The sequence below is a fragment of the Necator americanus genome, chromosome III (genome assembly GCF_031761385.1).
Source record: "Necator americanus strain Aroian chromosome III, whole genome shotgun sequence".
Taxonomy (NCBI): domain Eukaryota; kingdom Metazoa; phylum Nematoda; class Chromadorea; order Rhabditida; family Ancylostomatidae; genus Necator; species Necator americanus.
The window spans coordinates 18210496-18281998 of NC_087373.1; the positions used below are offsets into that span (position 1 = coordinate 18210496).

The 71503-nt window shown below is 45.1% G+C and overlaps 3 protein-coding genes across 6 annotated transcripts in view; 2 read left to right on the plus strand and 1 right to left on the minus strand.

Annotated features, from left to right (window-relative positions):
- The window catches only part of RB195_010002 (uncharacterized protein), a gene marked incomplete at both ends in the record, with an annotated part of 10876 nt that extends 927 nt beyond the window's left edge, over positions 1 to 9949 (plus strand). The window contains 14 exons of one of the 2 annotated variants that reach the window (XM_064190802.1): positions 245 to 304; positions 361 to 437; positions 496 to 625; positions 1927 to 2085; positions 2140 to 2263; positions 3371 to 3462; positions 3520 to 3578; positions 3652 to 3718; positions 3775 to 3929; positions 6737 to 6809; positions 7664 to 7837; positions 7891 to 8006; positions 9631 to 9758; positions 9810 to 9949. In XM_064190802.1, the coding sequence (XP_064048386.1) occupies positions 245 to 304; positions 361 to 437; positions 496 to 625; positions 1927 to 2085; positions 2140 to 2263; positions 3371 to 3462; positions 3520 to 3578; positions 3652 to 3718; positions 3775 to 3929; positions 6737 to 6809; positions 7664 to 7837; positions 7891 to 8006; positions 9631 to 9758; positions 9810 to 9949 (1554 nt within the window). Of the gene's footprint in view, positions 1 to 244; positions 305 to 360; positions 438 to 495; positions 626 to 1926; positions 2086 to 2139; positions 2264 to 3370; positions 3579 to 3651; positions 3719 to 3774; positions 3930 to 6736; positions 6810 to 7663; positions 7838 to 7890; positions 8007 to 9630; positions 9759 to 9809 lie in introns of both variants that reach the window. The other variant, XM_064190803.1, reaches the window with a different exon arrangement.
- A 6439-nt stretch (positions 9950 to 16388) lies between these two features.
- RB195_010003 (uncharacterized protein) lies at positions 16389 to 45438 on the plus strand (the record flags this gene model as incomplete). 3 transcript variants are annotated; one of them, XM_064190804.1, is made up of 28 exons in its annotated part: positions 16389 to 16431; positions 18666 to 18760; positions 18816 to 18975; positions 20208 to 20241; positions 24890 to 25016; positions 25738 to 25860; positions 25976 to 26033; positions 26184 to 26384; positions 28761 to 28885; positions 29696 to 29777; positions 29842 to 29930; positions 32104 to 32187; positions 32262 to 32363; positions 32425 to 32522; positions 32577 to 32665; positions 32721 to 32899; positions 32956 to 33017; positions 38476 to 38596; positions 38978 to 39145; positions 39202 to 39347; positions 39651 to 39795; positions 42579 to 42677; positions 42750 to 42849; positions 42908 to 43008; positions 43065 to 43136; positions 44498 to 44602; positions 44659 to 44739; positions 44914 to 45438. In XM_064190804.1, 28 exons carry the CDS (start codon positions 16389 to 16391, stop codon positions 45436 to 45438), a joined length of 3414 nt encoding a protein of 1137 aa, XP_064048387.1. The 3 variants fall into 3 exon arrangements, with proteins under 3 accessions (XP_064048387.1, XP_064048388.1, XP_064048389.1); XM_064190805.1 differs by having other exon boundaries at positions 16416 to 16431; XM_064190806.1 differs by having other exon boundaries at positions 16416 to 16431; positions 39654 to 39795.
- A 1276-nt stretch (positions 45439 to 46714) lies between these two features.
- Positions 46715 to 47209, minus strand: RB195_010004 (uncharacterized protein; the record flags this gene model as incomplete). Its single annotated transcript, XM_064190807.1, has 1 exon — positions 46715 to 47209. One exon carries the CDS (start codon positions 47207 to 47209, stop codon positions 46715 to 46717), a length of 495 nt encoding a protein of 164 aa, XP_064048390.1.
- Between the last annotated feature and the right edge of the window lie 24294 nt (positions 47210 to 71503).

Consider the following 71503-nt stretch of genomic DNA (forward strand, 5'->3'; position numbering starts at 1 on the left):
CCCGCAGTAACCAAGGCCTCCGCTACTCATAATTCATTTCACAAAGCAGCGACTGCTGGGGTGAACTCCAGCCAAGGAACGTTGATTAGGAATGGGTTTAACAGGAATATTTGAGGAATATTTCGACTTTAGATCTGAGAGGTAGTTTCCAAATGTAAGTGAGAAAATGCAAATTACCTAAATCGAATACTGGAGTACAAACTATAGTGCCTAGTTGCTAAACAAAAAAATTGGCGAATTTCAGGAGTTGGTTGATGCTGGCATACGCAAAGATGATCCTAGGCTGAGGGAAATGATTAAGCAGGTGAGCGAGATGGAGTCTTGGAGCTAGTTTTCATTCTCCTTCGGGGCATTGTTTAGGTTCGTGAAGCAGAACATGAAGACGAAGTCGCGCATGACAAGGAGCACCTTTTCATGAATAAGGAGGCCTTCTGCAAGTAGTCGTTTCGCATTCGCCTCATCGCAGGAGCCCCCATCCTCCCTCTGTTTGTTCAGATGCGTAGGTGGCAGCATTGGAGTTATTGGCAAAGCGTTGAAGAAGCAGTTGGTGATACCGGACTGGCCGTCCTTCACATCCGTTATGACTGAAATATTCGAGGAATGTTGCAAGTACTCGAGCGGTCAGGTAAATTTTAAAAAATTGAATTATGTTTGCAGCACAATCTGCTGTTAAATCATATCGGTAATGTGCCAGATTTAAGTTCCTCTCTGTATCAAATATATATAAAAGAAATAATGTTATAAATAAATGAAACAAAACAAAATAAATAAATGCAAATAATAGCAACAATAAGGTTTATAATCACGTGATATTGCGAACATTAAATGCTGTTTGTCTTGCGATTGCGACTTTACCCTCTGTTTGTTTTCACAGCTTTTTCGCTGTACTCAGCGGAGATTCGTTCAGTAGCTCTGCGTGGTGAGCGCCGGGCAGAAAGATGCTCGGCAACCGAGTGACTACCCGGGTGATGAATTAATGTTTGAACTGACCATGAAGCAGCGCAGGTCAACATGGTATTATTCAGTTGAACGATTTAGAAGGTGTCTGATGACAGCGTGATGGTGCAAACTGGTAGGTCGTAGAGGGTGAAAATTGGAAGTCGATGGGTGTTTATGAAATATTTTCCGTAGCATTTTTCTGATCGTACATTTCGGCATGTTCTGAATCTATAACGTCCGCTGATTCCAAATATACGCACGAGGTGTCGCAATATTACCTCGTACCCTTTTTCAGAATGCTTTGTTTGAATTTCTCCGCAATTTCTTGCGTAAGATGTGATTTTGAACTCCATAAAAATGATTGGTCTTTGAGCGTTCGTTACTCGTTTCCGTGTTGGGCATCTGCGTTCCTCCACGATTGCTGGAGTTATCTCCACCTGTTTCTTAATTGAATTGCCGAAGAAGCACGTCGAATAGCGTTGCTCAAAAAAATAAACTGAATTCACTTCCAAAACATGCACTTGAACTCCTCTAAATGTTTTGTTCGTTTTTCTGCGCGAACGATTTTTGATCTGCTGATCTAATTTAAAATAGTTAAGAGTTACTGTTTTAGTTACTGCTCTTTTCTTTTTTTCTTCACTTTTGAAGGCTTTCAACCAGTCTCCATTGAGAAAAAAAGGATCACATCCTAAACTAACCTCTTTTTTTACGCTTTGTATATTTAGTAAGAATCAAGAGGTTATGGAATGATAACTTCGATATTTTTTCGAATTCTAGCTCTAAGCTCTAAATGTTCTTAGATCTGCATAATGGAAATAAGAATTCATGAAGAGTGCAAAAAATAGGCTATTTTTCTGTTACCGTGCAAACAAATACTTACTTGCTTAGGAAAGGAGTATTTCGTTTTTTGGATTTATGGTTTTCTCTGGGTTTAATCATATGCTTTCATACGTCTCCAGAATACTCCTTCTATCTTATTTGTCGTAGGACTTTGTGAGGTTTCCGCATAATGTCGTTATGTTTCCGGTAGCAACGTACATTCCGCAACTCGCACGAGCAGATCCCAACACTTTTGCTGCCTCCGTATGCACTGTGGATGGACAAAGGAAAAGCTGGGGAGAGGCGTTGATGCCGTTTTGCTTGCAGGTGCAGGTCGTTTTCCACCCGTTAGATAGAAGGAAGAATGGATAATTCGTTTAGTCAGTGTCAAAACCGTTTACTTATGCGCTGGTGCACGAGGAACTGGGTCCGGATGAGCTACACAATCACGTTGGTCAAGAACCTAGCGGAAGACTCTTCAACGACATCTCACTCGACCACAATAGTACGTTTGAGTACGATCCTGGTAGCTCAGCCACATTTGCGCTCTGTTTTTTCATGGCTTACGGGTTGTCACGGTGAAAGATCTATCCTTTAATGAGGGATTACTTCAACATTTCCCCTGCAGAAGTCCGGAAGTGTTGGGCCGCTTTCCTTTTGAACCTTCAAATATTTCATACCTGTTGTCGGGAAGTGACGTATCGATGAGTTTTTTTTTATTAGGGCGAGAAAAACGGCATGCTCATGTATTAAGCGACTTCTCACAAAATTACAAAAATATTTCAATGAACAAGGCTCAGACAAACCAACGGACAAATAAGACGTTTCGAAGAGAGTATGCGGAGTCTCACTATAACATTCGTTATTTGGACATGGACTCTTCGTCTTCCTGACACCTGGGGAAAGAAGTTACCTAATTTTGTTGACTGCAGCATTTGCGATGGTTTAGGATTAGCCGAATTAGCTGAGGAACATGAAAAAGCAACAATAAAATATTTTTCCACTTCGTCATTGTCGTCCAAACTGATGAAAGGTTACTGGAGACGGAGTTGTGGATATAAATGGAAAATGAAGGGAACTCAGAGTCTCCCGACTGTGAATGTTTTGCTTTTGAGAAGCTCGATGACGTAGCTTAGCTTGCTGCGCGAGGAGAAGAATGATTTTTAGTTTTTTTTTGGAAGGGAGCAGTTGATTTTTCTGGTTTCCAAGTTACTAGCTGAGTTTGACCTTCGCACGTGATTTTTGCTGATTCCGTGAGGGATGAGATGTCCCATGCAGCCTCGCACCACGAGAAGAAACCATTCGCAATTGTTGCGAGAACGTTTTGCATAGATTTGTGGATGAATTATGGATAATTGAGCTTTCATCTTCAATTTCCTCTTGCTTTTCATGCTCAAGCATGCTCGTTAAACATTGACTGGGTTCACTATGGCAGAATCTTATCGATACGTCGCTACTCGACACGAGAGAAAAATCATAATTCGTTTAAAAGAATTTCCAGACGGGATGATGTCTTCAGTTGCAAACTGTTCAAAAATTCAAGCAACATTTAGATCTTTGAAGATTTTATGTATTGCTTCCATTCCATGCCATGCACTGCCATATGTTCCAGAGAAACCACACAATCCTCTTATAAATGCGGGTGCAATAGTGGTAGCCTCTCTGATGAAGAGACGTGCCTCGCTTTCTGACCGATTCGACTTCGTACGTTTCCGAAAGCAGTTCCGCCTCTGTGCTCTTACAAATGTTCCGCGCTTTCAGGCAATTCATCAGATGAGGAGGTTTTGTGGAGTTGGCTACGTTGGATTCAATAATGCAGTGTACGTGCGCTCATGAGATATATTTGTATGCATAACTGTAATGTAAACATAAGTCCTATCAAGGAATTTCAAGATTTCTCTCGGAACGTGAAACGGCAGATCGAAATTATGCGCTTTCTTATTATATGAGAGAGCATAAGGTAAGGACAGGCATAAGGCCATCGTTCGCAAAATCTTCTTAGACGGCGCTTTGCAGGTGTTTCCTCCGGACACACATCTCCAGGATACGCTGGACCTATACTTTCAGTTGTGCTCAATTGAAACTAACTGTGATACATTGGCTGTTATGGCTGCTACCTTAGCAAATGGAGGTGTAAATCCTATGAACGGAGAGAGAGTTATCAACAACAGGTGCCTTCCTTTCCGTTCCACATTTTTGTTCGTCTAAAAGGGCGGTGGTAGCTCGGTCGGTAAGTGGTTCGGTTGCGAATTCATGGTCGATAGTTCGGAGGTGCCATAGAACCAACCAAGCCTTCTATCCCTCCGGATTCGATAAATTGGTACCAGACTTGTTTGGGATCATAAAACACCGGACTGACATGATACATCGGATTGACATTCATTTTACGGATACACACACCTCAGAAGTTTTTGGGTTGAAGTCGAACGCGTGAGCGCCTCCAAAACGGATTGAACAACGCGGTGCACTTATCGTGCTTTATCGTCGCATTTCTATTTTGGAAGACTTTGAGTGAGGCGCAAGTGTCGTCGGTTTGAGGGATTTTCGCTTAAAATTACTTGTTATATCTGAACCTTCTCAGAAATCGCTGTAGTTAGGAAAGGAAGAAGGAAGAGGAGAGGTGCGGCCAGTACAATGCACAGCATTCCAATAACATGGTGGTATCCAGAATGTAATGCAAACTTTGAGTGATTTTCCAGTTGAAACAACGCCGCGGCAACTAAAACATCATTGAAGAAGAGATAAGTATCATTCATGACTATTTTAGCTAACATTAATTACTGATTAACAGTTGGACTAGTGATTATCAAAGTTATACATTAATCTTTTTAATTTTGTTTTATAGAATGCAGAATAGAAGTTCCAGATACAGTATATCTCGTACTCTCTCGACAATTTTGCACGAACTTAGCACAGTGGCAACTGGGCTTCGTTGAAATCTGATTCTGGCCGAAGCAGGAATTTGAGAGTCGCATAGTCGTTAGCTTAATCGGTCGCGTGTGTGTCACTGAAAAATTGCACGTGAGCTTCAACAGCCGCTCCACGAGTGCGTAGGGGAGAAAGAGTGGAGAACTTCTAAACGTTGCACCCCGGAGCCACGTCTACTGGATAGTGTCATCCTTAACAGATAGGACCAGTGCTTTCCTGAACTCGATTGTCTTCAAAGTGGGACTATCACAAAGTTCGCGCCGCTTGTTTTTTGCATATAATCAAGATAGTGAGGGCGTTGAAATTGGCATTGGTGCTGAATGTGGAGAAGGACCAATGCTTGAAAACAGCGCTTCAGAATCGGAAACTTCGATCTCGAAAACGGATCAAGCAGAGATTAATCGACTTAATTGTATTGCAAGATTTTTTCCTGGGAAGGGATATTTTTTTCCTCCGAAAAAATTGTGTCCAAAACTGAAAATGCTCCGTGTTCTCAACTTAACACTTCAATTCAATGATTCGAAAAAAACAGGAACCAATAGAACTCAAAAAGTAATCAGAATAGGGCTGTCTTGTAGAGTGAGGAACTCTCTATCGAAAGATACATATCACCTTGACCATTATGTAACCGAAGAAGTCTGGAGATCCGGACCTACAGGACGTACGAACTGATTGGAATAGGATGCTGTTGGAACAGCTCGTGAAAGTCAGATAAAACTGTGCATTTAATTTTTTCTCTTGTAAAAAGCACACACGGGGCAGATTTTTAGGCAGTTCCCAAAATAACATCGTGCAAATGGCACCCGTTAATGTCGACACAATGACGAAACGTTCATAACTTTGTGACTTGTGGAGCCGATTTCTTGTTTTACTGCCTCCTTTTGTTGTTTTGTAGTTCTGGGATGACGAAGATGAAGACTTTACCTCCTACGTGTCTTTAGAGAAAGAAATAAAATAGGGTAAAACTCGGTGACAGGGCGGGAAAAGCAAAGCGACTGGCTTGAAGGCATCACCCCACGAATCTGAGGTGGTGCAGATTTCAGGTGGAGTATTCGTGTACGGGATGGGAGACTACGGAGAGGGAGGTGATTCCGTCCATTTCTTCCTAATTGCCGTAAAAAACGGCCCGGGAGATACGGCTTCATTCGTTTTGGCGCACCATTTTGTACAAGAGGTTCGATTGGAGCGCGCCAGTCTTGTGCGACGCCGCATCTTCCGGGCCGTTTTTTACGGCAGTTAAGAAGAAATGGACGGAATCACTCCCCTCTCCATAGTCTACTATCCCTTATGCTCCACCTGAAATCTGCACCACCTCAGATTCGTGGGGTGATGCCTTCAAGTGCACATTTTCCCTAAGATCGACACAAAAAAAAATGAAGATTTGGGTTGTGGAATTAACCTTGGAAAGATAGCTTGGAAAGGGAATCCATCGATCAAATCTGATTTCCTTGAATGTATTTTGTGTCTCGTTCACAGATAGTTGAAATTCTTCACCCGAAAATGGCCGGGCCACATGCCAGCCGACGTGACCCGTCCCTCTATTGCACTTTCGCTTGAGAATTGCGAAAGCAATCAAAATGTGTTGGGTCTTATTTGTACAGTCAGTAGTAAGAGGAATTGCTGTTCCTTACCCGAGTAGTCGTATTTTCTGTCCTGATTTTTTACGACCTTGAAGAGCTAAGGCTATGCTGCTGAAACTACCCAATGTGTTGGTTTAGGAAACGTGATCGAATATAAACGTACTTAACGCCGTGATAAAAGATAAAATACAAATTGTCTGGCTTCAATAAATCCACTTGGGATGCACCAACGCGTTCACTTCAATTCAGAATCGTTTGAGGTTAACGAGCGTGTCTTTAGCCTTTCCGATGACTTGCAGGGAACCTCTTAGACCTTCTGCAAGACAACTTTGATACAGATTTATCGACTCCGGAAGGATGAATGCCTTGGTTGACTCCAGGACCATCAACCGCCCGTGTCTCTTCTTACCAACTGTGCTGCACCTGTCAATAATGTCGTGATAAACAATACAAAAAAACCAGAACTGCAGAGCCTGCCGAGATACTTTATCGTTGATGTATTCATGTGGAATGTATGACTGGTCGGGACAATTCGCATTCAGAGTAAGTTTCTTGCGTCCAGGCTTGAAACGTGAAACTTGGTCCATTGCTACCTCAAAGGCGTCATACCTCAAATCTGAATTGGTGGTGGATTTCGCGGGAGAAGCTAGAGGTGAGGTTGTAAGTTGCGGAATAGGGTGCGGTTCCGCTCATCTCTCCCTAATCTTTTAAAAAATGGCGTGGGAACCGCTTTAGTTCCTACGAGGTGCGTTAGAACGTGCCTCCGCGCACACATTCCCTGAGCAGCTTATTCACTGGTTTTACTTGAATACGCTGGTGAGGAGACCTCATCAATCCTCGACCGCTGCGCAGGTGGATGCGGCGCGTGCGCAAGGGTGGCGCATTGCAACTGAAATCGCCTAAAAACTGCGTCTTCCACACTGTTTCCTACGACGCTCAGAGAGAGATTAGCGGAACCACCTCGTATCCTGCAATCTACAACCAGACCTCTAGCTTTTGCAGCGTATTCCCTCACGACCTCAGATTCGTGGCATGTCGCCTTCAGGAAAGCATCGCTGGGAATGTTTACTATCAATCTTCCCTTCGCAGTTGTAAGAGGTACCTTTTACAAGAAAGCAACCATACGTTTTCCTTTTCACTACCTCTTATATTTCCTTTTCTAGCCGCCAATTTTAGGTATTTGCTGAGCTCGCAATCTAGTGTCTTTTCAATACTTGCTAGTGATTGACATGCAGAACTAATGTCTGCATAGAACGATAAACCATTCTTTCTACCTACATCAACTGCGAAACGGGTAGTTTTAATGATACCAATGAAACTGTTCCCAATCCAATATTTGGTCCCTATTTCTGAAATGCGTAGTCCACATGTGGTTTGTTTATCGTGCCCCACTTCAGGTCGGCCTGCCAGCTAAATCCGGTGTTTCGGGAGACATGATTATGGTGATCCCGAATGTCATGGGCATAGCCATCTACTCGCCCAGACTCGATTCACTCGGAAACACATATCGCGGCCTAAAATTTGCCGAAGCTTTCATTGAAAAGTTCAACTTCCACAACTACGACAGTCTGGTGGGCTGCTGCGGGAGCAACGTGTTCTTAAAGTTAGTTGTGGACCCATTTAGGTTTATTCTGACTGCCAGAAGATGGATCCAAGAAAAACGGTGGTTGAGAATGATCTGGATAACGCCTCAAGATTTATGTATGCAGCTAAACAAGGCGACATTTCTGCTATGAAAAGGTAACTCGAGCAACAAGCAGTAGTTTTTTTTTTCACCGACTTTAAATCCATCAGTTTCTACTACATTTGACCCCGCCGTGTTCGTGGATACTAAAAAGCATTACCGTTGCTGCAATCAGAAGCGAATGACACAGCGAGTGCATTATACGGAGGGCAGGGTCGGGAGTAGTATACAACTAGATAAGTAGGGGTTATTCCCTCCATCTATTATTGTTCCGTACGCGTAAGGTAAATACGTAAGGTGTAGGCACGGAAAGAATCAAAGGTATCAGCACAATGCCAAAGAAGTTGCAATAGCAAGAAAAATTCTTGCGACGGCTCCCGCCACCGGGTACGAACCTGCACGTGCTTTTTTCCTGGAAAGCAGCAACAGATCCGAAAACTTTTCGTTCATCTATTCCGGTGCTGAATATGTTTTTTTTTGGCAGGGAATCGGATTTACGACATCCTTTCCTCATGCCGCTATTGGGCATACAATGCAAGATTTTTGACATAATCGGATCCTCGAGTTGACAACAAAATTTTTTTTGCTACTAGAAATCTTACTACAGATCCAGAAACTAAAACTGATACCACAAATATGTCGATAATGTATGTAGAGCGAGCGAAGGTTTGAGAGATCATCGAAGCGTCAGGCGTAATAAAAAAATGTTAACAATCTCAAACTTATAGTATTTACGGATTTAAATTGAGCGTATTCATGAAGCTACAGTATCCTAAAAAGAGAACGACAATACCAGAAATAGAAGTAGCAAGAAAATGTATTAAAAACTAATGCACTACATTAACACTCTGTTTCAACAATTTCTCAAATTTCATCATTTTTCATAATGTGTTTCAAAAATTTCAAGTTTGTGATGTCCTGCTCACTTTGCCATAAGGAAATGTTTAGAAATTTGGAAATTTGTGCAGAACGTTTCGGGATATTCTGCCACTAAACAAAGCAGGCATTACTAAAAAGGCTCTACCTCAATCTAAAAAGAAGACAAAAACAGTTTTTTTTTGTCGATTTCTTATTAAAATAGTAATAGAACTTATTTTAAGTGATGAACACCCATAAAAATGAGAAATTTACATCCGATCATTAAACAATAGGCGGTAAGGGAGTTTCTTTGCGTGCGGCAGGAAACGATTTCTGAGGTCTCATGAGCTTGTCATGTGAACATTTCGGCGTTATCGCCTGATTTTTGAGATCATTCTGTCTTCTGTTTTGGCATTTCGACTATAAAACAAAATTCCACTTTGACGATAAAACACAACTGGAAGGCCCGTCCGAGCCCGGTCTTCCGTTCCACTCACTCGCTGAGCGCGTTCAGTTTTCGGCGGTGGTGACCCATTCAACGATCTTCGAGAGAAGTGACTGCACATAGTCTTTCTACTCCACTTTTGCATTTCTTGAAGCTCGTGCGGATTTTCACGGAATTAGTTCTGCCTTGCAGAAAGATCCCCACCCACAAACATACCCGCAGCTTGCGGGTTGGGATCGCTCCTCTCAAAGGAACACGGTGAATACTGCCACTCTGCGGTCAAAGGAGGCAGTTTTTTGTGTTAGGACTAAATTCGACATATTTGGTGAAAAGGAATGTGTGAAGAGTCAAATTCTCTACTGCTGATCACAACCAAGGTACCTCCTCATGGGTCTGAACTTGCACCACCGTGACTACGACGATCGCACGGCTCTACATGTGGCAGCATCCGAAGGGAACCTGGACTGTTTGAATTATGTGCTCTCCAAATGGAAGGAGTCCCCAGGTGAGACTCCTCTAAGTGGGTATTCTCCTTCACTCAACTGCTGCTGTTCAGAGCCTGAGGACAAATTTCAACGAACACCATTGGACGATGCCAAGTTCTTCAATCATCGTGAATGTGTGGATGTTATTGAGAAAGCAATTGAGCGATGGAAAGCTGCGGAAGAACAGCCCAGAACCGATTGGCAGCCGTGATCACAATTTTGTAAAATCGTTTATGATGCGTTTTTGTTGTTATTCTCGAGAAGAACAGTAGAAGTTTTCAGTTTTCGACTTTTGTAGTAACAAAGTTGTGATGAATGAGGGCCAAAATGTTTATATTCTGAATATGAATTAATTATGTAAATAAACGTGGAGATATGATGAAGGATCGGCTTCTTTCTAACCCATTCACAACGGATTTAAAGCGATTGTATCATGGTAAAGAAAATTAATTAATAGTTCCCCAACATCCAAGGAACTGTGTTATCTTAGTTTAAATCTTCGTTATGTAAGATGATTCGGGATATGCGACACATATCTTTCGTTCGCATCTGAATTTTAGACTGTTTTCTTGCATGGGTACTGCTGCGTTCTCATACCGTCCCTGTGGAAATTCTCTTCCTTAGCCTCATAGGTTCTACAAAATTTCTCCACTAGGGCAATTTGATGCTCCTTAGATTCTTTGTCTCCAATTCAAGGGGAGATTTTGACCCAAACTCTATAAATCAATCTTCTGGATCAAGATTCCTTCCATGTGTAACTAGGCAGAGCTCTTGTGTTATAGATTTTATTAATATTTCTTATTTCTTACTTTTTTGTAACTTTTTATTGCTATTTATCAGTTGTTTTGCTGGAATTTCTCTTCGCATCAAAACATCACTTATCAATAATGAACCTTATCACTTCGATCCTGAACATGCAAGGCGAATTCTATAAATTATGGTACAAGATGTAGCTCTGTTCCCGGTTTCACCTGCTATGTTGGTCATTACGGTATGCGATGCAATAGAATATGTTCAGTGCGCCTGCGACAGCTGCATACATTTGTTTACGTTCAATTTATTCCGCTGCTCTTGTGATGAGCTCCGTATATCCGGTGATAAACGGGGACGTAATTTGCTGCGCTGCGGAATGCACGATGGAGTTCTCGTGTGTGAGGTGGAAAGAGAGAGGGCTCGTCACAATTTGTTGTCATGAACGCTCACTCCTCCTCTGCAGCGATCCATATCTATTCTATCCAAATCCCTTTGTGAATATGCCGGTAAAATCTCATAGATCACACATCCCTTCCTCCTTCAAACTAGAACCAAAGGCTTACTGCTGTAAACAGTTGGAAAATCTGGCATAGTTCAAAAAAAGAATTTTAAAAGTCCCCAGTCCTCAAAGAGCGATAATTAATTTCGTGACAGGTTACTTGTCGTTTTGAGCAAAGAGAATGTTGCGCCTAGCGTCTGAATCATCCGACGCAACTTCTGTGCAGGGTCTGCTGAAACAATTTCGAAGTATTTTCTCTAGAGATACAGTAAATGCCGTATACTTCGACTTACAGTGTCCGGCTGAGCATGCGTATCTCCGCGGTTCCCCATCTCTAAACTAATTTTTAGCTTGCAGTTCTGCGGGAACTACTCCAGAAGTATTCTCTACGATAAAAATTCCACATTCACAGGCTCATCACATTTTTCTGCCGTTTCGCTTCAGAAGCATCGATTAAATCACTTTTAATACACATTCTTTCCTTAAAATCAGGGCACTAAAGTAGCAGTTAGGAGAATTGATGTTGAACTTCTTCACTTACAAAGTTCAAACAGCTGCATCGCTGAGAGCACTTGCTGCTTGTGTTAGGTGTAGGTTTATGCAGATACCACATCCATCATCCAGCGAGTCGAAGAGCATGAACTGAAAAGAAGAATGATCCCAAGGTTGTCATCTGCTCATTACTGTGAAATTAGTTCACAACTCAGCCGAAGAATTACTGTTACGGGATGCCTGTGGGCTCGGCGCACGTCAGTCGAGGTATCACCCGAGATGAAGGCTACGTTTTCGATTAAAAGTTTGGTGCACCGACTGTAGAGCAAGAAAAAGCCACTGGAACTCTCTGCTAAGGGATATATCATATCATATAGGTCGATTATTGCAATTCTCATCTAATTTTGGTTAGACCTCTTGGAAGGCTCTTCCTGCATGTCCAGCGCTAAGAAGCGCTAAGTGCTTTAAACGATAGAATTTTGTGGTAATCCTAAGTCCTACATCTTAGTTCTTTTTTTTGTCAATCTTCAGTTAGTGCACGGCTTGTATCACCCCTGTGAGCCTTATGATGAGAAATTTCGCAGCTCAGAAGAGGCAATTATATATGTCTATATGAAGTAAAAAGTGTACTGCCCGGCGTTAATCAATCCGCTCGGGATCCGCCAACGCGTTCGCTTAGAATCATCCGAGTTTCGCGGACGAGTGTCTAGCTATACAATGACTTGTAGGGTCAGCCGATGTATTAGGTTAGTATTTCTACCCTCCTAGACAAGTCTGGGACCAATTTATCGATCTCGGAGGGATTAAAGACTTGGTCGGCTCGAAAACGTTTTCGAGCCATTAACCGTGCAGTCAGAGCGGGACCTCTCACCAACTATGCCACACCAGCCCCATTTGTTATTTGTTTGTTTATGTATATGTATATATGTATGCGGTGGCTCCTAAGTGGGAAGCGCATGTCCTCGTCGATTTTTCGCAACACCTTCCGATGTTTTCGTGAATCACGACCATTCGCAACGTTCGCCGCATTCGGAGGCAGCAGCGATAGCATCTGCTGGAACTTTTCGTGAACGATCGTCTGTTGTGTGCGCATTAAGCACTGTTGTGGAACAGAACTTAGTTGGTCATTTTTTCATCCGCTGCAGAAAGTTGCTTCAGATCAACCAACTAATCTACGGTCTTCTTATCTTTCTAAACATCTGTGATTTCTTTGGGTTGGGAATGTGCACTGACCTGGTTGCTAAGCGTGACGGTGCTAGTGTATGTAGGGCAAACAACATATTACTTGGTCTAGCACTCAAAAATCTAGAAAAGTAGTTGTACAAATGAGTAAATCAACAACTTGAGCTGTAATCTGTCATTTACTTGCTCTAAGTTCTTAAAACTCTCCTTGTGTGTATTCATTTCTATCTGTTACGTTTTCAGTTGCAGAGAAAAGGGTTCTACAAAACCCCACATCCTCAATGATATCTGACCGAGTCCTTCCGTAAGAACGAAATCGGCTTCTTCCAAGAGCTGTTTTCACGCGACTCTGTGTACAAACGTACCACATTTGTTGTTACCGAACTATGCATCCCCTAAAACTTTGATTGTGAAGATTTCTCCTACGCTAAGACCTATCTAACGGTCGAGAAGAGTGACCTGGACCCATTTCGAGTGATGTATGTAGGAACTTTTCCCAGCGTTCTTTAGACCAACTTTTGAAGCTGCGAGTTTAATGTCTTTTAGCTTCAAAAGCCTCAACTAACGCTCGCTTAAAAGCCTCTCTAGACTGTGTGCTTCTGGTTTCTGAATAGGCAGTCCGTGAAACTCGGAAAACACATGACGTGGAGCACGGACGACTTCGTATGAAACTGTTCAAAATCTCGTTAGTAGCCTTATTTTCAGGAAATCGTCAACTTTTTGTGTTCTTTTTGCTAACACGTGTCGTGCATAGATAAGAGTTCTTTGTGCGCACTCTTCTCGCATTTATCCGCGCTAATCTTCGTGTGAGATGAAGGGCGAAGGTGTCGAAGAGCGCAATAACTTACGGTTATCTTTAATAAGCATCTCCACCAAGGCCGACTTGCACGTAATTATTCCCAGTTAGTCAACACTGCTTCTCATTTCAAAGCAACTTTTTGTTCGGATAATTTCGAAGAGTACTTCCAAACAACCATTTAGTAATGTTTTAGAATTTATCCGCTACTGACTACTCTGTACATCTCAAATCCTTGTTCGAGGCACGTTCAGCAACTAGAGGTTCTTTTCCGTGGCTGTGAAGAATGCCTAAGCGCAGCCGTTTTGAAACTCTTATGCCCTTTTTTTCAACCGTAGATGGGGTTCTCGACGTAATTTATGGGTATCGCAACCACAATGCAAAATGTTTCCAGAAATCTAGAAATCCGATGGACCAGAAGCATCTGATGATCGGCTAACTCGACCATTCTTTATATCAGCATGAGTGATGGAATGGAGAGCTGTGATTCATGCGAACTGCGTCTTAGAACATAACAAACTTTGGAAGGAACTGAATATCCATCTATGTATCGGTCGTGAAACTGGGGACGAACTAGTGTTAAAGGATAACAGTCATTTAATATATCACATGAGAATTTCCAAGGAAGAAATAGAGTGAAGTAGTAGTGTGCTTGCATGATTGCGAATGAAAACCTTCCCCATCCTCATCTTCAGCACCAGCATTCCTGTTGTTGCCAAAGCAGCTGCAAATCGAATCGTTTTACGGCTGGTTTCCATGCGAAAATGGATTTCAAATGTCTTGGATTTTGCAGCACAAGAGTGACTTCGTCTAGACTTTTCCTATCTTTTCTAATTATTGTGTAAATTGCTCTCTTCTGAGTGCACAGCGTTTTTCTTAATTTGGAACTAGACAGATGTGTCTAAAATGATACGGTACGAAAGAGATGAGGCACATACTTGATCGCATACAGTCCATTTCTCTTTTCTTTTTCCGGAGGGCCATTAAACGGTGGATGTGGTCATGGACAACTTGTACAGGGCTGAAAATGTTTTCTTTCCTGACCCTGTAGATAGTGACCTCGTGTTGTAAGTTCAGTAAGCATGCAGCGCTGGACGGTTGAACAACAAATTTCAGCGGCTCCAGCATAGTTGGTGAATGGCCGAAGTTACGCACTTGCGCTGTGCAAAATTCGCTATTCATCCTTTGCCTCGAGCTATCATTAAAACCAGGAGAACCATTTCGTTTCGGGGTTATGTTTTCTTGTTTTGCCAGCGAGGTTTTTGTGAAACTTTGTTTACGGTCTGATGTTTAGACAGCTCGCTCGGTGAAAGATGAAAATGTAAGCGAAATCCCAATAGTACAAGCACCGGCCGTTGTTTACATAAATACACTGTAACAGTGAAAACTTGTTGTTCAACTGTGTAACGCTGTATAGTCTCAACACTACCAAGCATGCCGAAGACGAAGGTTGTTGCCTTTCCCTCTAACACGCAAGTCCCATACAAAATTCCTAGAAAAGTGCGACTTGAGCGTCCCTGTACAATGAATAATCACCGATCAAACTAGTCCCTTCCATCTTAAGTGTCCACTTTTTTCATTGGATGCCCCAATATTTTACTTACGCTAGCACATAAGGACTCTTTCAACCCTTTTCAGGCGCTAAATCCAAATAATTGAGGGAACTAGGACTCTAGGACAATTCTTTCGCATAGAATCTACGACCATTCGCAGCAAAGCAGGATATGCAGGATAGACACACACACATACGAAGTTCGGTTCGCAATAAAATAGAATTATCGATGGTTTTTAAGAGGACACGCATGTACTAAGCATAAAATGTTCGCGGTCTTACACAATGTCTTACACATGAGTGGATGGCGGTGCATAATTTAATTCCGAGGCTCTGATCTGCTTACTTTGCGAGAAATACGTGCTAGTATTCTCCACCTCCATTCGGTTATTGTAGCCTGCTCCTGCTCCCACCTCTCTCGGTCTACACAGAGCACGGTCTTTTGTCCTCTCGTTCCGGCTGGACGTTCAAGAATACCAAAATATTCATTAGTAGTGGATTTAGTGATTCTCGTGGCAACACAAGTTTAGAGCTTCATGATCAGAAAAGTCCTTTTGTCAAAAGTGCCCGTAGTTTTCATAAAACATCTGTACACGTACGTGAACGTAGATGAAGAGAGATGTGTATTCAAATAGGCAGACTGATGTCATAATAGTGGATGTTATCTCTATTCCCAAAGGTCAGAAAAACCTTTCCTTTCGCCATTCTCAGTTGAGACACGAATTTTATTCAAATCTGTACGTCGCCGACAAAAGTGTTTCTCGTGCCATTTCCTATCCCATAAAATCAGAACAATCGGTCATAAAGCGGCTGTTTGCCTATTTGCATACCGTAATTCGCTTGTGGTCTTGACAAAGCGTTCAACATATGACTGTGAACGTTGTTGGTTCTTCAAAGCAACAACAACCGTCTCATTGAAGAAGACGTGATAAGTGATTTTGGATGATGGAAGAAGGCAGGAGCTTTCGCGATGTTTAGTTAGAAATAGTCAGCAGAATCTTCAAAAATCGACAAAAGATATGCAAAGTGAGAGCTCTCAAAAAGTGGTCATATCCACACGGTTGGGACAGAATACCGGGCTGTGATCAATCCGGTCCTATTCGCTCGTGCTCAACGAATTTCTCGGGAACCATCATTTGAATCGCAAATAAACGGTCGCCTGGATTGCGAGAGGCGCTGTCCACTATCAAGAGGCCTCTTCGAGGAACAGCCATCAGTTTCCATTCTCTCTTTTGAACCTCACTCCACCCCCTTTGTCTGTTTCAGCGAGACTGTTATCATCTATTTTCGAAAGATTTCTCTTTGCAGGTTTAAGTATTGAAGTGATCATATGTCAAGAGGTCTTGTGTTTGTCAAGGCTGATTCTACGGTGAGATATGTCAAACTCCATTCAATCGCGCTTTATGCAGCTCCTCTTCGGTTAGTTCCAGCCTCTTTTAACGTCTTTTTTTTTGTCAGCAAGCACCTATCTTTCTTAACTTCTTAGCAGTAATACTTGTTTATAATATTCACCAAAATAGTACACGTACGTGATCGCGGAAGGAGACGTACTGTTGCGCCACTGCATGTTCATCACAAAGCTGCTATTGTTACGAAAACTTCTGAATTTCCTGGAAGCAGGTTCTGCAGGTCTTTTTCCTGCCTTCTTTCCCTGTTTCCATTTCTCCTCTAGAATTCTTCGGGAAAGATAACAATTCATTTGGTGTTCTATTTTTAGTTGCACAGTAGTCCATTCTCCACTGTTTTCATGACTTGGTTGTTCTGATCTATGCATTAAACACACCTAAAATTTAATTTTAGAAGATATATTGAGCACGGCTGGTCTTAGCACGGTGACAAAGACCTTCATGCTCCTGGAACGTTGTTCGAACTCTCCTCCTTTCTACTTTCTACTCGATAGCAGCCATATTTGAACAAATACTCGTCACGATGGATGCGTTAGCGACCGTGATGCGAGGTCGACTGGGCATTGCCGAGGGCAGGCAGCATGCGGTCGCTGGTGAGAAGACATACGGCCGATTAAACACAAGCATGGGAGACTACAGATCCGTCATAAAGGTGTCAATATACAAAAGCTGATAGTTTGCGAATCTTAAGAAAGGAAGAATCCAGGAAGAAACAAGGAGAAAAGGAAGAAGGAATCCGCGATCAAATATTCTCATGATGCCATCAGCTTCATTCTTGTTTGTGCAAACAAACTTTCTGCTGAACGTCGACCGATTTCTTCTGCTTCACACTTACCTTATGAAGTACCAGTAATAGCTGATTATGAAGATGGCTGCGGTGATTGTGAGCTTCGAGCTTATTTGGATTAAGTCATATGAGATTGCCAGTAGGTGAAAGGTTCAACTAAATCAGCGTTTGTAAGTGTTTGTATCAACTTTTCTCAACGGTTGAGACAAAATGTGTTGTAAATTTTGATTAACTTGTGGTTACTAACTCCTAATCGCTCCTTACTTCACAACACCCCAATGTGAGCTCCGAAAAGGACGTTGAAGGTTAGGAAAAATTATACAGAGAGTACTTCTTTTAAAAAAACCTTATTTTTTGAATAACGAAACGAGACGTTTCGATGTTTTTATGAACAGTGTTAGGAAGTAATTGCAGCCGTGATGTGCTGCTTAATTTCGGTCCTTCTCGACTGTCTTAAAGGCATCACCCCACGAATCTGAGGTGGTGCAGATTTCAGGTGGAGTATTCGTGTACGGGATGGGAGACTGCGGAGAGGGAGGTGATTCCGTCCATTTCTTGCTAATTGCCGTAAAAAAACGGCCCGGAAGATGCATCGCAGCACGAGACTGGCGCGCTCCAATCGAACCTCTTGTACAAAATGGTGCGCCAAACGAATGAAGCCGTATCTTCCGGGCCGTTTTTTACGGCAATTAGGAAGAAATGGACGGAATCACCTCCATCTCCGTAGTCTCCCATCCTGTATACGAATACTCCACCTGAAATCTGCACCACCTCAGATTCGTGGGGTGATGCCTTTAAATCGAACCGGCATACCCGAGAAAACGAGCAAAAACAGATATCTTGTGCGCAACTGTTTCAGCTCAGAATAGCAAACAGATGGTTCTTGCTCATCGAATTCAGCTCACGTCTTACGTTGCTTGAATTTACAGTCAGATCAATGCGAGCTGAAGCCTTCCACTCGAGCGCAGTGCTAGCCAGCGGTTGCGATTGAGACTGGACCTTAGTCTTCTTTGCGGTCCGATTGCAGCAAGCGAAGGTCCCAACTCGTTCGCAGTCGACCACGCCGCTCCGAGCAGAGCCCCACGGCTGCATTGGGGCTCAATTCGTTTTGATCCACCTATAGCTGATTAAAGTTTGCTTCACGACGCTTGGAGGTGGAACATTCGAGAGGAATTTTATCGACAGGAGAACAGAGGATAAGGAGAAGTAAAGCAGTCCCTTCTATGAAAAAGATCGACATTTTACGAAGCCGTTTGTTGAATCGATACGCAGCTTCTGCTCAGTTGGGTGTCACCTGGCCCCGCGGATTCTCGAAAAGCATGTGGAAGCGCATTTCTCAAAGCAATATTAACTTGTATAAAGTAACTTGAACTTATTAATCAGTAGGAAAGAATTTCTTCTAGAAATCCATTTCTCTACTTACGTTCTCACTTTTTGCCCAATAAGAAGGTGCCTTGTAGAGTCCGAAATCAACGAGGCCTTAGAGTTCCTGCAGAGCACCGCTGGTAAGCAAGGCGGTTTTCAGCCGGTGATAGACTGCGTTGCTGCGTGGCAGGTATGATCCTTTCCTGCTGCAGACCTCTCCATTCATTCAACCTTTCTATATTCAGGACCTAATTGACAGTTCCGACTCAGCACTGCGTCCACTGCTGGAATGCCTGGATGACAATGATCCTCTCGTTGTTCGCGGAGCTCTGCGAGTAGTGAATGCGCTGATTCGCCATGCCCCCGATAAAGCACGAGCTTTCAGGATCAAAAATGAACTTTCAGGTAGGCTTTGTTCTTTCAGGAGCGTAAGCGTTGAACCTTCTTGGCATAATGACACCCACATCTTGGAGACGTTTCGGATAAACGCTAGAACTGCAGAGAATTATAAGAAGCGAGAGTGCATAGGCCTGGCCAACGAGCTCTGTGTCAAGACCTTTGCGAGTTTTGACCTACGATCCGACCTACGGTCACAAGCGGCTCGCATCCTAATTGGAGTCAGTGGAGCGATTCTATCAGGGGGGTGGGGTGGGGTCCGGTAACATCACTGCAGCGCGCAACTCGGGTATTGAAAACGATTTCAGCCCTTTAGAAAAATCGTGAATGGTGCTTGCAAGCACGGCTACTTCTGCATACGCTACATATACGGCTACAACACCAATCTCATAGTCGGAAGCCATAACATCTCGAATGAATGCAAAATACAAGTGGTGTCGAAAGAGCTCTTTTATGTCCGTTTAATTCTCCGCTTCAATGATCCAGAGAAATAAGACCGACAAAATCTAAAAAAAAATCACTGCAAGCATGTCTCGTCACTCTTTGTTTGGAAACAAGCGGATTAAGGCATAGTTGCTTGTTCTTAGTGGAAACCACACATCCTGTACACTCGTTTCACCCACATCATTCGTGCATCCCTCCCCTCCTTCAATTTGTTCGGCTAAGTGAGCGCAGTGGCTTGTTCCAATCACATGCGTTAGAGCTGTACTATCAGTTTTTTTTCTGCTGAAGGACGCCAAATGCATAAATTTTTCGATGGAAATAAGTCTCACCATCGGATCGATGATCTTCTTTTAGTGCATTAAGATTGCGGAGAACTTAGTTGGTTCACGGATCTGTTCCAACGGTGGTCGTTGGGATGCGTCACATGTCTGGCCCACCTGGTATTATTTCCCCTGGGAGGTGCGACATTGTCGCTGATCTTCAATCGTTGTTGTGAGGTAGAACTCGGAACCCCCTCTCTCCCAATTTCGTTAACTGGGTTACTCCTAGGATCTTTTCGATTGAAAGCCCGATGGAAACAGACTGCGGTCTATCGCTCAGTACACACCTCGTGCTTGCCGGAAAAGCAACACATTTAGGGAGGTTCCATTCCGGAAATGATACAGCTGGATGTGTTCCCAAAGTTTCCCTTCTCTTTGCTCCTTTGAAATCCCCAGTTCGAGCTAAATTCTGTATCCAATTATGTTTCTTTTCGCTAGCAACTTTTCTTCGCTATTTTTATAGTTTCGTGATTTCAGAGCTGTGTTACACCAACAAACTGGAGCAGTTGAGGTAGGACGCTATTATTCACGTGGTCATAAATGTACTGTTTTACTTCATATCTTAAATGTGAAAGAGGCTTCTTGCTTGAAGTTAATTCTTGGTAATCAATCATTTTGTTTGATTTCTTAAAGGGATATGATTTACCTTGTATGGAGTGAAAGGTAGTTGCGGAAGGGGAGGGGGCACTTAACACTGCTCCAATCGAACTGCACTCGGGGCGCAAAAATCGCTTTTAGAACACAAAAACCGTTCTTTACGGAGAAACCTTCCCTCAAGCCACTTTTGGCTCTTTTTTTTGTTGAAAATATTACCAATAATATGATATGACTTAGCCATTCAGTTCCAATAATCCTGTTTAGAGAGTTTGGTGAAGTCAAACCAGCTGTAGTTGCAGTTTCAGCTCTGTCGTCCTTTTTTCTCTTAGTAGTTTTAGTTAGCATGTCATGGATCCTTGAAGACTCAAAGCTCAGTCAGTTTTAGGGTCCCCACTGACTCAGCTGTTCATTTCCAGTGATAAGCATTGATTAATAAACTATCGCCTTCTCAAAGTGAAAGCTATTTGATAATTAAAGGCAGCATACCACGAATCTGGGGTGGTACGGATTTCAAGTGGAGTATCGTAGATTATGGAGACGGGGGTGGTTCCGCTCATCCCTTCCTGAATCTCTGCAAGCATCCGACCCCTGAATGCTGTTTTGTACGATGCCTTCTACTGCAGCGCGCCACCCTTGCAGGCGCAGCGTCCTTTACTGCCCATCGGGGTAGTCCGAATTGATTTTCGACGAATCGCAGGGCGGAGGCATATACGGATACTGCACCTGAAACCCGCACCAATTCAGATTCGTGGTATGCTGATTACGTCCACTGCTTCTTAATTGCCGTAAAGAACTGCCGGGAAGATGCGGCGCCGCAAAAGGCTGGCGCGCTCCAGTCGTACTCCTTTTAGAAAAGATGTGCGCCAGAACGCCCGAAGCCGTATCTTCCGGGCCATTTTTTACGGCAGTTAGGAAGAAATGGACGGAATCACTCTGTTCCCCATAATCTACTATGCCGTATACGAATACTCCACCTGAAATCCGTACCATCTCAGATTCGTGGACTGGTGCCTTTAGGAGTGGTTTTTGTACTCTAAGTGCGGTTCGAGTGCAGTTCGACTAGAGCAGTGTTGAGTGCTTCTTCCAACAACCGTTGTGAGCACAACGCTTGATGTACTTCTCGAAATTCTAGGAAATTCATGAAAAGTTCAACGTTTAAAGATGTGTGAACCCCTAATTAACCTCTATGGTGGTGAACTAATCTTTTCGCTTGAACAGTTGCGCTATAGAACTCTTCCATCACCCCAAAAAGCAGTGCGGCATAGCTCGAAACCAAGGCTCGCGCAAATTTTTCATGTTGAGTTCACTCAAGTAGTGAATGCTGCTAACATTTCCTAACAGAAACAGGTCATCACGCAGAACTAGTTTGTGACATTACGTGACTTGCAAATGTCACCGCAAAAATGCGATGCGCTTCCTACCAGCACAGTGAACAGATGGATGAGGGGCACCAGACTAATCAATTTAGTTAACGACGCCGCTCTTTCCACCCTTCTAGTAATAGAATGAATGCGAAGAAAGGTTAATGATGAAATTGTCAGAGAGCAACTACTCACATCCTTGTGATTACGAAATCTATTTCAAGTGCTTTCGTCACTCGCACAGGCGTCAAAAGTTGTGTCGTAGGGGAAACTGGTCAGTTCGGTGTAACTGACCCATTTCTTTTCTGAATGTCTCAGGGATGTTTCGTTTTTTCTCTGTGATACTTGAAAACAGCAATACAACGTACTAGTGGAGAGCATCCGCATCGAATTTTCTCCAAAAGAAATCACAAGCGCTTGCGGGAGTATTCAAGGATAACGAGCTCCACTGCTCGTTGTGTGCGATAAATCGTTGAGTTAGTATTAGTAATGCCACCATTAGCTACCCGTAAAATAATGTGTGAGACGCTGAGAGAACATGTGAAGGACCCGCGACGCCTTACATGATTCTGCTCGCTCTGCGCAGTGCTTAACTACGCTCAAGTGATAGCAAGAGTAAAGTTTGGACGTCACTAGTGGTCACCAGCCCGTGGATCGCACGGATGCTGTCGCATGTATGTGTGATCACCTGCGCTGAAAAATTAGCTGGCAATCATGAAAAACCATCGATTTGCCCTAATTTACCGTGACCAGACCGAACGCGAACAGAAAAAAGTAAACTCAGCAACCTGAGATGTCACACGAAACAGATAAAAAACGATGATCATCATTCAATGTAAGAGGCTAAATCATGTCTCAAAGAAAGCAGAGCCAGCAGCAAGAACCGAGACGCTAGACTTAAGCGTTCCTGCTGGGCAGTTGACGGTTCTTCAAAGTTGTGGGTGGTTGAGCAAAGTTGTGAGTTTGACACCGAAAAAATCAAGCAGGTTCCGAAATAGGAAATTGCTGTTCGAGATATTGTCAAATACAAATCGGTTGCTATCAAGTTTTAAGGACAAGTAGTCTAAAGCTAATAATATATACCATCTTACTGACTTTCGACTTGTCACTTTCGTGAACTCCCGAAGGCAATGAAAATCTCGAATCCACATTTGATGTGGGTACCAGGATGCTACAAACGACCTTCCGATGACGAATGATGAACATGTTGAACATTTTATCTCACCTGAGGGACCCAACACGGCGAACCCTTTTTCGTTCGACGGAGATGTGTCCGCGGGATATGGCAATGACTGAATTGCGGAGGTGTGGAAGTAACGAGTTTTGGAGGAAGTTTGCCTGTCTTCAGGAAACAAATTTGTCAGAACTAAATTCTGGAATTATATTCGAAATCAGCAGCACATTTCCTTCCAAATGTTACTTTATAGATTTCATTTTGCCCGCTCCCAAGGATTCAGACGGTTTGCGTTGTATTAAATCCAGCATACCACAAATCTGACGTGGTGAGGGAATCCACGGCAGATGCTAGAAATGGAGTTGTAGGTTGCGGGATGTTCCGCTAATCCCTCCCCAACCGTCCTAGGAAACTGCGTGGGAACCTCTTCAGTTCCTACGAAGAACGTTAAAACACTCCTCGATGTATGCGATCTGGTCCCCGCAGCAACCTATCCATTGGTTTCACTTAAAGGCAACACCCCACGAATCTGATTTATGTCATATGGATTTCCGATGGTCAAAGACTGTACGGGATCGTAGATTGCAGCAATGGATGGGATCCTGTTCACTTCTTCCTAATCGCAGTAAATTACAGTCCGGAAGATGCAAGCGGCTTCGAGCGTTCCGGAGTGCTATTTTCCACAAAAACGATTGGAGTGCGGCAGTCTTCTGCACACGCCGCTTCTTCCGGGCCGTTTCTTACGGCAATTAGGGAGAAATGGACGGAATCACCCTTTTCCCCACAATCTACGATCCCGTATAGGCATAACCCACCTGAAATCTGTACCCCCTCGGATTCGTGTGGTGATGCTTTTAAATAGGCAGTGGAGGAGAACTCACTGGCTTTCGACCGCTGCGCAGCTGGATGCGGTGCGTAACAAGTATGGGGCAACTGAAGTCGTCGTGAAAAACGGAGTCTTTCACGCCGTTTTTTTACTACGATTATGGAGAGGTGAGCGGAACCACTCCTGATCACGTAATCTACTACCCCGCATAGAGTTCGTCCATCCGAAATCCACACCAGGTCAGAGTCGTGGGGTGATACCTTGAAGTCGTCGAAAACGAATTCTGGAACAGAAGTTGGTGGCGATGTTGTGCCCTACGGCTTATCGGAGTCGGTGACCTGTGACATTGACAACAATAGGAAATCCTCCCAGAGAGCGTACACCATGCATGAGAACTGCTACCGTATTGCATTGAAAGCCAACTACCACCCCATTGTCGTTTAATCCGTTAAGTAGCGATGAATTAACACTAACACAGACTTCACGTTATTCTGCTGTGCGTAACCATAAGGTTATCTGAGGTTTATGCTCATTATGGCGCAACAGAACAACACAAAACAAACACATCTTTCAACTTCGATATTCCCCTTTCTCGAATTCCTTCGGATTTGTTGTTCGGAGCTCGTTTTTCGCTAACGTTCCCTCGAGGTTTCTTAACCTGTGAAGTTGTCCACGGTTAACACACTTAAGGAGACTCGTTGCGTTCCGAAAATCCAGTCCTTCGCGCTTGTTTTCGTGAAAATAGTGCATCTTGTAGAAAATTTAGAAATCCACTTTTCCAAAAATGAAGAGTTGTTCCAGAAACTAAAGTTGGAATTCATGGACAAGAGCTTTGAGACGGGTGCTTTCAAAAAAAAAAAAACGCAGTCATGTGGTTGACGAAAAAGTTTGCGACTAGTTGCACTTAGTCAAAGCAATAAACTCATCGAACAGTTCTTGATGCGTGTCTTGGTGCACCCGACATGTTGCTTTATTGTTTATGCTATTTCCTACAAATTGAGTCAGCGCGAGAGTTACCTCCAATATCCATTTAGACTATGATATCCCACAAGACCCATTTATGTAGAAAGTGGACTTGATTGGAAACAAATAGCTGAGCAAATCATTTTTGAAGGAAATCCATCTGGTGACCGGTTCCGGAACTTAGATTGTTAGAGTACCTAAGTGGTGTAGATTCCACCCACTGACTGCTTCTGTTCAGTTGCGGTGCAGATCCGGGAACACTGATCGAGATCGAGCGTTCAAATCAACTGCTACGAAGTGAAAAGGAGGACAGTGCACTTGAAAGAAGTGCTGTTTGTTGCGAAGACGTTAGTGTAATGACAACGGTTCGTTCTTCATGTTTTTTCTATCCTTACAAATTGAATTCCAAAAAATTGCCCGGATAATTTGACTACGTAGCCGATTTATTCGGGCAATTTTTTGGAAGTAATCCTGTACAGCTTATTTACCACCTTCATTGCAGTCTTCGCATCCAACTAATGAATGTGGTTGTTTCAACGTGCTCACTTATAGTGATGAAGAGTAAATTATGAGCTTTTTTCAAAGCGAAGCATGCTCAAGGAAACAGAGAGCACTGGCAAATGATACGGATTGTTCGATAGCGGATTTCGCGTTCTGCAACAAAACTGCATTTTGGATCTTTAATTTTGTTTATTCTTGTTCGATCATCAAAGCGGAGCTAGCAAGGGGGAATATTTTTGACAATATTTGGGTTTTCATCGAATTTTATCGAGACCATAAGGCCGCTGAATTTAATATTGGTGCTGATGAAGAAGCAGTTATTGAAATTCTTCTTTGTCTTTTTTTATGCACAGATAGTTCGGTTACCAAGTCATGAATCTCAGAGGAATGAAAGGCTTGGTTCGGTTTGGGACGGTTTTGAACCAAACGCGTCGTCGCAGTTATAAAATGGGCGGAATAGAAACTTAGGCAAAAGCATTCGGAAAGATATCTAGTTCGTTTCTTAGTTTGCAGGAAGAAATTTAAAGGTACCTGGATAAATGTAAAAGGAGGACAATTCCACTTCCATATAAAACGAAGTTTCAGCCGGATCCATTATGGCCAATTCTTTCCAATTTGCGTGCAGTACTACTGGATGAGTGCTCATGTAAGGAACGTACACTACTTCTGGAGAAGTTCATCGATACCCTCCGCGCAATAAAAACGAAGGTTCGTGTGAAGGTGTCAATGGAATTTTCTCCGTAGTAAGTAAATGGAGCAGTGAAGTCATTGAATCATTTATAAGACGATGAACTAGAACTTACAATTATGAAAGTACGTTCAGGACGATGCCGAAGCGGTTCTTCGAGCCTTAAAATCAGACGAAAGCGAGAAGAAGAATGGTTTGTCCATGAAGCTTTTTCTATTAGTGCATACGAGGTTTGCTCTTAAAAAAAAGAATAGCGGCTTAAAAACAGATTCGCAGATGAGAACAGAATCGTCGTGAAATCAACAAACAATCAACTTATTAAAGGATGACACAAACTGTTCAGGAGAAGAGGGCAGCACAGTAGCAGTACACCTATATCCAGCGATTCACCCTGCTGCTCCGCCGCCTGCACCTCCTCCGGCACGTGAATCGGCGCTGCTTGAGGTCCAGCCGTTCGGTACTAAGGGATCGGTGCCACCACCTCCGCCGCCTCCACCACTCCCAGTGATGAAAGGGACAATGTCTCCTAGTCCTCCAGACCCAGGTAGTCTTTTTTGCTTCTATTGAGTTGCCACAAGAAGAATTCTCATTTTGGTCGTTGTCCTCCAAAATGTCCAACTCCGAATTCAGCTTTCAGGCATCGTCGAATGCTGTAGAATCTAATAGAGCAAAACTAAAACAATTTTGCAAATATGTAGAGCTTCATTGAAATCACGGTTTTTGAGAGATGTTTTTATCTTATTTAATTTAAACGAGTTCTCCATTTGACTGGGCACTTCGATCAGTTTTTCGTAACCAACTAACCCTCCTCTGAACGCTTTGCCTCGCTGACAGTTCGTTGTTGCTGTAAGTAGTTACTGCAAAGCGTGTTTTGCTACATTATTCGATGCACATGGGCCGCGTAGCTCGATTAGAAATATCTCTCTGGCACCATGAATATCGGATATGTACACTATGTATGCCAGCACAGTGTGTGTGACTCGTCCAAACTTTTCCATGCCTATTTTATTGATCGAATGTCGCAAAAATTTGTTCCAAGGTGTTAAAGTACGTATCGAAAGTTCTAAAAGGCATTTTGTCCTGCTATTAAGAAAACTTTCAAAAAAAAAAAAAACAAAAAATAAGGATTGTTCCATAGAGCCTCAACTAAAACTCTTGTCGTTTAAAATTATCTGGATTCGAATGCAATCGCATTAAAACGATTCATGCAAAATGGCATTATAGCGCAGAACAGATGCTATGGCGTCATGTGGTGATATGATGTTAGCGTCATATCATAGCAAGAAAGAATGCAAAGTGTACCAAAGTACTGAGAGATCTGAATTCTCGCTGTTGTCGTCTGACAAAAACATAAGGGACACTACTCACTGGCCTTATTTGTTAGGTTGGTCTGAAAATCTTGCTCCAAGATCCAGGATCTTATTTTTTGATCCAGAATTTTATGGGCGTGGAATTAAAATTTTTGGCAATTCAATATGGTTGAATGTTCTAAAAGTTTACACCAAAGGGGTATATAAGGGCGCGCAATTCTTTGGTATTCAACCATCACTTCAATAAACGAAAGCTAAATTCGAATTGTCGTGTACTACGAATTCCAGCAACGCCCACAACGCAGTCGACGCCACCGCTGATATCTGTGTCGGGTTCGAGAAGCAGTGTACCGCTAGACTGTCGCTCTTTTGTTGCAACAGTTCGAGTCAGGGGACACTTAGCTTGAATATCGACACCTCTCTGGTTGTCCGACTGCCAGGAGATGAAGCTTTACGTGACGCTCTCAGAGATGCCACAACACGTGAACTGTCGACGACACTTGGGTGCGCGTGTACGACAATTGTCAGACGTCTTCAAGCTCTGAGTTACCGAAAAGTGGTGTCGGTTTGGGTCTCCACGAATTGAGTGTCTAGCAGCTGCGACAAGAGTGATTGTGTGTTCAATCTCTGCTTCTGCGCCCATTTGGGCAGGACTTTTCATTGCAAGTCATTGCAGGAAATAGGAGTTGTGTGTGGTATGTTAGTCATGCACGACAAAAAAGTTGGTTCCCCCATGGCGAACCACCCTCAAAAGATTTTGAAGGAGAATTGCAAGAAAAGAAGATTTTGCTGCATTGGTGGTGGGATTCCAGAGGGATCCTATACTATAGTACGAACTGCTTTTATCTGATTGCACCGTGACCGCTCGCGTCTACTCTTTTTTTACAAAAATTGACAGACGCAGTTCGCCTAAAAGGTTGGCCATGTTGCTCTACTTCATGGCAATCCCCGCCCACACGTGGCAGAACTTACTCGCCAAAAAATTGCCGAGCTTGGTTGGAAAGTTCTATCGCACCCTACTTGTTCTCCTGACTTGTCCCCATCTGACTACCACTTGTTTCGGGCAGTGAAGCTGCATCTTCGAGAGGAAACATTCAATGATCAGAAAGAGCCGGAAAAAGAGATCGATCGCGCCTTCTCGACTCGCCACATTTCTGGATTTCTTGAGTTGATAGTCTAGTGAAAGGACATACATAGTGGATCATGAAGGTCATACTGTTATTGATTGATATCTATAAAGAATGAAGTTATAGTTGTCTGAAAAAATGTGAGGTTTGGTGCAAGACTTTCAAACCAACCTAATAACTCCACTCTTCCTAACTTTCATTAGGTACTGAACACTGGAGGGAAAAAGGAAAAAGGAAAAAGAAAAAGCCACACCATACAAAAATGTTTGCTTATTTTGCAGACTTCTTTTGTAGACCCTTCAACATCATCTCTAGACGTTATAACTCGTTTTGGATGCTCCATACATGCAAACTATTTCGCGTCAGCACAGCGTGACAATCGTTTCATGCTTATTCTCGTCGTTTGGTTTGAATGTGTCTTCTGTGTGCTGTCTATCCCTCTACATTGCTTCAGGTTACATTGTAATCAGCACTTTCGTACAGGGCCTCCGCCTCCACCACCTCCACCAAAACTCGATTTGGCATCGAAACATAGCGCTGCTGATTTGCCCGAGTCGATGAAGCCGAAGCGATCTCCCAGCAAGACGCTGAAGATGAAGACAATTATGGTATCTTTTGATTCTTTGTTGTCTTCACCAACAGCGCTCGACACCAAATGTTGGTTACATTTTCTCACAAACGGTTGTCATTACTTCATATGTAGTGCTGTTTGCAAAGTAAACGAACCAAAAGACCACCGTAATCATTAAATATGTGCCGCCAAAGGCATCATTTGTCGGAGGTCATAAAAGAATAAGAACTGCCTTCTTAGTGAATCACTCCTTTTTTGAACTTGTTGTGCATTCCTCTTCCATCTTTTTTCTTACCTCTTTGCCTTTTTCCTCTCTTTCACGCCTTTTTGCTCTAACTTATCTCAAATATATTCAAGAAGTAAAGTTCGAAAAACAATATGCTTGAGATAAAATACTCCTCTCAATCCTATTCAACAACTGAACACTAGGTTTAAAGCTGTTAAGAAATAGACTTTTGACTGAGTCAAATGAAAGTTGAACGTTTATTCGAGCAGTCAGATACTTGAAAGTCCGAGCAACCGAAATTTTCAGAATTTCTGTCGGTCGGACTAATCGAGAGTTCGGGAGAAAACTTGAGTTGAATTTTTGGCTTTGCATTTTTTCGACGAATAAAATCAGCCAACAGGGAACTTTAAGGAAGGATCTATCGGAAGAACCTCGAACATCATCAATGTTCTGTTGCTCGTTGAAATTCCTTTATTCACTGTTCAAACCAACATTGTGGTTGTCGAGTGCGATACTCCTTAATCCTTAATGCTTTGCTGCTCGAACGAATACGTGGTAGTGGTGCTTCTGAAGCCCATGATGCTCATGCATTCACTCGTGTTGATGCTATTTGTACCGCAGTGGTCAAAGATAACTCCGACTTCCATCGTGAATGGGCAAGGAACGCGAAGTGTTTGGGGAGAACTTGCCAAACAAGGTTCAAGTAAATAGTTTCGTCATACACTTAACCAGGATACCTTTGCGTTTGTTCAAAAATCCATCTCCAGCCTTGAATTTGGACTTTGACATGATCGACGGCATGTTTTCGATTGAGCCGGCTCAAGAAACAACTCCTCAGAACTGTTCTTCGCTGAAGGTGATATCTTCTCTAAATCGTTAAAATTTATTTATTATGCAGATCAGCTCTCACCCTACATTGATTGATTAGTTGACTAGGATTTCATAGAATAATATAGAACAACTCTTAGGACACTTTTAAACAAGGTCAAGTGATTTTCCCAACAGAGAGTGGGGAGTCCAAAGGGGTCATGTTCGGTACTTGTGTTTGAAATTAACGGAACGGAGCCGTAACGGAGCTGAGCTCCTACTGGGTACTAAGAGAGCGTAGGAGACGGACTTTATTCCCTTTATATTAGTTTGGTTTTTGCTACATACATTGAAGATCCCCTATTTACTACTATGGGTAATGTTTATCAAGATGAGTAATGTAGATGTATGTATATTGATAAGGGATGAACGCCCAGTGTGAGTGAGTGGTGGAGTGCGGCCTAGGTCTTGTTCTATTTAAGGGCATCACTCCACGAATCTGGGGTTGTACGGATTTCAGGTGGAGTATTCGTATACGGCATAGTAGATTATGGGGAGGAGAGTGATTCCGTCCGTTTCTTTCTAACTGCCGTAAAAAAACGGCCCGGAAGATACGTCTTCGGGCGTTCTGGCGCACTTCTCTCTACAAGGAGTTCGACTGGAGCGCGCCAGCCTTGTGCGGCGCCGCATATTTCGGGCCGTCTTTTACGGCAATTAGGAAGAAATGGACGGAATCGCACTCTCTCTCCATAATCTACTATCCCTTATAAGAATACTCCACCTGGGATTTGCACCATTTCAAATTCGTAGGGTGATGCCTTTAAACAACGAAACGGTCAGGGATCAATCCCTGACAGAACGGAGATTTTTTTTGTTCATCATAAAGGAGTTAAGTGAGCACACTTCTTATCCTACAAAGATATCTTCCCGTATTATTACTAAAAAGGATTTTTAACGTCATTACTATGCGAAAAAATAAATCTGCCTCTGGAAACGAGAGTGAATCAGTGCAATGTAGCGTGGATGAGTTGCTGAACAACGGCCGTCCCCAAAATTTCACGCAGCACAATGTTGCAGGGTTGTAAAGAGATATTATTGTTTTTCTAACTGTCATAATTTTTCTGAACCTAGTTGAGAATAAAGGAAAACTTTCCTCCTATTTTTGTATTTTCCCAACTTGCTTTGGAGAGTGCTAGAGCACGAGTATAAAAATTTGCAGTTGGAGGTTTTCTCTGTTGCTCGATCAAAGGTTGCAGGCAAATTTTTTTAAATTGCACTATCGAAGCCACACAAAGAGGCGAAATGCGGAAACCCGGATTTTTGGATCCCCGTCAGATGTGTGTATTCGTGCAATGTTCAACAACTCATCTCATACCTTATAAAAACTTACTTAATTTGAAGCATGTTATGGGGAGGAGTTTTTCTACCAGACCCTCGCATTATCTTTTTCACAATCCTTTTCGTTCCTTTAAAAGGTAGTTGAGATGAAGTTGGGAAATCTGTTAAAGTAGCCAACATTTTCAACTACCATTCAAAAAAGGTAGGTGTTATTCTAAAAACGTTGGTTTGATGATTTCAAGCGCATCCATTCTTTTATAATACGTACACTTACCTGCTCTTCTGGGTTCTTTTCGCGCCAAGTTATAAAATTCCTTATTTCAACCCACCAAAATCCACAGGATCCATCAGGATTAGGGTTTATCGATAAAATCACGCTGAATGCTGTGAATTTATTTTTATTCATGCATATTTATTTTAGCTATTGTTTATTGTAATATTCTACTTCACTTTTTGACTTTTTTGTTTTTTTTTACATTTTATTATTACTATTTGTTTTATTTATTAAGTTTAATTTTCGATTATTACACTGTAGTGGAGGGAATGAGAGGCGGAGTCGCTTGGGGAAGATCTTGGGGAGGTGTTTGAAAGAAGAATCAACCGTGCCTCAACACACGGTTGACTCTTCTTTCAAACACATGATCTTCGCTACATTCTATTCTCACTAACTATGCTTAAAGCTGAACACTAAATATTAGGTGAATTTTTTCCTGGAAGTATGAATACCCGTCTGAAATAGAATAGAACACTATTGATCAAGTATATGTTATAAAATTATAGAGTTGTGCATATTTATTCATGATTGGGTTGATGTGATTGAAATCATTCCTCAAATTGTTTTAAAAATGACTGAAACCTCTCAGAACAACAGCAGCACATTACAGATTCCGAGGAAGAAGAGCATTCTCGTGGATCTCCTCACTCCTAAAAGAAGTCAAAATGTTACTATTGTTTTGAAGCAGATAAAGGTCTTTCTAGACAGTTTTTTTCTTTTGGATTACTGTGCTCGTGATGTATTCCCTCTTAAAACTACGATTTTCAGGATCAAGATTCGATCATTTCCGATTTACACTCCAACAAAATCGGCAACTTTGATATCGAGCTGTTGCGTACCTTGAAGACAATTTTACCGGGCCGTGAAGAGGTTTTTGTTCTTCCGTCGCCGCCTCCCACTCATCCACTGAAACGGCTGAACCGATTTGTAGGTGGACGCCTTGCGGAGATACACTGGTGAGGTGGCGCAACTTACACCTGCGTGCTCCTTCTTCCTTCGTCTCGTAGAAATTCCGGACTTCCGTCTTCGGTAAATGTAACCTCTTTGCCCATCACAAACACCTCAGAGTAATTTTCTACACAGGATTGAATGCATGCTGCTGAGACTCGAATTCCATCGCGTTATGGAGGACGTGGTGCCTAGTTTACACCTACTTGAACTCGCTTGCACCGGTAAGTGAACCTAGCGCTTGATTCCTACCCAACAAAGTTACTTTCTGTTTCAAAGAGCTCCGGGAATCTGCGTCACTACGTCGCCTCTTCCTTCTCCTCGTTAATATCGGAAATTATCTGAATTCCTCTTCTTCGCATGGAAACGCAGCTGGTTTCAAGATGAGCTCTTTATGGAAAATAATTGATCACAAAGCTGTTAAAGGATCTCGTTCGCTGCTTCATCTCGTCGCCAAGGTATCCTTTGCCGTAGTTATGAACATAAGATGCAGATGATGGCGGAATACTTCCAGCTAGACCCTACATTGCTTTCCGGACTTGAGCTTGATCTTCGCAGTATAAATAAAGCGTCAGAGTGAGTTGCTTGTGAATATTTTCCAAATTATTATTGAAGATGTCTAAACGTGTTGGTAGAGAAACTTTTGGCTAAAAAGTTTCACATATGCCCTCTTTGTTATAGTTTTAGCGGGTGTTATGTTACTAAGCGAAAAAAGACATGGGGATAAGATTAGTGCAAGATACATATGTAGGCTACGCGAGTTTTTGAATAACGCACTGAAAGTAAATTTTTTGCGGTGCAGTTTTGTGCTTTTCTAGGGACGAACTTTGTTTATATTTGTTTAAAGCTAGGTGTTTCTAACTCTTCTAATTTTTTTTAAACACAGTTGAGAAACATTAGATTTTTCCTCAAATTTTCGGATTATTTTCAGCCAACTTTCGAGAGAATCAGAGCACCTACAGAGATCAAACATTGCAGTGAAGGGTTTTCCTTGATGCTCCATCAAAATATGGCACCAACGTTTTTGACTGCGCCACCATAATCTTGGAACGAGGAAAAGAGCGAAATTTCAGATCTTCAGCTGCGCGTCAAAATCTGTATGACTTCGAACAAAGTCCTAAAATCAACTCGTGCTTTACAAGAACCAATTCGGTTTATCGAGAAGGAGTTTGGGTGCCAGGATTCATATTCACTTTTTCCCAGGTCCGTCCTCTCGACAGTTAGTTGAGAAGAAGTTGAAGAATCTGCAAAAATTCTCATCCTTCTCGGCTAGTCTTCAAAAGAAGCCAGGGGGTCTCTGAAAAAGATAATCCGGCTTCTTGCGGCGCAAGTCTTCCTCTGCGGAACGCAACCTTTTGCGCCCTTTTTCGTCGTTTTATATTCCGTTATTCATGTTTACTTCAACCTGACACCTGACCGACCAGTCCAGCATTCATTTCCAACCAGAGCCTATGCTAATCAATAAAATTACCGCTAAATCGCAGCTGAACGCGGCAAATAATGGTGAGAACGCACGTTCGGAAAGACTGCCAGTGAAACGTTCTCCTCAGTTATGTTTTCCGTTTTGCAAAAATCAGGATTCCGGCGGGCATCGAACTATTCACCGTCTGTAATCACCATCAATGAGAAAAATGTGTGCAGGAGGTGAGAAACAGTGTGAAAATGCTCCTTGAGTGCGTTCTGCATCGGTATTAGTTTTTCCACTTTGCAAAAATGGAAGGATCCCGGAGAGAAGAGATTGAAATCTCGACCTTTCGCCGTCAGCAAGTAAAATTGCGTGCGAATAGTAGGAAACAATGTGATAATGGTTTTAAAATGTGTCCTCCGACGTTCTCAGTTGTTTTTTCCATTTCCATTTTCAAAAATAATTGTTCCGCTTGGACGGAACCCTCGACCGTTTGTTGCCACTGTCAAAAACGTTGTGTCGTCGGATACTTGCTAAGGACTTCCTCATCTTTTCAATTTGTATGTGCACATATGTGCTGCTAATTCTTGCACAGAGCATCATAGTACTACTTAGTGATATTTATTATATTATTCCATTTCAACTTCCTTTATTGAGCGTCAGTTTGTTTCCTTACTTCAATTTATATTATGACCAATCTCTGCTTGCTATAAGAGCGGTTTACTAGAAAGAATGGGATGATGGGTCGTTTTCAAGAGCGTCTTCTAAGAGAGTGGGTGGGTCGTTTTTTTTTTGGTTTGATTTTTTTCCCACTACACGCTTAACCCTTTTGGAAGGATATACGCCAATAACCAAATATTTATGCTCAAAAAGGGATCGTTAAGGTGGATTTGTGATGGTATTGAGAGCATCGGAAAATAACACTTTCTCGCAAAAGTGAATTACATTTGCCATTAAAAATGCTGAACGTCAATCTGCTATTATTCTCCAGATATCCTGATAGCGTCTGCTTGATATCTTTGCAATAATAGTCACGTGTGGACTGTAACATTTTTCCTGCAGTCTCGTATATTCGCAATACACGTCCCTTATAAATATCCCTTCCAGTTAGAAAGTTAGGACTACGAAAACCATTTTCAATTCATATGCCCATATTGCATGTACAAAAAGCACATTCTAACGCAACCTTTTCATCGTTTTTGAATCCAGTTCGTCTCGAAGATGACTTGGCTTTTTTCATAAACACCGAGAACTTGGTTTCAATCCATTTCCTTGAAATACAATAAAAGTTTGAGAAATAGTTGGAAAGAAAACATGGAACTGGGAAAACGAGAATTCCCGTCGAACAAATCACGAAATTTGAAGTAGACCTTTTTGTTCCGCCAGGAAAAGAATCACTTCTCAAAAAAAAAGTCGTATGCAGTGACATAGGAACTGGTGTTAGACGAAAGCAGTTCTCGGTAATCCCAGGTTTTCTGAGATACAGACTCAGACTTGCCGCTGAAACTACTTGTGAGACTACTTGACTTGTGAGATACAGACTTGCCACTGGGACTTTCAGAGAGAAAAGAGAGAAAAGAAAAGAGAGAAAAGGACCTTTTACCATCTTTGCAAACCTGTGCTCCACAATGAACCAATCTGGTTATCGAAAAACGCCGTGAGGGTACTTCTGAGATTACCATTGTTCTCGATTTTCTTCGCGTTCGGCGAGTTCGCTAGTCCACCTTACGTGCACTCTTTTGGAAATTTCTGGAGAGGTTCGGATCAATAGTGGTTCCCAATCTATCAGGATCCAATAAAAAATAGGTTCACCTTCATAACCTTCATAGCCGTAAGATCTACAATGAGATTCAGCAAAAGAGCACACGGCAAAATTGACTGGCAAACTGGCTGAATGTAAAAATGTCGGGAACAACGGCCATTTCGCACAAGTTTTCGATAACCAGATTTATTCCCTGTGAAGCTACAGCTATGGACGAAATTGTTCAACAACATTAGTTGCAGTTTCGATGCTGTAAATTTAAACTTTTTTCGCACAATCCGACTAACGACTAACATTGCTTTGACCTTACCAAACATCGATCCACAATAGTTTCGCAAACGCAACCTTTGCTTGATTGAAGTGTTAAAAAAGTCCTTGGCGTTATTCAACTCCTCTGTGATCTCCTATGTACAACTTGTTAAAATAGTAAAAATTTCTGAACGTGACCTACACAAAAACCTAGGACCTCCTCATCCAACAAATCCCCGAAGTCGGTACAGAGGTTTGAATTCTATAGTGCTGAAAAGCTCGGTTGGCCACGAAGTATCGAATCTCACAACACCAATGAAAAAAATTGAAAAAATAAGCAAAAAAAAAGCTAGGGAGAAGGGAAGAAGAAAATGAGAAAAGAGAACGAAACGAGAAGAGAATTATACTCTTGTAAAAGGAAAAGACGCATTCTTATCAGACAGAGAGACGATGGGTTGAAAGTACCCACCTTGGTAGATCTGGCACACTTTTTATACAGTGAGATTTTCTTATCACTTTATTCTGCGCTTGCGTTAAGGAAGAAAACATTTATCGGGTTCATGTACTTCCTTCCTCTTCTCTTTCGGAATAAGCAAAATTGTATTGTAACTTCAGACATTGTCCATTAAATGAATTAGCGTTATTGATAGCGACTACATACATTATCGATTAAATGCATGTTCTAACAAAGTGAAAGCAAGAATGTGCAGAGCGTTTTTGCGAAGTAGGAAAAAAATCTCCGCCGAGGTGAGTCGTGCTTAAGCATTTTTGAAGACATCATGTTCGATCTTCCGCTAGAGCTCGCACGGAGTCTCCCCATCTGTCGCTCTTCCATACTCTGCAAAACTTTATGTATAGCCTGAACTGCTTGTCGATGCCAAGTGGCTTAAGGTCTTCCTTCGCCACTTCTGTCCTGAGCTTTCTTTTACGTCAGGATCGCTTCCACCACCCTGGGTCTGAGAGCATCCTCAAGGGAACTTGGACAAGGCGATCTGATGGTCTCCTTCAAATGTGGCCAACAAAGCGGAGACGGTTTTCTGCGACAACGTTATAGGGCTGGGCAGGGTGTTGATGTTTTTCTCGCGTCATCCAGCAGCGCACCATATCCACTTCTGAGTAATGTTCTTCGTTATCATTGGAAAGAAGTATCCAAGGATCCGTCTAAGCAGCTACCCGTCCACTCTCCGAGTTTTTCGATCACCATTGACGGCACCGTCCAATTCTCCAACCTGTATATCATGATACAGCGAATTGATAAGTAGACTCGCAGCATGACTTCGTTGGCGATGGGGATCGATCACAGGTACTTCGTTTAGAAGTTTAGAAGTATACTGTCTTAGTGGAACATAAACCTTCTTAGAGTTCTTGTCCTCCGACGCCTTTCAATCTCCTTCGCTCTTGACTTCCATTCGTTCGACGGATCACGTTTCGGCTGACAACGCAGCTTTCTCCTCAGACCTTTTTCCTGACTCAGATCGCTGGTAGTGCGGTCGACACATACAGAATTGTGTGTACACCTAGTCTCCGCAAATGCAAAGCTGAACGTTTTCCTCGACACCAAAACCGGAAGCGTCTTCTTTGCAGCATTCTTAATCAATGGCTGAGGCCGTTGCGGCCACCTTAACCTTCTTCTTGGTCTACATTCCAATATTTATAGATACTCGTTGGCGGGATTTCTTTCAACATTCGTCGTACTTCAGACCTGTCATGTCAATCTTCGGTTGAGGATGAATTCCTCGACTTCTTTTCTGGAACCCTAATTTCAAGCTGAGAAGAACTGGGCGGTGGTCATAGTCGAATACAACGTTCCACACAGCTCTAGATTTTCGGATATCCAACAAAGGGATATTACTTGTAAAAATGTAGTCGTGGTGTAGTTTAAGAGTTATGTTTTCCGCAGGAGCTGCTCCTTTGGCGTTAAAGGCTTGTCCCTTCCCACATAAGCCGATAGCGTCGATCATTCCTCTTAAACGTGGATACGATTGTGAGATCCGTCTGCTCACACAGATCTACCAGACAAACACCTTTGTCCGACGTTTGCTGGGCGGGACAATACCATTTTCCAGGCAAATCGAACTGTTGTTCGAGACCCATGTTTGCATTCGCATCAATTCTGACGATAACCGCTTGTTGGGTGAGTATCTTGAATATCAACGTCTTGAATTCATCGTGAAAAGCGTGCTTGTAATAGTCTTCAGCAGTCTCCGTAAGCGCGTGAGCATTACAATCTAGAGTTCGTGTCCTCTACGATCTCGCAGTCGCACAAAGGCGCATCTTAATGACACTGAACGAGATTTCTTCACCAGATGATTGTAGTCATTCCTCAAACCCACCACACAGCCTCCTACCTTCTCCTCATCAGCTTCGCTGCAGCATGACTACCACAGTCCGGCTAATCCCAAAGACCTGTTTTCCGTAGTGTTGCACTTTAGAGTGTTAGAAGCACCGAATTTTTAATTTTGACTTATGAGGGCATTCACACACAAAAATATTTCTCTAATCAATTTGAATATAAAAGTGACAAGTACAGCAAATTATTCGAATATGTGTTCAAAAAAATCAATATATTGAGCAGATCATTTAACCCAGTCCTGTTCGCCAACACTTTTTGCTTGCAGAATTTCGGTAGAAGAGATCAAGCAAAGCCTAAAGTTGCTCGGGGATCAGTGTAGATCTCTCAGGATTCAACTGAAGGAAGCTAGTGGAAGCGAGTTTGACGACGTGAAAGAATACTTAACGGTAGGCGTGGTTTACATCCAGACTACAATTTCACGTTTTCACGTTGTTTGGAACTGAGAAAAGATCTTGTACAGGCCACGCTTCTTTTTTGTCATATTTTTCACAAGCATCCTCTCCGAGGAAAACTTCAGCAGTCATATATATGTTGAGTTAAAAATTTTGTTGTTTGTTTGTAAAAAAGTTAAAGCTTGTAAAAATTGTAAGAGAGCATATTTTTATTTTGAAGTACGTTGTTCATCCAAATTTGAAAAAAAGGATGTATAGGAGATCGTATCTTTTGTGGGATGACTTAGTATATCAGTGGGTATAGTACACGTAGTACAGAGTATATACCTCAAATAACTCACATATTTTCGTCTGGCTCATAGAACCAGAGTTTAGGAGCACTGTCGGATTGAATTGGAAGAAACCCAGAAGTCGCTCGAAGACTTTTTCGAAATGCAGGATGACATTGCCGTCTTCTTTTGTGAAGACAGGTCTTCGTTCAAAATTGAAGAATGCCTTAAGATTTTCAGGAATCTTGTGGGAAGACTGCGTCAAGCTATGCAGGTACTAAGGTTTTTGTGGTGTTGTGTGATCCATGTGGAGATTTGTTTTTGGATTAGGAAAACGACGAAAGAGAGGAGCGAACAAACAGAAGAGAATCTTTACAAACCCACCCAGATAACACTGCAGTCGTAAAAGAAGAAGAAAGTCAGAGGAAAGATGAAGAAACTCTCTTATCTACTCTCGAGAAGAGTCGGACTCTTCAGTACGTTTCACCATACTCTTAAAAACCACGGTGACTGGTTTTAGTGCGATCTGCGTGCGTTTAAGAAATCCAAAAATGTATTAATCACTTGTAACCGACGTATATCGCATGCAAGACCGAAGCTGACGTAACTCTGCTCGACGCGGGATATGAATATGTTGTGCATGATTTTGAGTCTTTGGAGGTACTCTCCCAATTTCGGAGTGAATATCAGATTCCAAAAACAATCCGGTTGCTAAAATTCTTGAGTTTTCATCGAAATCAATGCTCTCGTTGCTTGCTTTGCCTTAACGTTTTCCACAGTAGGCGACGTATAAAACACGAGGTACCGTTGGATCGAGAAGCGCCGAGAGCAACAAAAGTGCGAAGGATAAGGGAGAGCAAGGAAAATGGTGACAGTGAAGATGTACGCGGCGGACAACGAGGACATAAATCACAAAGCAGTGAGGTAGGTCAAGAGGAGGGTCCCAGTATTCTGCGGTTACTCAGAAGCAGTCGTGCTCAATAATCAATCACTGTTGATAAATTTCCTCTTTTGGTCCTGGTATTTATGTATGATTGATATCTCAGAATACGCCTACACATATTTAACACGTACGCCTACACATATTCAACACGGACGTAGATTCCTCAGATGGTGAAAAGGGGAGTGGCTGTGGCTTTCCAAGAGAGTGAGCAGAAAGCGCTCATGATATTCCCCGTTCCGCTCCTCAAATATGCGGTTTCTGGCAAACCGAGGGTTCAATACTATCCTTGTTGCGAAATGGAATCAGACTAACATTGTTCAGAGTCCGATACTGTTAAATTGTTCTCGTATATTTTTGATGGATTTGCTTGAGCTGTAGAAATTTTGGGTAACTGCCAAAAGTCCAAAAACAAGCAGAAAGGATGAGTGCATTGCGATCGATAACAAACTAGCCCCCATCAAGATCTGTGCGCGTCCGGTCCTTGTAAAAAACCTTGCGACTTATAGTCGCGCTACAATGTGGTCTGTTACGTTATCAGATTCAAAAAATGAAGTAAGCACCAGCTGTTGTGTTGTTTGTTGAGCTTGCCAATCGTTTGAATGCTTTCTGTAGGGTGACGAAGCCCTAAGGAGAATAAATCACCCATTGCTTTGATTTTCCAGGCTCTGACGAAGACGATAGCAAAACGGTAAGTGTTAATAAGGAAAGATCAATATTAATCTTGGTTACAGTTCAAGTAAATCAATGAAGAAGTTAAGTATTCGGCATGCCAACGTTCAAGGACAGTCCAACATGGACACTGTTCCGGCACACGTTTCCCTTGTCTCCATCTACAACGCGTGCTTGTTTCTCGTATTTTAGAGCGAAAGTAAGGACTACTTTCGATCTCACCATTCCCTGGTGTTCAGAGGAGGTTTCTTATAGTAATCCCACGGAAATATACTTACTAGAAATATACTTCGCTTTTTGTTTTTAGCCTACGTAGAAATAGATAGCGGTACAGCTAACTTCAGGCACTTCCCGAAAAATGATCATTCATAGTCAGATCGGTTTTAGCTCTTAGGATGTTGTTCAAGCACAAAAGACTGCTTTGTCATTGCGTTGTCGTCGTCAAACAAACTTCTGACCTTTTCAGTTTTTTTGCTCCTCTATTTCTCCGTTGTCTGCCTTACTACTAAGCCGCTTTTTTACACCAAAAGATTGTTATGTTCTGCCGAATGATGGCCAGATTTTCATCGCACTTTATTTTTCTAAAATTTGGGCTTTATCGCCTTTGACAGAGCATGGAAAAAACGTGTGTGCTAAGTAAATAACTCGTAAGCTGGAGTTTAATTCGTGAGCTAAGAATGGTGATGTAGCGGACCAACTCACTAGATATAAAGAGGGAGAGGCTAATGAGCGCCAATAATTACACCGCGCGTCTCCTGACAGCGTCGTGATCGCTACAGTAGCCTGGTTGTTCCTCTTGTGTTACGTCTTGCTGACGCCCCGCCCACACCACCCTCCCCGCCCATTTCGCTGGTCTGCTGCTCTTACGACGAGTTTTTTTCGCCGCGCCCGCAGCTTCTATGATACGCTTAGAGAATTGAACGAAAAGGAAAGTGCCTGGAATTAGATGTTGTTTGAAGCTCTGCATAAAGTGTGCTTGCAAGTTAATATAAAAGAAGGAAAGAATGAAATAGGTTTGTATAAATGATATGCCGTTTAGAAATGCGAGTGAATATGAAATTATCCTATTTTGACTTGTTTGATGGAAATTAATCATCCATCTTTTTGAATGCAAACGATGCTTCAAACAATTTCCCCTGATCGGTGCAGCGCTATTTTTTAAAACTTTTTTTCGCTTTCTAGGAACTTCTTTTTGCTTATTGAGTAAAACTGCCATCGAACGCCTGACGAGGCGCGAATAGTGCCTCGCAGACACATTGTACCTGAAGGTAGATCTTGAAGATACAAATGTCTCTGTTCGCCACTAATACACCTTACCCGTCATATCGATTTAATGCAGAGAATAGATAGAAATGAAGCGATAAAACAGTTGAAAGAAGTTTGAAGAACCATATAAGGTTTTATTTTGTACTTTTACGTATTCTATAAAACGTAACATGCGCTCTATACAAACATTATACATAAAATTACATTCTACATAAATTACATTCATAAAATTTTGAAAAAGGGTGGGGGGGGGTGGTTCTGTCCACTTCTTCCTAATCGCCGTAAAAAACAACGCGGAAGATACGGCTTCGGGCGTTCCGGCGCGCTATTTTCTACGAGTCCGATTGGAGCGCGCCAGCCGTGTGCACTCGCCGCATCTTCCGGCCCGTTTTTTATGCCAATTAGCAAGAAATGGACGGAGTCATCCACCTCTCCATAATCTGTGATCCCGTATACGAATACTCCACCTGAAATCCGCACCACCTCAGATTCGTGGTTCATTCGTGGTTTTCGTGATTCATTCCCTTGAAAACTTCTGTCCCTTCCAAATTCGCAGTATCCATCGCTCCGTCGCGGAGCGAACGTCGCGCGCGGCGTTGATCAGAGAGCAATCGGTAGCCGTAGTTACGCGAAGGTGCGCGATACTGAAGGCAGGTCAGCAGCGGTCAGCCGGGTTTCACGGGTACCTCTTGTCCCGCACCTGACGTAAAGTAGTTTAAATCGCAAAGGTTTTTACATGAAACCTTGATGGTGGGCTGCACTGTAGAAGTACACTCGCGGAGATCTTGATACAAAGCAAAAAATAGCTGTCTGCAAGCACTCTTTTAAGGCTCAGGACGAAAAATTGAGCAAAATCCGTCCTAAAATTGCCACGCTTCCTGAAGATGTATCTGACCTCAGTGATTACGTTGGAATTCTGGAGAAGAACGTGAGAGATTTCTTATTTTTTAAATTTTATTTGTTGTGTTCACAATCAGAGTATTTTTTGCTACTTTAATAGGGTTTTGAGTCTTCTTCCCAAAACATGAAAGTTCCTGCGACAATGGATCTGGTTTTTGAAAGACAGACGATCGTCACTTCCGCACGATTACTCCAAAAGAGTAACATTCACCTACTTCTGTGTCATAAAACAGACGAACATCTTTCCATTTTTTGTAGGCAACCAAGAAAACGACTCACTTACACGGATCCCTTGCCTATCAACAGAAAGAATATCCGATGAAGAACAAGGATCCGAGCAAGAAAAGGAGAATTCAAAAGTCTGATTTTTCTCTTATATCTTTGTACAAGTCTTCACTAAAATTTTCCAATGCAGGTATGTTCTGAGCTTGCGCCATCAATGCATGAGAGAATACGCGAGAATTCAAAACAACGACTTCCTGGATCGGTTAGTACCACCATGTTTTCTTGTTTAGCAAAGTATGTTTCATGTAAAGTTAATTAATTAATTAATTAGTATGTAAAGTTAATTTCAAATTTATGGGAGGTCAGGACCCGTATACAGCGTATTTGTCTTTGTCAGGATAAATACGATGGGAGGAGAACGATCCGTGAATCCATTCTCAAAATAATTTGGTAGGTTTCCTGGCGCAATCTCAATGCAACAGTACATCGTTAAACACACATGGTGTCGACAATCATGGCTAATTGTCTCACGTTACCCAACGCAAGCCTTAGGGCTAAAATGGGAATAAATGGTATAAAGTTTATGATCTAGAAAATTTTTGGGATTATTTTGACCACACACTCACTCTGCCATAACAATAGAAAAATACGTTTTGCGAAATCATATTTTATTTCCTACAAAAATGAGAATTATGGCGCTGTTATACGCTAGAAATTTCGATGGATTTATCCCTACGGTTGCATGCTTTTTTCTTGGAACTTTTGTTAAAACGAAGATATTACTTCATCAACGGTGTTCTGCTATAGTTAGTTGTAATATGTAGGGCGAATGTGTGGTCAAAATGTTCTTATAGCTTTTCTAGATCACGAACTTTATGTAATTTATTTTATATTTAATACTAAGGCCGGCTTTATGTGAGGCGGCGGGAGACAATACTGGGCAAGCGACCCATCTGTATATTCGCTTTGCTATGCATCTTGTCTGCCTGTCACGGTGCCGCTGTCACAAAAGCACTCTTTTCGGTAAAGCGGGACCAACTGCAGCGTAAGATTGATGTCAGTCGTCAAAAAAGGCCCAAATCCGTGATGGAAATCCAATATCAAAATGCAATGCCGGTGCAATAAAACCCATGCTGTTCACGTCCAACCGCTATCCTTCGAATATGTGTTAAATCCACCTGATTTTCATTTCTTATCAGCTGCAGCATAGTCTTGATCTTTGGCCGTCGATATAGGATAGAACTTTAAAATTCTCTTCTCACTTTCTTGAAGTGAGATACTCTTTATAAAGTAGGCTCTGAGGAAAAAAGGAAAAATTTTCAATTCTTGTGTGTGAATCCTTCACCGCATTCGAGTTTATTTGAGAATAGTGGAGCGGTCTATCCAGTGGGTTGAGGGTTTTCGGGATGTAAGGCTAATAAAAATTTCACTACATAAAAAATTCTACTTGCGATCACGTCAACCCACTTCTTTCCCTAAAACTGTTGCATATCTCGTCCTTAATGAATTTTGCTTCGTTTCTTGGAAACGACCGACTGAACGTATCGCTGACCGAAGAAATTTCTTAGTAATTGGAAGGCTTGCTGAGGAAGAATTAATATTATGATCACTGCTATGTTTCAGGAAAATTCGAAATCCATCGCACCCAGTAAAAGTGGAATGCGTACACGCGCACCACATGAGAAAAGGACGACCATGACTTTTTCCAGGATAGCCAACGGAACTGAGGTGTATTTGAAAGAAAAAATATCTATTTCTATTCTTCACTCTCATTAATAATTCAGGCTCAACGAAAGAACAGTACTTCAAATCACTCATCACAGTCTTCGCTGGAGCGCAACCCTCACACAAGGCCTGCACCACAGGTATAAAGTTGAAAGTTTTCCGCAATCGAATGCACTTTTACTAGTTCTGAGAAAGTCATTTTACCTGGTATGTCCCCAGAGGTAAAATCAAATTAATGCGAAAAATCATCATAATCAAAATCATAGAAAAATCATAGCTAGATGATATATTATTCTTATACTTTCCATTTTCAGAAATCGACTACACCTTCGAGCAGGCAACACTCTTCAGCGATTGCATCCAAAAAGCCTTCTGATGCTGTTTCACCATGCCAAACTTCAAGAACTTCGTCGAACGCAAGAAACAAGACCGTAGGCTCTAATTCCACTGTGGGAAAACTGGTGTCGAATAGATCCAGCGACGCGAAGGGAAATACTACAAGAGCGAATTCTCGAAGTGTACCAGGCGTGTTGCATCCATCTACAAATCGTCGCACGAGTACACCTGCAACTGTATCGAATGACCACCACCAACAACAGCAACAAGGAAGGAGAGTAACCCAATTCCTGCATAGAAGCAAAGACATTGTGCTTGAGCGGCGAGATGTACCTATCAAGCCGAATGTGTCAACAAGTTCTAGGCCTAGCATAATAAAAACTGGCAGTATATCACAGCAAAAAAACTTTCCTAAATTGAGTGTTGCGGAAATACCTAGGCCACTACGAAGAACTTCGAATAATCTACATTCACAAGAGGCGACGCGACCAAAATGGGTTTGATGTATGTTTGATTCTCCATGTCAATGTTGTGTGAAAAAACCACGTAACCAATCAGTTCTCTTCTAGGAAGACGAGCAAATTGGAGATATTTTAAAACAAAATAATTTTCAGTTGCGACAAATTCCTATGATTTAGACTATTCTTCGATAAATGTTAATTCTGCTCTTGACCTTCTTCCTGTGACGATTCTCGAGAAAAAAGTGCACTGACGCTTCTCTTCGATTTATTTTTTAGATCCACAAAAAAAGCCGTTATCAGCCACTCAGCAATAACAATAAATGCAATCCAGAAAGAGTGTTAAGTCTATTCGCCACGGAATACTGAATCCAACAAAAACAAAGTCCTACCATCACCTCTGCAGAAATAGCAACAAAATCTGGTATTCTTACCCGAATTTTCAACGACACTAACAAATTACTTCACATGCAAACCAATTCTAGTCAGTCTACGACAACTATGATATTGAAGTAACTCAACATTTTCATAGGTTATCCGTTTTCCATCGGCATATACGCAAGCTGGTGAACCCAACAAGAAATAAACGGAAAGAAATTAACCGAAGGAAAAATTATGCAAGTGCAGGTAATAAAATTAGGTATATCTCACAGAAACATGAAAATAAAATAACACGAAAAGATATTCAATATAACAACAAGAACGACACCCAAATTACAAGTGAAATAACGTTAGCTAAAACTATCAAGAACCGTCACAGGTTGTTTTTGGTTAACAGCCGAACGCGCTGCCTATTGCGCCACAGAAGCGTTGAGCAATTCACCTTCGGTAGAATTTAATGATCCTCTCTAATATTCTCAATGAATGGTGTGGAAGTGAAACATTCGGTTGTGCGGTCACTCCAAAGCCTCTCAAAACATCCCGCTCCTGTACCATAAAGCTGAGAAGAACTGGGTGGTGGTCGCAATCGAATGGGACTTCCCAGACAGCTCTAGATTTTCGGATATCTGACAAAGGTATGTTCTTCGTCAGGACGTAATCGAGCTGAGGTTTATAGTTGGCGCCTTCCGCTTTCGCTGCTCTTCTGGCGTTAATGGAGTTGTCCGTTGCCACGTAAGCCGATGGCATCGATGATTCCTCTTGAACATGAATTCAATGATAAGATTCATCTGCTCGCCAAGGTCAATCAGACGGTATCCGTTGTTCGATGTCTGTTTCATGGGATAGAACCATTTTCCAAGAACAGTTCAGCTGTTCAGGCTCCACCTTTCATTTGCATCAATCCTGACAATTACCGCCTGCTAGCGTGGTATCTCGGATATCAACGTATTGAGTTCATCATAAAACGCATCCCTGTTGTGGTTCTCTGCAGTCTCCGTAGATGCATGAGCACCTGCGACCCAGAAGTGAGTCCTCTGCGATCCCGCAATCGTACAGAAGCGCATCTTGACGACGTTGATCCAAACTCCTCCACCAGGTTGATATAATTGTTCCTGACAGCTACTGTGTAGCCTCCTACTTTCCTTACATCAGCACCGCAGCAGAAGGTGGTATAAATGTCGATACTGATGAGAGGGCGTTCCCTGATGCGTGTTTCCTGCAATGCAGCAAACGGTGAATAGAGATATCGCAGAAGACTGCATAGAGCGGCTTGCTGGAGTTCACTTGACAGCGACAGGCAGTGCAATGTAACAAGACGGATATTTCCCGCCAAAGATTCCATGATTCCCTCAGGCATTCCATCTTTCAAGGCATGAGCTCTGGCATGGTGCTGGACGACAGCACCTTTTTGCAATGTATGGGAGACTTTTGCCATATAACAGTGCAGGATATATAGTTCGCAAGTTCACAATGAGTACACTCGAACACTTGATTGCGTTTAGTTGAAGCAGGGCCACATGGAGAAGGTAGCAAAATATAAATGCTCTCTAATATTCCTAATGAATGGTGCGGAAGTGAAACATTCGGTAGTGCAGTCTCTCAGAATCTGATAGAAACATTAAGCTCCCGGGATTGCTCGAACCACCAAACTTTCGGTTAACAGCCCATCGCGCCACGGAAGCCTTGTATAGTTCAACTGCGGTAGAATTTGATGATCCTCTCTAATATTCCCAGCGAATGCTGCATAAGTTGAACATTCGGTTGTGCAGTCATTCCGAAGCCTCTCAAAACATTCCGCTCCCGGGTGGGCTCGAACCACCAACCTTTCGGTTAACAGCCGAACGCGCTTCCTCTCTAATGTTTCTAGTGAATGGTGCGTAAGTGGAACATTCGGTTGTGCAGTCATTCCGAGGCCTCTCAAAACATTCCGCTCCCGGGTGGGCTCGAACCACCAACCTTTCGGTTAACAGCCGAACGCGCTGCCTATTGCGCCACGGAAGCCTTGTATAGTTCAACTGCGGTAGAATTTGATGATCCTCTCTAATATTCCCAGCGAATGGTGCGTAAGTGGAACATTCGGTTGTGCAGTCATTCCGAGGCCTCTCAAAACATTCCGCTCCCGGGTGGGCTCGAACCACCAACCTTTCGGTTAACAGCCGAACGCGCTGCCTATTGCGCCACGGAAGCCTTGCACTGTTCAACCCGGTAGAATTTGTTATTCCTTTCTAATATTCCCAGTGAATGCTGCATAAGTGGAACATTCGGTTGTGCAGTCATTCCGAAGCCTCTCAAAACATTCCGCTCCCGGGTGGGCTCGAACCACCAACCTTTCGGTTAACAGCCGAACGCGCTGCCTATTGCGCCACGGAAGCAGTTCAAATTTGGCAGAATTTGTTATTCCTTTCTAATATTCCCAGTGAATGCTGCATAAGTGGAACATTCGGTTGTGCAGTCATTCCGAGGCCTCTCAAAACATTCCGCTCCCGGGTGGGCTCGAACCACCAACCTTTCGGTTAACAGCCGAACGCGCTGCCTATTGCGCCACGGAAGCCTTGCACTGTTCAACCCGGTAGAATTTGTTATTCCTTTCTAATATTCCCAGTGAATGCTGCATAAGTGGAACATTCGGTTGTGCAGTCATTCCGAGGCCTCTCAAAACATTCCGCTCCCGGGTGGGCTCGAACCACCAACCTTTCGGTTAACAGCCGAACGCGCTGCCTATTGCGCCACGGAAGCCGTGCACTGTTCAACGGTAGAATTTGTTATTCCTTTCTAATATTCCCAGTGAATGCGGCATAAGTGGAACATTCGGTTGTGCAGTCATTCCGAGGCCTCTCAAAACATTCCGCTCCCGGGTGGGCTCGAACCACCAACCTTTCGGTTAACAGCCGAACGCGCTGCCTATTGCGCCACGGAAGCCTTGCACTGTTCAACCCGGTAGAATTTGTTATTCCTTTCTAATATTCCCAGTGAATGCGGCATAAGTGGAACATTCGGTTGTGCAGTCATTCCGAGGCCTCTCAAAACATTCCGCTCCCGGGTGGGCTCGAACCACCAACCTTTCGGTTAACAGCCGAACGCGCTGCCTATTGCGCCACGGAAGCCTTGCACTGTTCAACCCGGTAGAATTTGTTATTCCTTTCTAATATTCCCAGTGAATGCGGCATAAGTGGAACATTCGGTTGTGCAGTCATTCCGAGGCCTCTCAAAACATTCCGCTCCCGGGTGGGCTCGAACCACCAACCTTTCGGTTAACAGCCGAACGCGCTGCCTATTGCGCCACGGAAGCAGTTCAAATTTGGCAGAATTTGTTATTCCTTTCTAATATTCCCAGTGAATGCGGCATAAGTGGAACATTCGGTTGTGCAGTCATTCCGAGGCCTCTCAAAACATTCCGCTCCCGGGTGGGCTCGAACCACCAACCTTTCGGTTAACAGCCGAACGCGCTGCCTATTGCGCCACGGAAGCCTTGCACTGTTCAACCCGGTAGAATTTGTTATTCCTTTCTAATATTCCCAGTGAATGCTGCATAAGTGGAACATTCGGTTGTGCAGTCATTCCGAGGCCTCTCAAAACATTCCGCTCCCGGGTGGGCTCGAACCACCAACCTTTCGGTTAACAGCCGAACGCGCTGCCTATTGCGCCACGGAAGCCTTGCACTGTTCAACCCGGTAGAATTTGTTATTCCTTTCTAATATTCCCAGTGAATGCGGCATAAGTGGAACATTCGGTTGTGCAGTCATTCCGAGGCCTCTCAAAACATTCCGCTCCCGGGTGGGCTCGAACCACCAACCTTTCGGTTAACAGCCGAACGCGCTGCCTATTGCGCCACGGAAGCACGTTCAAATTTGGCAGAATTTGTTATTCCTTTCTAATATTCCCAGTGAATGCTGCATAAGTGGAACATTCGGTTGTGCAGTCATTCCGAGGCCTCTCAAAACATTCCGCTCCCGGGTGGGCTCGAACCACCAACCTTTCGGTTAACAGCCGAACGCGCTGCCTATTGCGCCACGGAAGCACTGTTCAAATTTGGCAGAATTTGTTATTCCTTTCTAATATTCCCAGTGAATGCGGCATAAGTGGAACATTCGGTTGTGCAGTCATTCCGAGGCCTCTCAAAACATTCCGCTCCCGGGTGGGCTCGAACCACCAACCTTTCGGTTAACAGCCGAACGCGCTGCCTATTGCGCCACGGAAGCAGTTCAAATTTGGCAGAATTTGTTATTCCTTTCTAATATTCCCAGTGAATGCGGCATAAGTGGAACATTCGGTTGTGCAGTCATTCCGAGGCCTCTCAAAACATTCCGCTCCCGGGTGGGCTCGAACCACCAACCTTTCGGTTAACAGCCGAACGCGCTGCCTATTGCGCCACGGAAGCCTTGCACTGTTCAACCCTGGTAGAATTTGTTATTCCTTTCTAATATTCCCAGTGAATGCGGCATAAGTGGAACATTCGGTTGTGCAGTCATTCCGAGGCCTCTCAAAACATTCCGCTCCCGGGTGGGCTCGAACCACCAACCTTTCGGTTAACAGCCGAACGCGCTGCCTATTGCGCCACGGAAGCCTTGCACTGTTCAGCCCGGTAGAATTTGTTATTCCTTTCTAATATTCCCAGTGAATGCGGCATAAGTGGAACATTCGGTTGTGCAGTCATTCCGAGGCCTCTCAAAACATTCCGCTCCCGGGTGGGCTCGAACCACCAACCTTTCGGTTAACAGCCGAACGCGCTGCCTATTGCGCCACGGAAGCAGTTCAAATTTGGCAGAATTTGTTATTCCTTTCTAATATTCCCAGTGAATGCGGCATAAGTGGAACATTCGGTTGTGCAGTCATTCCGAGGCCTCTCAAAACATTCCGCTCCCGGGTGGGCTCGAACCACCAACCTTTCGGTTAACAGCCGAACGCGCTGCCTATTGCGCCACGGAAGCCTTGCACTGTTCAACCCGGTAGAATTTGTTATTCCTTTCTAATATTCCCAGTGAATGCTGCATAAGTGGAACATTCGGTTGTGCAGTCATTCCGAGGCCTCTCAAAACATTCCGCTCCCGGGTGGGCTCGAACCACCAACCTTTCGGTTAACAGCCGAACGCGCTGCCTATTGCGCCACGGAAGCCAGTTCAAATTTGGTAGAATTTGTTATTCCTTTCTAATATTCCCAGTGAATGCGGCATAAGTGGAACATTCGGTTGTGCAGTCATTCCGAGGCCTCTCAAAACATTCCGCTCCCGGGTGGGCTCGAACCACCAACCTTTCGGTTAACAGCCGAACGCGCTGCCTATTGCGCCACGGAAGCACGTTCAAATTTGGCAGAATTTGTTATTCCTTTCTAATATTCCCAGTGAATGCGGCATAAGTGGAACATTCGGTTGTGCAGTCATTCCGAGGCCTCTCAAAACATTCCGCTCCCGGGTGGGCTCGAACCACCAACCTTTCGGTTAACAGCCGAACGCGCTGCCTATTGCGCCACGGAAGCCTTGCACTGTTCAACCCTGGTAGAATTTGTTATTCCTTTCTAATATTCCCAGTGAATGCGGCATAAGTGGAACATTCGGTTGTGCAGTCATTCCGAGGCCTCTCAAAACATTCCGCTCCCGGGTGGGCTCGAACCACCAACCTTTCGGTTAACAGCCGAACGCGCTGCCTATTGCGCCACGGAAGCAGTTCAAATTTGGCAGAATTTGTTATTCCTTTCTAATATTCCCAGTGAATGCGGCATAAGTGGAACATTCGGTTGTGCAGTCATTCCGAGGCCTCTCAAAACATTCCGCTCCCGGGTGGGCTCGAACCACCAACCTTTCGGTTAACAGCCGAACGCGCTGCCTATTGCGCCACGGAAGCACGTTCAAATTTGGCAGAATTTGTTATTCCTTTCTAATATTCCCAGTGAATGCTGCATAAGTGGAACATTCGGTTGTGCAGTCATTCCGAAGCCTCTCAAAACATTCCGCTCCCGGGTGGGCTCGAACCACCAACCTTTCGGTTAACAGCCGAACGCGCTGCCTATTGCGCCACGGAAGCAGTTCAAATTTGGCAGAATTTGTTATTCCTTTCTAATATTCCCAGTGAATGCGGCATAAGTGGAACATTCGGTTGTGCAGTCATTCCGAGGCCTCTCAAAACATTCCGCTCCCGGGTGGGCTCGAACCACCAACCTTTCGGTTAACAGCCGAACGCGCTGCCTATTGCGCCACGGAAGCAGTTCAAATTTGGCAGAATTTGTTATTCCTTTCTAATATTCCCAGTGAATGCGGCATAAGTGGAACATTCGGTTGTGCAGTCATTCCGAGGCCTCTCAAAACATTCCGCTCCCGGGTGGGCTCGAACCACCAACCTTTCGGTTAACAGCCGAACGCGCTGCCTATTGCGCCACGGAAGCCTTGCACTGTTCAGCCCGGTAGAATTTGTTATTCCTTTCTAATATTCCCAGTGAATGCTGCATAAGTGGAACATTCGGTTGTGCAGTCATTCCGAGGCCTCTCAAAACATTCCGCTCCCGGGTGGGCTCGAACCACCAACCTTTCGGTTAACAGCCGAACGCGCTGCCTATTGCGCCACGGAAGCAGTTCAAATTTGGCAGAATTTGTTATTCCTTTCTAATATTCCCAGTGAATGCGGCATAAGTGGAACATTCGGTTGTGCAGTCATTCCGAGGCCTCTCAAAACATTCCGCTCCCGGGTGGGCTCGAACCACCAACCTTTCGGTTAACAGCCGAACGCGCTGCCTATTGCGCCACGGAAGCCTTGCACTGTTCAACCCGGTAGAATTTGTTATTCCTTTCTAATATTCCCAGTGAATGCTGCATAAGTGGAACATTCGGTTGTGCAGTCATTCCGAGGCCTCTCAAAACATTCCGCTCCCGGGTGGGCTCGAACCACCAACCTTTCGGTTAACAGCCGAACGCGCTGCCTATTGCGCCACGGAAGCAGTTCAAATTTGGCAGAATTTGTTATTCCTTTCTAATATTCCCAGTGAATGCGGCATAAGTGGAACATTCGGTTGTGCAGTCATTCCGAGGCCTCTCAAAACATTCCGCTCCCGGGTGGGCTCGAACCACCAACCTTTCGGTTAACAGCCGAACGCGCTGCCTATTGCGCCACGGAAGCAGTTCAAATTTGGCAGAATTTGTTATTCCTTTCTAATATTCCCAGTGAATGCGGCATAAGTGGAACATTCGGTTGTGCAGTCATTCCGAGGCCTCTCAAAACATTCCGCTCCCGGGTGGGCTCGAACCACCAACCTTTCGGTTAACAGCCGAACGCGCTGCCTATTGCGCCACGGAAGCCTTGCACTGTTCAGCCCGGTAGAATTTGTTATTCCTTTCTAATATTCCCAGTGAATGCTGCATAAGTGGAACATTCGGTTGTGCAGTCATTCCGAGGCCTCTCAAAACATTCCGCTCCCGGGTGGGCTCGAACCACCAACCTTTCGGTTAACAGCCGAACGCGCTGCCTATTGCGCCACGGAAGCAGTTCAAATTTGGCAGAATTTGTTATTCCTTTCTAATATTCCCAGTGAATGCGGCATAAGTGGAACATTCGGTTGTGCAGTCATTCCGAGGCCTCTCAAAACATTCCGCTCCCGGGTGGGCTCGAACCACCAACCTTTCGGTTAACAGCCGAACGCGCTGCCTATTGCGCCACGGAAGCCGTTCAAATTTGGCAGAATTTGTTATTCCTTTCTAATATTCCCAGTGAATGCGGCATAAGTGGAACATTCGGTTGTGCAGTCATTCCGAAGCCTCTCAAAACATTCCGCTCCCGGGTGGGCTCGAACCACCAACCTTTCGGTTAACAGCCGAACGCGCTGCCTATTGCGCCACGGAAGCCTTGCACTGTTCAACCCTGGTAGAATTTGTTATTCCTTTCTAATATTCCCAGTGAATGCGGCATAAGTGGAACATTCGGTTGTGCAGTCATTCCGAGGCCTCTCAAAACATTCCGCTCCCGGGTGGGCTCGAACCACCAACCTTTCGGTTAACAGCCGAACGCGCTGCCTATTGCGCCACGGAAGCAGTTCAAATTTGGCAGAATTTGTTATTCCTTTCTAATATTCCCAGTGAATGCGGCATAAGTGGAACATTCGGTTGTGCAGTCATTCCGAGGCCTCTCAAAACATTCCGCTCCCGGGTGGGCTCGAACCACCAACCTTTCGGTTAACAGCCGAACGCGCTGCCTATTGCGCCACGGAAGCAGTTCAAATTTGGCAGAATTTGTTATTCCTTTCTAATATTCCCAGTGAATGCTGCATAAGTGGAACATTCGGTTGTGCAGTCATTCCGAGGCCTCTCAAAACATTCCGCTCCCGGGTGGGCTCGAACCACCAACCTTTCGGTTAACAGCCGAACGCGCTGCCTATTGCGCCACGGAAGCCGTGAACTGTTCAACCCGGCAGAATTTGTTATTCCTTTCTAATATTCCCAGTGAATGCGGCATAAGTGGAACATTCGGTTGTGCAGTCATTCCGAGGCCTCTCAAAACATTCCGCTCCCGGGTGGGCTCGAACCACCAACCTTTCGGTTAACAGCCGAACGCGCTGCCTATTGCGCCACGGAAGCAGTTCAAATTTGGCAGAATTTGTTATTCCTTTCTAATATTCCCAGTGAATGCGGCATAAGTGGAACATTCGGTTGTGCAGTCATTCCGAGGCCTCTCAAAACATTCCGCTCCCGGGTGGGCTCGAACCACCAACCTTTCGGTTAACAGCCGAACGCGCTGCCTATTGCGCCACGGAAGCAGTTCAAATTTGGCAGAATTTGTTATTCCTTTCTAATATTCCCAGTGAATGCGGCATAAGTGGAACATTCGGTTGTGCAGTCATTCCGAGGCCTCTCAAAACATTCCGCTCCCGGGTGGGCTCGAACCACCAACCTTTCGGTTAACAGCCGAACGCGCTGCCTATTGCGCCACGGAAGCAGTTCAAATTTGGCAGAATTTGTTATTCCTTTCTAATATTCCCAGTGAATGCTGCATAAGTGGAACATTCGGTTGTGCAGTCATTCCGAAGCCTCTCAAAACATTCCGCTCCCGGGTGGGCTCGAACCACCAACCTTTCGGTTAACAGCCGAACGCGCTGCCTATTGCGCCACGGAAGCAGTTCAAATTTGGCAGAATTTGTTATTCCTTTCTAATATTCCCAGTGAATGCTGCATAAGTGGAACATTCGGTTGTGCAGTCATTCCGAGGCCTCTCAAAACATTCCGCTCCCGGGTGGGCTCGAACCACCAACCTTTCGGTTAACAGCCGAACGCGCTGCCTATTGCGCCACGGAAGCCTTGCACTGTTCAACCCTGGTAGAATTTGTTATTCCTTTCTAATATTCCCAGTGAATGCGGCATAAGTGGAACATTCGGTTGTGCAGTCATTCCGAGGCCTCTCAAAACATTCCGCTCCCGGGTGGGCTCGAACCACCAACCTTTCGGTTAACAGCCGAACGCGCTGCCTATTGCGCCACGGAAGCAGTTCAAATTTGGCAGAATTTGTTATTCCTTTCTAATATTCCCAGTGAATGCTGCATAAGTGGAACATTCGGTTGTGCAGTCATTCCGAGGCCTCTCAAAACATTCCGCTCCCGGGTGGGCTCGAACCACCAACCTTTCGGTTAACAGCCGAACGCGCTGCCTATTGCGCCACGGAAGCCTTGCACTGTTCAACCCGGTAGAATTTGTTATTCCTTTCTAATATTCCCAGTGAATGCGGCATAAGTGGAACATTCGGTTGTGCAGTCATTCCGAGGCCTCTCAAAACATTCCGCTCCCGGGTGGGCTCGAACCACCAACCTTTCGGTTAACAGCCGAACGCGCTGCCTATTGCGCCACGGAAGCAGTTCAAATTTGGCAGAATTTGTTATTCCTTTCTAATATTCCCAGTGAATGCGGCATAAGTGGAACATTCGGTTGTGCAGTCATTCCGAGGCCTCTCAAAACATTCCGCTCCCGGGTGGGCTCGAACCACCAACCTTTCGGTTAACAGCCGAACGCGCTGCCTATTGCGCCACGGAAGCAGTTCAAATTTGGCAGAATTTGTTATTCCTTTCTAATATTCCCAGTGAATGCGGCATAAGTGGAACATTCGGTTGTGCAGTCATTCCGAGGCCTCTCAAAACATTCCGCTCCCGGGTGGGCTCGAACCACCAACCTTTCGGTTAACAGCCGAACGCGCTGCCTATTGCGCCACGGAAGCCTTGCACTGTTCAACCCGGTAGAATTTGTTATTCCTTTCTAATATTCCCAGTGAATGCGGCATAAGTGGAACATTCGGTTGTGCAGTCATTCCGAGGCCTCTCAAAACATTCCGCTCCCGGGTGGGCTCGAACCACCAACCTTTCGGTTAACAGCCGAACGCGCTGCCTATTGCGCCACGGAAGCAGTTCAAATTTGGCAGAATTTGTTATTCCTTTCTAATATTCCCAGTGAATGCGGCATAAGTGGAACATTCGGTTGTGCAGTCATTCCGAAGCCTCTCAAAACATTCCGCTCCCGGGTGGGCTCGAACCACCAACCTTTCGGTTAACAGCCGAACGCGCTGCCTATTGCGCCACGGAAGCAGTTCAAATTTGGCAGAATTTGTTATTCCTTTCTAATATTCCCAGTGAATGCGGCATAAGTGGAACATTCGGTTGTGCAGTCATTCCGAGGCCTCTCAAAACATTCCGCTCCCGGGTGGGCTCGAACCACCAACCTTTCGGTTAACAGCCGAACGCGCTGCCTATTGCGCCACGGAAGCCTTGCACTGTTCAACCCTGGTAGAATTTGTTATTCCTTTCTAATATTCCCAGTGAATGCTGCATAAGTGGAACATTCGGTTGTGCAGTCATTCCGAGGCCTCTCAAAACATTCCGCTCCCGGGTGGGCTCGAACCACCAACCTTTCGGTTAACAGCCGAACGCGCTGCCTATTGCGCCACGGAAGCAGTTCAAATTTGGCAGAATTTGTTATTCCTTTCTAATATTCCCAGTGAATGCTGCATAAGTGGAACATTCGGTTGTGCAGTCATTCCGAGGCCTCTCAAAACATTCCGCTCCCGGGTGGGCTCGAACCACCAACCTTTCGGTTAACAGCCGAACGCGCTGCCTATTGCGCCACGGAAGCAGTTCAAATTTGGCAGAATTTGTTATTCCTTTCTAATATTCCCAGTGAATGCGGCATAAGTGGAACATTCGGTTGTGCAGTCATTCCGAGGCCTCTCAAAACATTCCGCTCCCGGGTGGGCTCGAACCACCAACCTTTCGGTTAACAGCCGAACGCGCTGCCTATTGCGCCACGGAAGCCTTGCACTGTTCAACCCGGTAGAATTTGTTATTCCTTTCTAATATTCCCAGTGAATGCGGCATAAGTGGAACATTCGGTTGTGCAGTCATTCCGAGGCCTCTCAAAACATTCCGCTCCCGGGTGGGCTCGAACCACCAACCTTTCGGTTAACAGCCGAACGCGCTGCCTATTGCGCCACGGAAGCAGTTCAAATTTGGCAGAATTTGTTATTCCTTTCTAATATTCCCAGTGAATGCTGCATAAGTGGAACATTCGGTTGTGCAGTCATTCCGAAGCCTCTCAAAACATTCCGCTCCCGGGTGGGCTCGAACCACCAACCTTTCGGTTAACAGCCGAACGCGCTGCCTATTGCGCCACGGAAGCAGTTCAAATTTCACCCGGCAGAATTTGTTATTCCTTTCTAATATTCCCAGTGAATGCTGCATAAGTGGAACATTCGGTTGTGCAGTCATTCCGAGGCCTCTCAAAACATTCCGCTCCCGGGTGGGCTCGAACCACCAACCTTTCGGTTAACAGCCGAACGCGCTGCCTATTGCGCCACGGAAGCAGTTCAAATTTGGCAGAATTTGTTATTCCTTTCTAATATTCCCAGTGAATGCGGCATGAAAGTGGAACATTCGGTTGTGCAGTCATTCCGAGGCCTCTCAAAACATTCCGCTCCCGGGTGGGCTCGAACCACCAACCTTTCGGTTAACAGCCGAACGCGCTGCCTATTGCGCCACGGAAGCAGTTCAAATTTGGCAGAATTTGTTATTCCTTTCTAATATTCCCAGTGAATGCTGCATAAGTGGAACATTCGGTTGTGCAGTCATTCCGAAGCCTCTCAAAACATTCCGCTCCCGGGTGGGCTCGAACCACCAACCTTTCGGTTAACAGCCGAACGCGCTGCCTATTGCGCCACGGAAGCCTTGCACTGTTCAACCCGGTAGAATTTGTTATTCCTTTCTAATATTCCCAGTGAATGCGGCATAAGTGGAACATTCGGTTGTGCAGTCATTCCGAGGCCTCTCAAAACATTCCGCTCCCGGGTGGGCTCGAACCACCAACCTTTCGGTTAACAGCCGAACGCGCTGCCTATTGCGCCACGGAAGCCACGTTCAAATTTGGCAGAATTTGTTATTCCTTTCTAATATTCCCAGTGAATGCGGCATAAGTGGAACATTCGGTTGTGCAGTCATTCCGAGGCCTCTCAAAACATTCCGCTCCCGGGTGGGCTCGAACCACCAACCTTTCGGTTAACAGCCGAACGCGCTGCCTATTGCGCCACGGAAGCAGTTCAAATTTGGCAGAATTTGTTATTCCTTTCTAATATTCCCAGTGAATGCGGCATAAGTGGAACATTCGGTTGTGCAGTCATTCCGAGGCCTCTCAAAACATTCCGCTCCCGGGTGGGCTCGAACCACCAACCTTTCGGTTAACAGCCGAACGCGCTGCCTATTGCGCCACGGAAGCAGTTCAAATTTGGCAGAATTTGTTATTCCTTTCTAATATTCCCAGTGAATGCTGCATAAGTGGAACATTCGGTTGTGCAGTCATTCCGAGGCCTCTCAAAACATTCCGCTCCCGGGTGGGCTCGAACCACCAACCTTTCGGTTAACAGCCGAACGCGCTGCCTATTGCGCCACGGAAGCAGTTCAAATTTGGCAGAATTTGTTATTCCTTTCTAATATTCCCAGTGAATGCGGCATAAGTGGAACATTCGGTTGTGCAGTCATTCCGAGGCCTCTCAAAACATTCCGCTCCCGGGTGGGCTCGAACCACCAACCTTTCGGTTAACAGCCGAACGCGCTGCCTATTGCGCCACGGAAGCAGTTCAAATTTGGCAGAATTTGTTATTCCTTTCTAATATTCCCAGTGAATGCGGCATAAGTGGAACATTCGGTTGTGCAGTCATTCCGAGGCCTCTCAAAACATTCCGCTCCCGGGTGGGCTCGAACCACCAACCTTTCGGTTAACAGCCGAACGCGCTGCCTATTGCGCCACGGAAGCAGTTCAAATTTGGCAGAATTTGTTATTCCTTTCTAATATTCCCAGTGAATGCGGCATAAGTGGAACATTCGGTTGTGCAGTCATTCCGAGGCCTCTCAAAACATTCCGCTCCCGGGTGGGCTCGAACCACCAACCTTTCGGTTAACAGCCGAACGCGCTGCCTATTGCGCCACGGAAGCAGTTCAAATTTGGCAGAATTTGTTATTCCTTTCTAATATTCCCAGTGAATGCTGCATAAGTGGAACATTCGGTTGTGCAGTCATTCCGAGGCCTCTCAAAACATTCCGCTCCCGGGTGGGCTCGAACCACCAACCTTTCGGTTAACAGCCGAACGCGCTGCCTATTGCGCCACGGAAGCCTTGCACTGTTCAACCCGGTAGAATTTGTTATTCCTTTCTAATATTCCCAGTGAATGCGGCATAAGTGGAACATTCGGTTGTGCAGTCATTCCGAGGCCTCTCAAAACATTCCGCTCCCGGGTGGGCTCGAACCACCAACCTTTCGGTTAACAGCCGAACGCGCTGCCTATTGCGCCACGGAAGCAGTTCAAATTTGGCAGAATTTGTTATTCCTTTCTAATATTCCCAGTGAATGCGGCATAAGTGGAACATTCGGTTGTGCAGTCATTCCGAAGCCTCTCAAAACATTCCGCTCCCGGGTGGGCTCGAACCACCAACCTTTCGGTTAACAGCCGAACGCGCTGCCTATTGCGCCACGGAAGCAGTTCAAATTTGGCAGAATTTGTTATTCCTTTCTAATATTCCCAGTGAATGCGGCATAAGTGGAACATTCGGTTGTGCAGTCATTCCGAGGCCTCTCAAAACATTCCGCTCCCGGGTGGGCTCGAACCACCAACCTTTCGGTTAACAGCCGAACGCGCTGCCTATTGCGCCACGGAAGCAGTTCAAATTTGGCAGAATTTGTTATTCCTTTCTAATATTCCCAGTGAATGCTGCATAAGTGGAACATTCGGTTGTGCAGTCATTCCGAGGCCTCTCAAAACATTCCGCTCCCGGGTGGGCTCGAACCACCAACCTTTCGGTTAACAGCCGAACGCGCTGCCTATTGCGCCACGGAAGCCTTGCACTGTTCAGCCCGGTAGAATTTGTTATTCCTTTCTAATATTCCCAGTGAATGCTGCATAAGTGGAACATTCGGTTGTGCAGTCATTCCGAGGCCTCTCAAAACATTCCGCTCCCGGGTGGGCTCGAACCACCAACCTTTCGGTTAACAGCCGAACGCGCTGCCTATTGCGCCACGGAAGCCTTGCACTGTTCAACCCTGTAGAATTTGTTATTCCTTTCTAATATTCCCAGTGAATGCGGCATAAGTGGAACATTCGGTTGTGCAGTCATTCCGAGGCCTCTCAAAACATTCCGCTCCCGGGTGGGCTCGAACCACCAACCTTTCGGTTAACAGCCGAACGCGCTGCCTATTGCGCCACGGAAGCCTTGCACTGTTCAACCCGGTAGAATTTGTTATTCCTTTCTAATATTCCCAGTGAATGCGGCATAAGTGGAACATTCGGTTGTGCAGTCATTCCGAGGCCTCTCAAAACATTCCGCTCCCGGGTGGGCTCGAACCACCAACCTTTCGGTTAACAGCCGAACGCGCTGCCTATTGCGCCACGGAAGCAGTTCAAATTTGGCAGAATTTGTTATTCCTTTCTAATATTCCCAGTGAATGCTGCATAAGTGGAACATTCGGTTGTGCAGTCATTCCGAAGCCTCTCAAAACATTCCGCTCCCGGGTGGGCTCGAACCACCAACCTTTCGGTTAACAGCCGAACGCGCTGCCTATTGCGCCACGGAAGCAGTTCAAATTTGGCCTAGAATTTGTTATTCCTTTCTAATATTCCCAGTGAATGCTGCATAAGTGGAACATTCGGTTGTGCAGTCATTCCGAGGCCTCTCAAAACATTCCGCTCCCGGGTGGGCTCGAACCACCAACCTTTCGGTTAACAGCCGAACGCGCTGCCTATTGCGCCACGGAAGCAGTTCAAATTTGGCAGAATTTGTTATTCCTCTCTAATATTCCCAGTGAATGCGGCATAAGTGGAACATTCGGTTGTGCAGTCATTCCGAGGCCTCTCAAAACATTCCGCTCCCGGGTGGGCTCGAACCACCAACCTTTCGGTTAACAGCCGAACGCGCTGCCTATTGCGCCACGGAAGCAGTTCAAATTTGGCAGAATTTGTTATTCCTTTCTAATATTCCCAGTGAATGCTGCATAAGTGGAACATTCGGTTGTGCAGTCATTCCGAGGCCTCTCAAAACATTCCGCTCCCGGGTGGGCTCGAACCACCAACCTTTCGGTTAACAGCCGAACGCGCTGCCTATTGCGCCACGGAAGCCACGTTCAACCCTGGTAGAATTTGTTATTCCTTTCTAATATTCCCAGTGAATGCGGCATAAGTGGAACATTCGGTTGTGCAGTCATTCCGAAGCCTCTCAAAACATTCCGCTCCCGGGTGGGCTCGAACCACCAACCTTTCGGTTAACAGCCGAACGCGCTGCCTATTGCGCCACGGAAGCAGTTCAAATTTGGCAGAATTTGTTATTCCTTTCTAATATTCCCAGTGAATGCTGCATAAGTGGAACATTCGGTTGTGCAGTCATTCCGAGGCCTCTCAAAACATTCCGCTCCCGGGTGGGCTCGAACCACCAACCTTTCGGTTAACAGCCGAACGCGCTGCCTATTGCGCCACGGAAGCAGTTCAAATTTGGCAGAATTTGTTATTCCTTTCTAATATTCCCAGTGAATGCGGCATAAGTGGAACATTCGGTTGTGCAGTCATTCCGAGGCCTCTCAAAACATTCCGCTCCCGGGTGGGCTCGAACCACCAACCTTTCGGTTAACAGCCGAACGCGCTGCCTATTGCGCCACGGAAGCAGTTCAAATTTGGCAGAATTTGTTATTCCTTTCTAATATTCCCAGTGAATGCTGCATAAGTGGAACATTCGGTTGTGCAGTCATTCCGAAGCCTCTCAAAACATTCCGCTCCCGGGTGGGCTCGAACCACCAACCTTTCGGTTAACAGCCGAACGCGCTGCCTATTGCGCCACGGAAGCCTTGCACTGTTCAACCCGGTAGAATTTGTTATTCCTTTCTAATATTCCCAGTGAATGCTGCATAAGTGGAACATTCGGTTGTGCAGTCATTCCGAGGCCTCTCAAAACATTCCGCTCCCGGGTGGGCTCGAACCACCAACCTTTCGGTTAACAGCCGAACGCGCTGCCTATTGCGCCACGGAAGCCTTGCACTGTTCAACCTTGGTAGAATTTGTTATTCCTTTCTAATATTCCCAGCGAATGCGGCATAAGTGGAACATTCGGTTGTGCAGTCATTCCGAAGCCTCTCAAAACATTCCGCTGTTAACCGAAAGGTTGGTGGTTCGAGCCCACCCGGGAGCGGAATGTTTTGAGAGGCCTTCGGAATGACTGCACAACCGAATGTTCCACTTATGCCGCATTCACTGGGAATATTAGAAAGGAATAACAAATTCTACCGGGTTGAACAGTGCAAGGCTTCCGTGGCGCAATAGGCAGCGCGTTCGGCTGTTAACCGAAAGGTTGGTGGTTCGAGCCCACCCGGGAGCGGAATGTTTTGAGAGGCTTCGGAATGACTGCACAACCGAATGTTCCACTTATGCCGCATTCACTGGGAATATTAGAGAGGAATAACAAATTCTGCCAAATTTGAACTGCTTCCGTGGCGCAATAGGCAGCGCGTTCGGCTGTTAACCGAAAGGTTGGTGGTTCGAGCCCACCCGGGAGCGGAATGTTTTGAGAGGCTTCGGAATGACTGCACAACCGAATGTTCCACTTATGCAGCATTCACTGGGAATATTAGAAAGGAATAACAAATTCTGCCGAAATTTGAACTGCTTCCGTGGCGCAATAGGCAGCGCGTTCGGCTGTTAACCGAAAGGTTGGTGGTTCGAGCCCACCCGGGAGCGGAATGTTTTGAGAGGCCTCGGAATGACTGCACAACCGAATGTTCCACTTATGCCGCATTCACTGGGAATATTAGAAAGGAATAACAAATTCTGCCAAATTTGAACTGCTTCCGTGGCGCAATAGGCAGCGCGTTCGGCTGTTAACCGAAAGGTTGGTGGTTCGAGCCCACCCGGGAGCGGAATGTTTTGAGAGGCCTCGGAATGACTGCACAACCGAATGTTCCACTTATGCAGCATTCACTGGGAATATTAGAAAGGAATAACAAATTCTACCGGGTTGAACAGTGCAAGGCTTCCGTGGCGCAATAGGCAGCGCGTTCGGCTGTTAACCGAAAGGTTGGTGGTTCGAGCCCACCCGGGAGCGGAATGTTTTGAGAGGCTTCGGAATGACTGCACAACCGAATGTTCCACTTATGCCGCATTCACTGGGAATATTAGAAAGGAATAACAAATTCTGCCAAATTTGAACTGCTTCCGTGGCGCAATAGGCAGCGCGTTCGGCTGTTAACCGAAAGGTTGGTGGTTCGAGCCCACCCGGGAGCGGAATGTTTTGAGAGGCCTCGGAATGACTGCACAACCGAATGTTCCACTTATGCCGCATTCACTGGGAATATTAGAAAGGAATAACAAATTCTACCGGGTTGAAAGTTGAAGTGCTTCCGTGGCGCAATAGGCAGCGCGTTCGGCTGTTAACCGAAAGGTTGGTGGTTCGAGCCCACCCGGGAGCGGAATGTTTTGAGAGGCCTCGGAATGACTGCACAACCGAATGTTCCACTTATGCCGCATTCACTGGGAATATTAGAAAGGAATAACAAATTCTACCGGGCTGAACAGTGCAAGGCTTCCGTGGCGCAATAGGCAGCGCGTTCGGCTGTTAACCGAAAGGTTGGTGGTTCGAGCCCACCCGGGAGCGGAATGTTTTGAGAGGCCTCGGAATGACTGCACAACCGAATGTTCCACTTATGCCGCATTCACTGGGAATATTAGAAAGGAATAACAAATTCTGCCAAATTTGAACTGCTTCCGTGGCGCAATAGGCAGCGCGTTCGGCTGTTAACCGAAAGGTTGGTGGTTCGAGCCCACCCGGGAGCGGAATGTTTTGAGAGGCCTCGGAATGACTGCACAACCGAATGTTCCACTTATGCAGCATTCACTGGGAATATTAGAAAGGAATAACAAATTCTGCCAAATTTGAACTGCTTCCGTGGCGCAATAGGCAGCGCGTTCGGCTGTTAACCGAAAGGTTGGTGGTTCGAGCCCACCCGGGAGCGGAATGTTTTGAGAGGCTTCGGAATGACTGCACAACCGAATGTTCCACTTATGCAGCATTCACTGGGAATATCAGAAAGGAATAACAAATTCTACCGGGCTGAACAGTGCAAGGCTTCCATGGCGCAATAGGCAGCGCGTTCGGCTGTTAACCGAAAGGTTGGTGGTTCGAGCCCACCCGGGAGCGGAATGTTTTGAGAGGCTTCGGAATGACTGCACAACCGAATGTTCCACTTATGCAGCATTCACTGGGAATATTAGAAAGGAATAACAAATTCTGCCAAATTTGAACTGCTTCCGTGGCGCAATAGGCAGCGCGTTCGGCTGTTAACCGAAAGGTTGGTGGTTCGAGCCCACCCGGGAGCGGAATGTTTTGAGAGGCTTCGGAATGACTGCACAACCGAATGTTCCACTTATGCCGCATTCACTGGGAATATTAGAGAGGAATAACAAATTCTGCCAAATTTGAACTGCTTCCGTGGCGCAATAGGCAGCGCGTTCGGCTGTTAACCGAAAGGTTGGTGGTTCGAGCCCACCCGGGAGCGGAATGTTTTGAGAGGCCTCGGAATGACTGCACAACCGAATGTTCCACTTATGCCGCATTCACTGGGAATATTAGAAAGGAATAACAAATTCTACCAAATTTGAAAATGCTTCCGTGGCGCAATAGGCAGCGCGTTCGGCTGTTAACCGAAAGGTTGGTGGTTCGAGCCCACCCGGGAGCGGAATGTTTTGAGAGGCTTCGGAATGACTGCACAACCGAATGTTCCACTTATGCAGCATTCACTGGGAATATTAGAAAGGAATAACAAATTCTGCCAAATTTGAACTGCTTCCGTGGCGCAATAGGCAGCGCGTTCGGCTGTTAACCGAAAGGTTGGTGGTTCGAGCCCACCCGGGAGCGGAATGTTTTGAGAGGCCTCGGAATGACTGCACAACCGAATGTTCCACTTATGCCGCATTCACTGGGAATATTAGAAAGGAATAACAAATTCTACCGGGTTGAACAGTGCAAGGCTTCCGTGGCGCAATAGGCAGCGCGTTCGGCTGTTAACCGAAAGGTTGGTGGTTCGAGCCCACCCGGGAGCGGAATGTTTTGAGAGGCCTCGGAATGACTGCACAACCGAATGTTCCACTTATGCCGCATTCACTGGGAATATTAGAAAGGAATAACAAATTCTACCGGGTTGAACAGTGCAAGGCTTCCGTGGCGCAATAGGCAGCGCGTTCGGCTGTTAACCGAAAGGTTGGTGGTTCGAGCCCACCCGGGAGCGGAATGTTTTGAGAGGCCTCGGAATGACTGCACAACCGAATGTTCCACTTATGCCGCATTCACTGGGAATATTAGAAAGGAATAACAAATTCTGCCAAATTTGAACTGCTTCCGTGGCGCAATAGGCAGCGCGTTCGGCTGTTAACCGAAAGGTTGGTGGTTCGAGCCCACCCGGGAGCGGAATGTTTTGAGAGGCCTCGGAATGACTGCACAACCGAATGTTCCACTTATGCCGCATTCACTGGGAATATTAGAAAGGAATAACAAATTCTGCCAAATTTGAACTGCTTCCGTGGCGCAATAGGCAGCGCGTTCGGCTGTTAACCGAAAGGTTGGTGGTTCGAGCCCACCCGGGAGCGGAATGTTTTGAGAGGCCTCGGAATGACTGCACAACCGAATGTTCCACTTATGCAGCATTCACTGGGAATATTAGAAAGGAATAACAAATTCTGCCAAATTTGAACAGTGCTTCCGTGGCGCAATAGGCAGCGCGTTCGGCTGTTAACCGAAAGGTTGGTGGTTCGAGCCCACCCGGGAGCGGAATGTTTTGAGAGGCCTCGGAATGACTGCACAACCGAATGTTCCACTTATGCCGCATTCACTGGGAATATTAGAAAGGAATAACAAATTCTACCGGGCTGAACAGTGCAAGGCTTCCGTGGCGCAATAGGCAGCGCGTTCGGCTGTTAACCGAAAGGTTGGTGGTTCGAGCCCACCCGGGAGCGGAATGTTTTGAGAGGCTTCGGAATGACTGCACAACCGAATGTTCCACTTATGCCGCATTCACTGGGAATATTAGAAAGGAATAACAAATTCTGCCAAATTTGAACTGCTTCCGTGGCGCAATAGGCAGCGCGTTCGGCTGTTAACCGAAAGGTTGGTGGTTCGAGCCCACCCGGGAGCGGAATGTTTTGAGAGGCCTCGGAATGACTGCACAACCGAATGTTCCACTTATGCAGCATTCACTGGGAATATTAGAAAGGAATAACAAATTCTGCCAAATTTGAACTGCTTCCGTGGCGCAATAGGCAGCGCGTTCGGCTGTTAACCGAAAGGTTGGTGGTTCGAGCCCACCCGGGAGCGGAATGTTTTGAGAGGCCTCGGAATGACTGCACAACCGAATGTTCCACTTATGCCGCATTCACTGGGAATATTAGAAAGGAATAACAAATTCTACCGGGCTGAACAGTGCAAGGCTTCCGTGGCGCAATAGGCAGCGCGTTCGGCTGTTAACCGAAAGGTTGGTGGTTCGAGCCCACCCGGGAGCGGAATGTTTTGAGAGGCTTCGGAATGACTGCACAACCGAATGTTCCACTTATGCCGCATTCACTGGGAATATTAGAAAGGAATAACAAATTCTGCCAAATTTGAACTGCTTCCGTGGCGCAATAGGCAGCGCGTTCGGCTGTTAACCGAAAGGTTGGTGGTTCGAGCCCACCCGGGAGCGGAATGTTTTGAGAGGCCTCGGAATGACTGCACAACCGAATGTTCCACTTATGCCGCATTCACTGGGAATATTAGAAAGGAATAACAAATTCTGCCAAATTTGAACAGTGAGGCTTCCGTGGCGCAATAGGCAGCGCGTTCGGCTGTTAACCGAAAGGTTGGTGGTTCGAGCCCACCCGGGAGCGGAATGTTTTGAGAGGCTTCGGAATGACTGCACAACCGAATGTTCCACTTATGCCGCATTCACTGGGAATATTAGAAAGGAATAACAAATTCTACCGGGTTGAACAGTGCAAGGCTTCCGTGGCGCAATAGGCAGCGCGTTCGGCTGTTAACCGAAAGGTTGGTGGTTCGAGCCCACCCGGGAGCGGAATGTTTTGAGAGGCCTCGGAATGACTGCACAACCGAATGTTCCACTTATGCCGCATTCACTGGGAATATTAGAAAGGAATAACAAATTCTACCGGGTTGAACAGTGCAAGGCTTCCGTGGCGCAATAGGCAGCGCGTTCGGCTGTTAACCGAAAGGTTGGTGGTTCGAGCCCACCCGGGAGCGGAATGTTTTGAGAGGCCTCGGAATGACTGCACAACCGAATGTTCCACTTATGCCGCATTCACTGGGAATATTAGAAAGGAATAACAAATTCTGCCAAATTTGAACTGCTTCCGTGGCGCAATAGGCAGCGCGTTCGGCTGTTAACCGAAAGGTTGGTGGTTCGAGCCCACCCGGGAGCGGAATGTTTTGAGAGGCCTCGGAATGACTGCACAACCGAATGTTCCACTTATGCCGCATTCACTGGGAATATTAGAAAGGAATAACAAATTCTGCCAAATTTGAACTGCTTCCGTGGCGCAATAGGCAGCGCGTTCGGCTGTTAACCGAAAGGTTGGTGGTTCGAGCCCACCCGGGAGCGGAATGTTTTGAGAGGCCTCGGAATCGGAATGACTGCACAACCGAATGTTCCACTTATGCCGCATTCACTGGGAATATTAGAAAGGAATAACAAATTCTACCGGGTTGAACAGTGCAAGGCTTCCGTGGCGCAATAGGCAGCGCGTTCGGCTGTTAACCGAAAGGTTGGTGGTTCGAGCCCACCCGGGAGCGGAATGTTTTGAGAGGCTTCGGAATGACTGCACAACCGAATGTTCCACTTATGCAGCATTCACTGGGAATATTAGAAAGGAATAACAAATTCTGCCAAATTTGAACAGTGCTTCCGTGGCGCAATAGGCAGCGCGTTCGGCTGTTAACCGAAAGGTTGGTGGTTCGAGCCCACCCGGGAGCGGAATGTTTTGAGAGGCCTCGGAATGACTGCACAACCGAATGTTCCACTTATGCCGCATTCACTGGGAATATTAGAAAGGAATAACAAATTCTACCGGGCTGAACAGTGCAAGGCTTCCGTGGCGCAATAGGCAGCGCGTTCGGCTGTTAACCGAAAGGTTGGTGGTTCGAGCCCACCCGGGAGCGGAATGTTTTGAGAGGCTTCGGAATGACTGCACAACCGAATGTTCCACTTATGCCGCATTCACTGGGAATATTAGAAAGGAATAACAAATTCTGCCAAATTTGAACTGCTTCCGTGGCGCAATAGGCAGCGCGTTCGGCTGTTAACCGAAAGGTTGGTGGTTCGAGCCCACCCGGGAGCGGAATGTTTTGAGAGGCTTCGGAATGACTGCACAACCGAATGTTCCACTTATGCAGCATTCACTGGGAATATTAGAAAGGAATAACAAATTCTGCCAAATTTGAACTGCTTCCGTGGCGCAATAGGCAGCGCGTTCGGCTGTTAACCGAAAGGTTGGTGGTTCGAGCCCACCCGGGAGCGGAATGTTTTGAGAGGCTTCGGAATGACTGCACAACCGAATGTTCCACTTATGCAGCATTCACTGGGAATATTAGAAAGGAATAACAAATTCTACCGGGCTGAACAGTGCAAGGCTTCGTGGCGCAATAGGAAGCGCGTTCGGCTGTTAACCGAAAGGTTGGTGGTTCGAGCCCACCCGGGAGCGGAATGTTTTGAGAGGCCTCGGAATGACTGCACAACCGAATGTTCCACTTATGCCGCATTCACTGGGAATATTAGAAAGGAATAACAAATTCTGCCAAATTTGAACTGCTTCCGTGGCGCAATAGGCAGCGCGTTCGGCTGTTAACCGAAAGGTTGGTGGTTCGAGCCCACCCGGGAGCGGAATGTTTTGAGAGGCCTCGGAATGACTGCACAACCGAATGTTCCACTTATGCCGCATTCACTGGGAATATTAGAAAGGAATAACAAATTCTACCGGGCTGAACAGTGCAAGGCTTCCGTGGCGCAATAGGCAGCGCGTTCGGCTGTTAACCGAAAGGTTGGTGGTTCGAGCCCACCCGGGAGCGGAATGTTTTGAGAGGCTTCGGAATGACTGCACAACCGAATGTTCCACTTATGCAGCATTCACTGGGAATATTAGAAAGGAATAACAAATTCTGCCAAATTTGAACTGCTTCCGTGGCGCAATAGGCAGCGCGTTCGGCTGTTAACCGAAAGGTTGGTGGTTCGAGCCCACCCGGGAGCGGAATGTTTTGAGAGGCCTCGGAATGACTGCACAACCGAATGTTCCACTTATGCCGCATTCACTGGGAATATTAGAGAGGAATAACAAATTCTGCCAAATTTGAACTGCTTCCGTGGCGCAATAGGCAGCGCGTTCGGCTGTTAACCGAAAGGTTGGTGGTTCGAGCCCACCCGGGAGCGGAATGTTTTGAGAGGCCTCGGAATGACTGCACAACCGAATGTTCCACTTATGCCGCATTCACTGGGAATATTAGAAAGGAATAACAAATTCTACCGGGTTGAACAGTGCAAGGCTTCCGTGGCGCAATAGGCAGCGCGTTCGGCTGTTAACCGAAAGGTTGGTGGTTCGAGCCCACCCGGGAGCGGAATGTTTTGAGAGGCCTCGGAATGACTGCACAACCGAATGTTCCACTTATGCCGCATTCACTGGGAATATTAGAAAGGAATAACAAATTCTGCCAAATTTGAACTGCTTCCGTGGCGCAATAGGCAGCGCGTTCGGCTGTTAACCGAAAGGTTGGTGGTTCGAGCCCACCCGGGAGCGGAATGTTTTGAGAGGCCTCGGAATGACTGCACAACCGAATGTTCCACTTATGCAGCATTCACTGGGAATATTAGAAAGGAATAACAAATTCTGCCAAATTTGAACAGTGCTTCCGTGGCGCAATAGGCAGCGCGTTCGGCTGTTAACCGAAAGGTTGGTGGTTCGAGCCCACCCGGGAGCGGAATGTTTTGAGAGGCCTCGGAATGACTGCACAACCGAATGTTCCACTTATGCAGCATTCACTGGGAATATTAGAAAGGAATAACAAATTCTACCGGGTTGAACAGTGCAAGGCTTCCGTGGCGCAATAGGCAGCGCGTTCGGCTGTTAACCGAAAGGTTGGTGGTTCGAGCCCACCCGGGAGCGGAATGTTTTGAGAGGCCTCGGAATGACTGCACAACCGAATGTTCCACTTATGCCGCATTCACTGGGAATATTAGAAAGGAATAACAAATTCTGCCAAATTTGAACTGCTTCCGTGGCGCAATAGGCAGCGCGTTCGGCTGTTAACCGAAAGGTTGGTGGTTCGAGCCCACCCGGGAGCGGAATGTTTTGAGAGGCCTCGGAATGACTGCACAACCGAATGTTCCACTTATGCCGCATTCACTGGGAATATTAGAAAGGAATAACAAATTCTGCCAAATTTGAACTGCTTCCGTGGCGCAATAGGCAGCGCGTTCGGCTGTTAACCGAAAGGTTGGTGGTTCGAGCCCACCCGGGAGCGGAATGTTTTGAGAGGCCTCGGAATGACTGCACAACCGAATGTTCCACTTATGCCGCATTCACTGGGAATATTAGAAAGGAATAACAAATTCTACCGGGTTGAACAGTGCAAGGCTTCCGTGGCGCAATAGGCAGCGCGTTCGGCTGTTAACCGAAAGGTTGGTGGTTCGAGCCCACCCGGGAGCGGAATGTTTTGAGAGGCTTCGGAATGACTGCACAACCGAATGTTCCACTTATGCCGCATTCACTGGGAATATTAGAAAGGAATAACAAATTCTACCGGGTTGAACAGTGCAAGGCTTCCGTGGCGCAATAGGCAGCGCGTTCGGCTGTTAACCGAAAGGTTGGTGGTTCGAGCCCACCCGGGAGCGGAATGTTTTGAGAGGCCTCGGAATGACTGCACAACCGAATGTTCCACTTATGCCGCATTCACTGGGAATATTAGAAAGGAATAACAAATTCTGCCAAATTTGAACTGCTTCCGTGGCGCAATAGGCAGCGCGTTCGGCTGTTAACCGAAAGGTTGGTGGTTCGAGCCCACCCGGGAGCGGAATGTTTTGAGAGGCCTCGGAATGACTGCACAACCGAATGTTCCACTTATGCCGCATTCACTGGGAATATTAGAGAGGAATAACAAATTCTGCCAAATTTGAACTGCTTCCGTGGCGCAATAGGCAGCGCGTTCGGCTGTTAACCGAAAGGTTGG